A 61,686-nucleotide genomic window follows, 5' to 3' on the forward strand; every position below is an offset into this window, starting at 1 on the left:
TAATAAGACTTGTTCATGAAGCTGCATTAATCAATGTGTTTCTAAACTTTAAAGAGTGATCAACAATCCCTTGCTTTGAATAATAATTCGTGTTTTTTGTTTTTGTTTTGTTTTTTTAGCATACGACAATAAGTTAAATTACCTCTTTAAAGTTCTTTAAATTCCATCTAATCCTTTAACCTGATTGAACCTGCAGAACAACCACTGCTCCACCCAGCTTGATCTTGCTATTAGGTACAACTACAACTCCAAGGAGGTGATGTAAGTGTGCAGAAATCTTTTTCTACCAGTCTGACCTCATTAAATCTAAAATCTATGAATATGCAGATACTAGGCACTATATTACAGCAAGTTGCACCTAATAGGCTAAATGAAATATTTTACATTAACTCCCTCCTACCCAGAGGTAGGTAGTAACTAGTTACATTTACTCAGTTACATTTACGTGAGTAACTTTTTGGATAAATTGTACTTTTCAGAGTAGTTTTAATGCAAAATACTTTTTACTTTTACTTGAGTTATATTGTTTTAAAGCAACAATACTCTTACTTGAGTACAATATTTGGCTACTCTACCCACCTCTGAGTACATAATTACATATATATATATATAAATGTACAGTATAAGAATATATTTGTGTTTCTTGTGCCTTGATTTATGTTATGTTTGTAAAGATTTAATTATTTTTGTTTTAGTTAAAGGGGTATCGTTTAAAATACATGAATTTGCAGATCATTATTTTTGATTGATTGATTACGTTCATGTTCTTATTTTACAAATAAATCAGACGTTACTCAACAGTTACTCAGTACTTGAGTAGTTTTTTCACCAAATACTCTTTTACTCTTACTCAAGTAATTATTTGGATGACTACTTTTTACTTTTACTTGAGTAATATTGTTTTAAAGTATCAGTACTCTTACTTGAGTACAATATTTGGCTACTCTACCCACCTCTGCTCCTACCCTTCAATGCTGTATGGCCACTTTTTACCACCTACTTTAAGGCTGGCAACAAAAATGGCCTAACACAGGAAACTGCAACGCCAAATTCTCAAAGAATATTCTCAGAATAGTCTCAACAGTTAGTTATTTATATAGCGCTTTTCAGGACACTCAAAGATGCTTTACAGTGCTGAAAAATGTAAATGATAATAAAATAAAAACAAAAAATGACTGTTGGAAACTAGGGAAATGCCAGTTTGAACAGATGGGTTTTTAACAGTGATCTGAAAGTCTGTAGGGAGTCTGCGGGTGAGTAACCGAGTAGCAGAGTTCTGTATGTGCTGCAGTTTTTGAAGGCTGGTAGAGGGAAGACCATAGAGAATGCTATTACAGTAGTCAAGTCTGTAGGTTATAAAAGCGTGGATAAGTATTTCTGCAGTGGAGTGGGTGAGGGAGGTGCTGGAAGAATGGTGCTGGAGATGGAAGAATGATGTCCTGGGGATGTTGCTAATATGGGGTTTGAAGGAGAGAGTGGGGTCAATTATGATACCGAGGTGGAGGAAGTGGCATTGTGACCGTCGATGTGGAGGGAGAAGTCCTGAGGAGAAGGTAGGAGAGCTTTGGGTCCAGTAATGATGAGTTCTGTTTATTGCTGTTTAGTTTCAGGAAGTTGTTGTCCATCCAAGATTTGATGTCAGTCAGGCAGTTTGTGATGGTGGAAAGAATGACTGGAGTGATAGATTTGGTGGAGATGTATAGCTGGGTGTCGTCGGCGTAACAGTGGAAGTGTAGTCCGTGGTGTCGTATGATATTTCCAAGGGGTAACATGTAGAGGATGAAGAGGAGGGGGCCAAGCACCAAGCATTAGTTATGGAGTGATCCAAGAGGGTTATTTTTTTCGTGAGTATTTTTAAGAACCTTTGAGAAACGTTACCTGAAGACACTTTAATAGTTTTACCAGGGGTGGAGTACCAAATTCTGGGCCCTATTTATATGCAGTCTCCATGGGCCCACTGCCCTTCCTCTCTGGATTGATGTTTCTCTCATGCAACTTTTGAAATGTTTGCTCTTTTTTGCTCTCCTTTGTTTGTTTCTTTATTTCTTTTCATTTTGGAACCCTGATTTTCCCTTCGTGGGGAAAGACATTTGTATGTTGTGGCTCCCTCCAGCAGCATGAGCAATTGCCCCCTATATTTGTAGTCAGTTGTTAGTGCAGACCTCTGCACACCAGACAACCCTCAGCTGTAGATCAGACACAGGCAGTGTTTATCAGTGCGTGTCTTTCAACCCTCCTTCTTGTGGTATTATCAATCACCTGTGTTGTGACTAATAACCGGCTGTAAAGAAGGAGCAAATTCCGAACCCAGGCCCTCTTGTCCTAGCGGGCATTAACCCCCTGAACATCTGCTTGATTAGGTTACCATAAGTTTGTCTCCAGGTCTACTTTTAGTCAACAATGTATTTTATACATACACTGAAATACAGAAACTCCACACTGTTGGGTAGTTAAAAAGAAATGGGAGGAGACAAATGGATGATACAGTAGATCTAATAATGACACACAAAATTAATTGTGTGTTTCAAAACTTTCTGAAATTAATAATTAGCCCTAAAACAGGTGAAATGTAATGGTTATGAACATGAGCTGATCATGAAACAATGGACCATTGGGTATAGACATGCAGAAGGCCCCAGCACCTCAGACACACAGATTTTGTAGTTTTTTCCCCTCTTCTTTGTTTTGCATCACTTTGCAGTCGTTACACATCTCTCTGTGGTTTTGCGTCTCTTTTTGGTAGTTTTGTCTCTATTTTTTTTTGTATCTGGTTGTTTTGCCCCTTTTTGTAGTTGTTTAGTGTCTCTTTGTAGTCATTTTGAGTCTCTTTGTGATTGCGTTGTGTCTCTTTGTGGTCATCTCTTTCATTTTGTGTGTCTTTGTGATTGTTTTTGTAGTCGTGAGTCTCTTTGTTTCTCTTTGCAGCTGTTTTGCATCTCTTTTTAGTGATTTTGTATCTGTTTGTTGTTGTTTTATGCGTCTTTGTGGTCATTTTGAGTCTCTCCCTGGTTGGCACATGTTAATTGGAGTGACATTTTGCAGGTGAGGCCAGGAGGGCCCCTGACACCAATGGTAGGCCTGTCCATCCGTGGTTTCAGAGTATTACTCGATTTGCAAATTTGCTGGCTAACTAGTTACTTCGCCCTGTAAATATGAATAACTGTTAATTAAAATAATGTAATTAAAATAATGTAATTAGCCTAATTTAAGCTTCATGAAGGTATTCTAATGAATGCTAATGGCAGATAAGGACCAAAATGTCCTTATTCATGACATTTTAACTTGATTATGTGTGTATGGAGACAGTGCCTGACAATAACTAAGGGCCTTACAGTCATGAAACCCATTTTACAATCACTTAAAATAACAAGGAAACACATTTACACAAATCGATTAGTAAATTTCACATTTAAAAATCTCTCTGGGTTTGTTTTTGGAGATACAGCTCTATGACTATCATAGCAGTAAATGAACATTAACTTGGTTTAGAGATTGATTTTGCCTCACAAAGGCAGGCTAGTAAAGGTTTCATGCTCTCACAACTCTTATCAGCTAATGGAGGTGTAGATAATGGGAAAGGAGAGGCATAGGTGACCTGAAAATAAGACAGTTAAGATAGGAATTTACTCCGATGAGCCTCAGTGGTGCTGGTGGATTTCTGAAGATAACAGACGTTCAGTGAAAACTCCAGGTACGGTACATTTGGCTTTTCTTCCATGATAAAGTGTTACGTTGTGTTCATGACCAACCAGGATTACCCTCTAACGATTGCTCTTCTTATCATAATCTACGTACCGTAATTTAATAATGTTTTGTTGTTGACATTTGGATAGTATGCTGCTCAAAGCAGTGTGTTGCTGTTATATGTCACTCACATCTTGTGACTATGCTGTTGGATCAAAACTAAATTTTTGAGCAAAACGAATCATCCATTCGACTACACAGGTAATTGTGAATTAGTCATTAGATGAATATTAACTTAATTTAATATCTGAAGTCTTTTCCACAGTCGTAAATTTTGTCGGACACCGGGAATTTGTTGTTATACTTTGTAGATGTATGTATGGAATATGGAATATAATATAATATGGAATATGTCTGAAAACTTGGATCTCCTGATTCGCACTGGACCATGGATCCCACTGATTAACATCCAAATTATCATACAGATAATTTTCTATTCACAGTTGCCAAGTGAGGACACACCTGCCTGAGTCAGGGCAGCAGACATGAATAAATCAATTAAATTTACAACATCAGGAACAGACAAAAGAAGTGAGTGATCTGTTTTCAATCTTAAGAAGTGGACACAATAAAAGTAAAGTCTGATTAAAAAGCCAAGTGATTACGAGTGACTAAATATAGTTGTTCCTCTTTTTCTTTCTTTTTTTTTAGCAGACATTGAGAATGGGTAAGTTTAGACTTCAAGATTGCCTCTCCCAAATGTTTCAGAGCACAGTATGTTTGCAGTTATTAAATATTCCTGGGGCTTACTGTAGTTTACATGTGTTACAGCGATGAGAAGAAAAAAGAAAAGACACTGACTGTTGGATACTTTCAGCTGGTAAATACTGTCTCTTTGCTCATCATGTTTGTGGAAAGTAACTCAGTATATTTAACATTACTTAACATTCAAATGGCAGATGGTTTTGTCCAAAGTGACTCATGATAAGAACATTCAAACCATGTGGGAGCAAAAGCTAGATATCACCCATAATGAGGAGTGTATCCCTTTAAAACAGATAACGAAAAGCTTGTTTGTTGCTACAGTGGAAGTGCTTAGAGAATTCTTTTGAATTTTATTAGTTTATTTGTCAAAATAGAGACAAAATATTGATTACAATAGCTTTTATGATGTAAAAAATATGAAATAAATTATGTCATTTGGAGTGGAGGAGGCACCTGAACGGGAAATTTTAGGTACTTTACTTGAATATTTCCATTACTTTTCACTCAACTCCATTTATTTGACACCCTACTACTTATTTTTCAGATTAAGATTTTACTTAAGAACATGCCATAAGCTGATCAAATTCAGGCATCTCAGGCCAAAGGATGTGAGTCATGCTCTTACCTCTCTGCACTGCTGTACTATCTTTTGTTTGATCATTACAGATCAATAAGAAAGCAGAAAACAGGGAGCAAATTCTCACAAATATTGTTAAAATCATTTTTAAAAATCAGCAACTTCCTTTGTGCAGTTTCGATTTGCCACTTCCAAAGACGTCGCGATGATGGTGGTGGGGGGCTTGTGCGCCCTCATACACGGTGCAGCTGCACCTCTCATGCTCCTGGTGTATGGCAGGATGACAAACACGTTTGTGGCGTATGAGCTGGAGGTCCAAGAACTGAAAGACATAAACAAGACATGCAACAACAACACCATTTATTGGAAAAATGGCTCCATATACACAACAGCTGAAAACAGCACTGTGCAGTGTGGGTGAGTCTTTAGTTGACAGTTGATTTGTTGATGTGTAGTTACAGTTAAAAAGCTGCTGTTACTTATTTTATTATCTCTGCAGGGTGGATATTGAAGCACAGATGACCATGTTTGCATATTACTATGTTGGCATTGGAATAGGAGTTCTAGTTGTTAGTTATTTTCAAGTAAGTATTTATGCTTTCAACTTTAAAGGGACAGTTCACTCCAAAATTAAAAACACACAAATTTCCTCATACCTGTAATTTAATTTAATTTTTTTTTTTTTTAATTTTATATACTTTATTAGTCCCAGAGGGGAAATTCAATTTTTTCACTCTGTTGTCAATTACACACAGGTCCGAACACACACACATGCACAAACAGGACCTATACATGCACTAAGTGGAGAGATGTCAGAGTGGGGCTGCCCATGACAGGCGCTCCGAGCGGTTGGGGGGTTTGGTGCCTTGCTCAAGGGTGCCTCGGCAGTGCCCAGGAGGTGAACTGGCACCTCTTCAGCTACCAGTCCACGCTCCATATTTTGGTCCGGACGGGGACTTGAACAGGCGACCCTCCAGCTCCCAAACCAAGTCCCTATGGACCATCTAGTAGTAGTTATTAGTCTGGATTGCTTTAGCGTGAATAGCTGGATGTTAGAGATATTGGCCATAGAGATGTCTGCTCTTTGTTGAATATAATGGACCTAGATGGCACTCAGCTTGTGGGGCTCACCGCACAGAAGGAAGCACACATCTACTGCTAACTTATCTAGCACTACTGAGCTAGCTGTTACAGCTCAGCCAGAGAAGGACGCCATTAAAGTTTACATCTCATGCTGTCACGTGCATGAGCCTCTTATCTATAGATGCACGCTTGCTTCTGAGCTGTGAGAGGGGCCCATGGAGAAAGCACTTATCTCTATGGTTGATATCTCCAACACCCTGCAACTCACACCAAAACAATATAGATCAATAAGTAGCACTACAGGGAAGAGGAAAAATATGTATTTTTGATTCTGGGGTGAATTGTCCCTTTAATTTTAACCCCTCTTTGAGTAATTATGGTGTATGATGGTGTAGCACATTATATGTACTCAAAGAGATAATGTTGTACAAATTTGTTCACTGCAGATTGACTTCTGGGTGTCAGCAGCTGCAAGACAAGTTGATAGAATGAGAAAGACTTATTTCAGGAAAGTAATGCAAATGGAGATTGGATGGTTTGACTGCAACTCTGTTGGTGAACTGAACACAAGGATGTCAGAGTGAGTTCTCTTTATCTGCAGATCAGGCTGTTATCAGTACAAAGCTGGAGAAGGTTTTAATGTTCCTGTTCTTTTACAGTGATATCAACAAGATCAACAATGCCATCGCTGACCAGGTGGCTATCTTCATTGAGAGGATCTCTACGTTTGTGTTTGGCTTCATGGTTGGATTCATTGGTGGATGGAAGCTGACTCTGGTGGTCATAGCAGTGAGCCCGCTGATTGGTGTAGCTGCAGGACTTATGGCCATGGTAAAGTTGTGAATCAATCAGAGTGATTTCTTACTGTATGTGGAATCATGTATCACAAAATGATGTATGTGTGTAATTTTCTTTGTTGTTGCTAAAGGCTGTGGCCAGGCTGACAGGACGAGAGCTAAAGTCCTACGCAAAGGCAGGGGCGGTGGCTGATGAGGTCATGTCATCCATCAGGACAGTCGCAGCGTTTGGCGGGGAGGAAAAAGAAGCTGAAAGGTATTTTGTAAGATTTTGTAAAATCCTAAGAGGTTGATGGAATATTACTCTGTGATTTGATATGAAACTGGAATGTGACCTTTGTACAGATATGACAGAAATCTCATGGAAGCTCAGAACTGGGGCGTGAAAAAGGGCACAATTGTTGGCATTTTTCAAGGATACCTGTGGTGCACCATTTTCTTATGTTTCGCTTTGGCCTTTTGGTATGGATCTAAGTTGGTCATCGACACCAAAGAGCTGACTCCTGGTACTCTTATTCAGGTATGTACAAATAAATGCATTCAACTTCTGATACTCTACATCAACGTTGCTCAAAGCTTTGATCAGTTAGTGCCTTTTTAGGGAGCCAGTATCTCCCTGAGGACTGCACAGGTTCAAGACACAGGAAGTCAACCACTTTCACCAAGCATTCTCATATGAGCTCTCCATCACTGAACTGCTTACCATGGGTAGCAATTACATGAGCTACCACATAGCTTGCTTGTGTTACATCTTCACTACTTTTCAAGGGTTCAACTATACTCATTGGTTCCCAACCTTTTTTTTCTTGTGACCGCTTACTGCTTACTCATGCTCCCTCAGATTTATCTTGCGACCCTACGGGGAGTCTTGACCCCCAGCTAAGTATTTGAAAGACGGTGGCCATTGTTTCACCATTGCTGCGGTGTTGTTGTTATTTTTTCAGGTGTTCTTTGGAGTACTCATGGCAGCTATGAACCTTGGCCAGGCCTCACCCTGCCTAGAGGCCTTTGCTTCTGGTCGTGCTGCAGCAAAAGCAATCTTTGACACAATTGACCGGGTAAAATCAGGATACTATTTCAGACTTTTTTTGCAGATACAACCCAGATTTGAAACAGTACATTTTAAAAGACAAAATTTTCACCATAAGGTTCTGTGCTGTTATGTTCACAGGTACCAGAAATTGATTGTTTCTCAGAAGAAGGTCACAAATTAGACAGAGTAAAAGGTGACATTGAGTTCCATAATGTCTCTTTCTACTACCCATCCCGGCCTGAAGTCAAGGTAAATTTCTTCAACAAGCATTTCTTTATGTCCATTTCTCACTTATCAAAATTCAACTCATAAAAAGTCAACCACTTTTTCAGATTTTAAATGATCTGAGCATGCAGATTAAAGCAGGAGAAACCACTGCTTTTGTGGGACCAAGTGGATCTGGAAAGAGCACAACGATCCAGCTCATCCAAAGGTTTTATGACCCAAAGGAAGGAATGGTAACATTGCAGTACCTGCAAACACCCACGCCAACACACAGGACATCAGTGGAGAGTTTGAAGGCTTCACTGTAATACCACATATGTAATTCTCGTTCTCAGGTGACTTTGGACGGCCATGACATTCGCACTTTAAACATCCAGTGGCTCAGATCTCTCATTGGTATTGTAGAGCAGGAGCCGGTGCTGTTTGCAACAACTATTGCAGAAAACATCCGGTTTGGTCGACCTGGAGTAACCATGGAAGACATCATCCAGGCAACAAAAGAGGCTAATGCTTATAATTTTATCATGGATATGCCACAGGTACATCTACATATTTAAAGATATTTCAGAAGAATTACAGAACATACAATAGTTTAGCCCCAAATTAACCCATTTAAGCCCACCGGCAACAATAGTGCTTGTCATTTTCCACTTATAAATACATTTCTAAATACTATACATGTTTTGTATATCAATGATATGTGAGTAGACACCTTAGAAAATCATATTAAGAAAAAAAATTAAGTTTCCACATACTTCCTGTCACATGGCGTTGTTGAGTTCCTGACCCATCTTACTGAGGGCATGGCAACCACAAACCCCCACAAGTAAAGGTGATTTTCATATTATAATAATATTTTTTTTTGTGACATATATATATATCTACTTAATCATGGAAGTCTCTAGAATCATCCAAACAACAGAAATATTGCATTGGATGTATAGTTTTTTCTGTATGCAATAATTTGTCCAAGCAGCAACTATTGTTGCCGGTGGGCACATACCTTGTCAGTAGATAATAATGTTAGCTAACATTACCAACATTACAAAGGGCTAATATTTGGTAACAATACAGCTTTTGATAGTGTTAGCTTTAACATTTGGTAACCAACATTACTAGTGTTTGGTAGCTAGCGCTAGCTAACTACCTAGCTAACTAAGTAGCTAGCTATTAGCGCTGCCAATGTTAGCGCTGACTGTGTTGCACTCTGTGGTAGATTAGAAGGACTGAATGATGTCAAATACAGGGAGAACATCTTTAACACTATTGTACATGAACAGGGATATAGAATTGGAATTGTTTGGTAAAAAATATCCATTTCAAATTGCGTTAATTTCACAAAATGGTGGCCCCCAGTGGCCATGGGAGCAAACTCTTTCGTGTTTTCCACAGAGATAAACCAGGAGGATTAGAGAGGTATACTTTGGCAGAGGTTTTGGACATCCTTGATGCAGATGATCCCTCTGCAAAAATCACAAGCATTTCAGTTGTGCCAGAGTCTGAGAATAATGCCCGCGAAACAGACTGTGACAGCGATTTTTCTGATGATGATGATGTGACCTGTGATCCCAAACGCCTACCATCTAGGCTGCTCAAAGGAGACTGCTTTGTGTCTGATGGTGACATGCAACTACCCATCATTGATGATGGACAAGAACCTGAGTAGCTATGTTTCCATCCAAAAGTGATTCGAATCATTGGGAAATGCGCATTAAAAGAAATACGAATCCTGTGTGTTTCCATTAAATGTACGGACTTTGGTGAAAACTACGAACTCGCACGAGTTTTCCGCAGAACCGAAAACAAAACAAGTCTCGCATTCTTCTTCTTCTACGTTTTCTGGTGGTTGGCAACCAGCTTGTAAATGCATTACCGCCTTATTAATCTAGAAATGTTCTTATTTTGTCCTCCGTACACACAAGTCTTGTGTTGTTGTTTTCCACAATGTTTTTGCCTTGTGAGTGAACCGGAAACACCGGAAGCATTTGGGGTGAAAGTGCACTACGTCAGACTTAATTCGAACATAACTGTTTCCATCCCCCGTTTTGCAAATCAACATTTTTTTCTTATCAACCAAAACCCGGCGTTAGCGAGTGTATTTTAGTTTGTGCGAATCAGGGGATTAATTCGAATTTTGGCGTTTCCAAGTTTTTTGATGACAAAATTCATGAATTAAATTGTTCTCACACTTGTTTTAAATAATAAAAGTCTTTCTCAATAAAGACAGCTGAATTACATGTTGTTTTTTGTGCTCTAATTCACTTTTCACCATTAGAGGGGTAGATACAAGGTATGTGCCCACCGGCAACTATAGTTGCCGAACATTCAAATGAGATTTTCTAGAACAGAGAGCACAAAATGGAGGAAATAACTTTAGAACATGTTAATATGGGACTCAGTTAACATGATTATATGCATAAAAACATTGAGAAAAATTTGGGCACAAATGGGTTAACATAATGCTATTCATCCAACAGAAATTTGATACTCTAGTGGGAGAAGGGGGAGGACAGATGAGTGGAGGACAGAAGCAGAGGATTGCTATCGCTCGAGCTCTGATCCGAAACCCCAGGATCCTCCTGCTGGATATGGCCACATCTGCCCTAGACAATGAGAGTGAGGCTGTTGTCCAGGAGGCACTGGATAAGGTGAGTCACTCTTTGCCCACAAACTACATAACCAAATGCATTTTTTGTTGAAAGACACCCTAATAACTAGCATCTGTGCAGGTGCGCATGGGCAGGACAACAATTTCTATAGCCCACCGTCTGTCCACGATTAGAAATGCAGATGTCATCATTGGTTTTGAGCGTGGACAAGCAGTGGAGAGGGGAACACACAGTGAGCTGCTAGAAAGGAAAGGTGTCTACTTCACTTTGGTCACCCTGCAGAACCAAGGCACATCCAACACAAATAAAGGTAGGAATTACCAAGCCGAAGTCATCACATATTGCCACTTTGTCAACCACCTTTAAGTCTATCACGTGTTAGGTATCCTTCTGCATCTGTTGTTTAAGTTCCAAGACGCCCCAGCCGACACCAGGATGTCAACAAAAGCATATGATTAGGTTTTGGTTTGGCTCTACATTCATATGGGAAGCAAGCACCCACCTCCCGGGTGAAAGTCCAGGGTTTGTTGGACACATCCACCACTGCTGTTGCCCACCCTATAGAGACTTTCCAGCTCTTTATATTACATTATTACCGGCAGCTTTTATGCGGTCCACTGGCGTATCATACTTCCGTGACAGGTGTGGTCCAGCCAACTGGCGGCCTATCATTACACCACAAAAGGCTCGGTACGACCACATTACACACTGATGCCACTCAGCGGTGTATCATACCACTGTGAAAGGTGGCTTTAGGCATCTGAAGCCGAAATCACTGACAAAGCAGTCGTATCTGATGACTTTGGAATGAGAATTGGCTGCAGCCAGTCTCTATAGATTTACCTGCCGGTCATTGTTTTTGATCTTTCTATGTATGAAAAGCCAGAATTTTACATTTTACATGTTTTGTCCTATAGAAGGCCATAATGGCTTGACCACTTACCCCTGTGGAGAGGTGAAATTTGCATATACAGTACTGGTTCAGCCAATCAGGATGGACAATTACCTACCAGCTATATTACTGTAGCCACCTCTATCTGTCAGACACAGTCAGAGGTGGTGGTTGTTGTGTGGGTCTTACAGGCTTGTGGCCATACTCTGTCAGACTTACCTGGAAAGATAATAAAATGAATCGAGTATCATAATCCATGTTCTGTGTACACAGGCAGGACCCTTTAACCTTGTTGCCTTGTACCTTCAAATTCATCGCAGCATCACAAGAGATTGGTGGCTCAGCCCCTATTGGTTGAAACAGCACCTTTCAGATACACTCAGCAGGAGTCCTATAGAGTTTTTTAAAGGTCCTTCCTGTGTCTGTTAAAAAGCAAGAGAAGCTAAATATTGTAATAAAAGCTGTATTGATTTGGGTGTTTTTTTTCCTGCCAGGTGCAATCAATGAAGCTCTTGAAGAAGACTTTGATCTAAGAGTGAGGAGCCGCACATCCAGTAAAGGGTAAAGTAAATCCAGTTCGAAATTATATCAGAAAAAAACAATATCAAAATTTTTTTTGATAAAATAATCTGATGTTCTCAATATTACTCCTGTAGGGGCTCTGTTCGACTGCGATCGGCTAGCAAATTGTCAAGTTACACATTACCAGACAGCCTTGGGATGCTTTCGGACAAGGAGTTCACAACAGAAGAGGTACTGGGGTCCCCTTTTACACTATGTAATACATTTACTTAATTGCAAACATCACTGTGGAACCTAATAGCTCCAATGTGTATCCTTTAACAGAAATGTGAGGATGATGCAGACGAATATGTAGAGCCTGCCCCGGTAGCACGTATCCTAAAGTATAACCAACCAGAATGGCCGTACATGCTGCTGGGCTCGCTGGGAGCTGCTGTCAATGGCTCTGTCAACCCCATCTATGCTATTCTGTTCAGCCAAGTTCTTGGGGTGAGAGTTATGCATTTCACATATACTCCCATTGCTGTTTTAAATGTTGATGTATTTTCCTGAAGTGCAAATGACTTATAGTATCTTTGTGTTTGCAGACGTTTGCCATTCGTGATTTGGATGAACAGAGGGCGCAGATTAACGGGACATGTATTCTGTTTTGCATTGTGGCAGTGGCCAGTTTCTTTTCCCAGTTTTTACAGGTTTGGAACAGAATTGGTAACATTCAAAGGGGGCCAATTATGCTCATTTTCAGGTTCATACTTATATTTCAGGTTTATACCAGAACATGTTTACATGATTTATTGTTAAAAAAAACACTTTATTTTGCTCATACTGTCGGTGATGGAGCACCTGTATTCACCCTCTGTCTGAAATGCTTTGTTTTGGCGCCTGTCTTTAAACCCTCCTCCCGAAAAAGCCCAGTCTGCTCTTCTCTTCTGCTCGGTCTGCGTTTCTGGGTCTTTTGTATCTCAGCATCTCTGCACCGTCATTGCAGCTGGGCAATGACTTTAACGGAGTATAGGGGCCCTTTCTATTGTCAAAAATCACAGATAAAAGCTTCTAAACATGGGGTGACCTCTGGCTCACATGGCAGAGTGTGCATCTCAAATATGCTGAGTCAGTCAGTTCGATTCTGACCTGCAGCCCTTTGCAGCATGTCATCCCCCACCCCAGTCTACAGCTGTCCTATCAATAAAGGCAAAAATGCAAAAAAATAAAATAAAATAAATTAAAACACAACCTAACATATTCCAACAGAAATATAGTTCTCAATTGGGAAGAAATATACAGTAAGAGCAACCAGTATTAACACTGTATGTTTCCCAGACATTAGCATGTAGCTACATGCAGCTGTGTAATTGTATCTGGGGAATGACTGTTTATAGCCGTAATTTCTCTGATTAAAAATCACGAATTTATGCACTTAATCACAACCAACATATTTCAGCAACTCAAAGAACTCCAGTTGTCAGAGAGAAATTGACAACATCGGCAACAAGACATATGTTTTTGCCTGCTGTTAGCATGTAGCTTCACGTAGCAGTGTAGGGTATGTAATGTTATCACCTGCAGTAATGTGCCTGGAGCAGATAACTAAATAAAAAATCTGTCAAGATCTGATGTCATCTTGTAGCCAGAGCAAAAAAACTCAAACTAAAAAATAAAAACACCAGAGATGGAGTATTTAGAACAGTATGAAGTTTTGGGTTTTGCTCACAGGGATTACTTTTACATAGCTTACGTTTACCTTATTATTTGAAACTTCAGCCATGTTCATTAAGAACGTTGACATTCTAACATCATATATATATATATATAATAGGTCCCCTTTAAGAATCTAACATTTGCATCTCTGTTATTTTGATATAGACAAAAGCCAAGCAAAATAATCAAAGATTTTACATGTAGACTAAGCCTGATTTCATATTTCAGGGATTTGCTTTTGCTAAGTCTGGAGAGCTGCTGACCCGGCGTCTAAGGAAAGTGGGCTTCCAAGCCATGTTGAGACAGGAGATTGGCTGGTTTGATGACCCCAGAAACAGCCCTGGAGCTCTGACCACCAGACTAGCCACCGATGCATCCATGGTGCAGGGGGTAGGTAACAGATTTATAGGCGTGTCCATATTTCACACTATTTGGGCTATAACACACAAAAAGTATAGGTTTGGTGCTGTACTTACTTTTTTACATGTGGCTGGTGTGGTTTCCGCAGGCAACAGGATCTCAGATTGGCATGATTGTGAACTCGTTGACCAGCATTGGAGCGTCTTTCATCATTGCTTTCTACTTCAGTTGGAAGTTAACTTTGGTAATTATGTGCTTCCTGCCACTCCTTGGGCTGTCTGGTGTGTTCCAAGCCAAAATGCTGACAGGTTTTGCAAATGAAGATAAAAAAGCCATGGAGGCAGCAGGTCGGGTAAGTTCCACAGAACATTTGCCACTTACGCCCATTGATGTGTTTATATTTCTCTGAAATACCAAAAGCCTCAGTGTAAGAACTTAACTTTCTCCCGCAGGTATCCAGTGAGGCTCTTGCCAACATCAGGACGATTGCAGGCTTGGCTAAAGAGAAATCATTTGTGGAATCATATGAGCAGAAACTCGAGCTGCCATTTAAATCTGCCATTAAGAAAGCTATCGTCTACGGGCTTTGTTTCGGTTTCTCGCAGTGTGTCATCTTCATGGCGTATGCTGCCTCTTTCAGATATGGAGGCTATCTGGTTAGCTCTGAGGGGTTACAATACATGTTGGTTTTCAGGTTGGTGAAATTATGTATTTCAATAGAACGTCTTTTTCAGATTCTGTGTTGAAATGTATTTTGTCTTTTTGATGATTACCAAACATCAACCCAGTGTTCATATGATGTTTCCCCAGAGTGATTAGCGCTGTAGTCATCAGTGGGACCGCACTAGGCAGAGCTTCCTCCTTCACTCCAGATTACGCCAAAGCCAAAACTGCTGCTGCTCAGTTTTTCAAATTATTGGACCGAGTTCCTAAAATCAGCATGAGCCACACAGATGGAGAGAAATGGGTTTGTTAATTCAGTAAATAAGACAGAATTGGATATAATGGGATGCCATTTTGTCATGATGTTACCTTTGATGATAATTAAGCCTTGTTATCTATCTTCAGGACAACTTCAGAGGTGAAGTCGAGTTCCTCAATTGCAACTTCACCTATCCAACTCGGCCAGATATCCAGGTGTTGAACAACATGGTTGTGTCTGTGAAGCCTGGTCAGACTCTGGCGTTTGTTGGGAGCAGCGGCTGTGGGAAAAGCACCAGTGTTCAACTGCTGGAAAGGTTCTATGACCCTGATGAAGGCCAAGTGGTATGTAGACTGATTCAGACATTCATTTCACTAATCACAAAATGAGTTTAATCGATTCCAGCATCTTAATTATGTCATCTTTTATTTTCAGTTGATTGATGGCCGCCCCTCTCACACAGTCAGTGTGCCCTTCCTGAGATCTCAGATCGGCATTGTGTCCCAAGAGCCGGTGTTGTTTGACTGCAGCATAGCAGAGAATATCCAGTACGGAAATAACACATGCAGTATCAGCATGGAGGAGATTGTTGAGGCTGCTAAGAAGGCCTACCTTCATGACTTTGTGATGACACTACCAGATGTAAGTGGAAACACTTAAAGATACAACTTTACACACATTGCCATTGCAAATCCTGGTTATTTATCTGCCCCTACCCTACTTTGGGTGCCCTTGCACAGACCACACCTGTCTTAGAACTTGGACTTCGGTGTGATCTCAGCTACACACCTGTAAAATTTTGTGATTCTAGTTGGCACAGTTGCAAGGTTATGAGGTTGAAAAAAGCTGTCCATAGACAGACAGTCAGACATAAAAACACCTACAAAAATGCTCAAAACAGCTTCTGTAGTTCCCACCACAATTAGAGAAAAAGGCTCCAGAGCAGCCACTTAATAGTCGTGAGGATGTTTTGTCAACTAGTGTTTCCAAGTTCAAGAATGACTGGAAACTCAAGAAGTTAATACTATAATAACAGAGAGCATTTGATTGTTATGTACAGGTTTACAGTATGACATGATTGACCTTGTGACCTTTTGCTTTCTCCATCTCTCTACATTCGCACATTATAAGAAATATGAGACTCAGGTTGGCGCCCAGGGTTCCCAGCTGTCAAGAGGACAAAAACAGCGCATCGCCATTGCCCGGGCCATCGTCAGAAACCCTAAGATCCTGCTCCTAGATGAAGCTACGTCTGCCCTGGATACAGAGAGTGAACAGGTAACACAGTTCTAAACACAATTAAACAGTATGAACATAAAACAAGGTATTTCTTTGTGTAACTATATAATTTCTGGTATAAATCTCTGTTTTCCTGCAGACTGTCCAGACTGCTCTGGATGACGCGAGAAAAGGTCGAACCTGTATCGTCATTGCTCACCGGCTGTCTACCATCCAGACTGCTGACATCATAGCAGTTATGTCTAATGGAGCTGTCATAGAACAAGGCACACATGATAGACTTATGGCCAAGAAGGGCGCCTATTATAAACTTGTCACAACAGGGGCTCCTATCAGCTAGACGCCTGCAGCTACAGTGATGAGCATATGATGAAAATGATTATGTCTGGGTCTTATTGTACATTTAAATTCATGCAGTGTCCTCAGAGATTGTCCATAAGCCATGGAAAGATTGTTTTCTTCATTTAGCATAAAGGGATGTTTCTATATTTTGATTTGAAGAATTGGCATTAATAATCATGTAGTTTATTTTTAATTCTGGAGATTAAACTATTTATTGTGTATATTTGTTTTTCAGAAGTTCCTTTTATAAAGGGGTAAAGATTTTTCTGCAGCCATGCACCTTGCCATGTTCGTACCACTGGACTGAGATTACTATCTTGAATTGTACTTCATATAATTCCTAAAAAGTTTAATTAAAAAAAAATTCAATATCAATCATGTTTTCTTTTTATTAAAAGACCTTGTTTTTGTAATAGCATGTAGTAGTGCCCTTAAATCGGAATATCTTTCCTGCTCAGGGTTAATGTTTTGAGTATCTCTAACTGCGAAAAAATGTGTTCAGTATTGCAAAATGAATGAACGGATGTTAATTTAACGGGGTTTTCCTTTTTATACCTGAATATGACCATCTTGTTATGTATCCATAGCGTCACATTTTTAATGACAAGAATGTAAAACAATTGAATCCTAGACAAATGTCCCATTATTTCATCATTTCAAACAGTATGTAATTAAAATAAATGTGCTTTCAGAATTCTTAGAAGTTAATTTCAGTGTTTTTCCTCTCTGATATCTTCCTGAATTTAGTTTTCTAAATATTTAACTTAAACTAAAGTTGAGGTGGATAAAGTGGAGGCTGCTGAGTGGTCCTGTGTTGTTTTGCCCTCAGCACCAAGTCATAATAGAGTACCCAGACACACAGATGTTTTTCAGGCTTGGTTTAACAAGTAGTCTACGCACTTAGGACAGTTACATCATTTAGTGCCGGGCCCCAGGTGCCACTGGATGCCAAGCAACCACAGACGGTAAGAAAAGATGTGGAAATGGGTTCTGCCTGGGAGTTTCACTAATCTGCCTAATCTAGTTACATCAGAGATTCTGTTCTACCTCATTACATTTGGCCTGATTAATATCTGAAGCTGCCTGAAGAAACTAAGTGACCCATGAGAGATTATGTAATTCTGCAGGATACAGGCTGCATACATCTACGCTACATACACGGATGCTGCAGGAGAGAAACCATTAATGATTTAGCGGGTGCTGCAAAAAGGCAGAGAATCATAGAAAAGCATATGTTAGATGTGTTGTTAAGTTGCTGTCATGGTGCAAAAGATCAGCCCTGTTTAAATTGTGCGTTTATTGACTTTTAAAAGTTTGGAATTGTCTTACCACAAAGCTCGACTGGGAACTGTCAGATGGCTGAGGGGAGTAATCTACATTTTTAATGGTCTTTCATGTTTTTAGGTTGTAGAGAGTCCTCTTAACAAAAAGATGTTATTTTTTGAAAAAAAAAAGTCATGTTTTGTACATCAAGAACAAAATGCTATAAATAAAAGGGCAAAAACACCTCATAGCAACAGTTAAATAAGAATATAAAAATCCCCAGTCAGTAATTAAAGGTAGTGGAAGGCTAAGGTTGAAATATTGAAGATCAAGTGTCAAGTGCACAATAATGCCTATTAACAGGCAACATGTTGCTTTAGCAAATCTATTCTTCAAACCTCAAAATATGAATAAAAGGTAAGTTTATAATTATTATGTTGGCTCAGGGAATATCATTTGAGCATACTAGGGACTGACAAATCACAGTTTAAACCTGTTCAATCTAACCACTGAGTAGACTGCAGAGGGCCCGAAAGTATTTAGAGCCCAACAGCACTGTTACAGTTCAATAATGATCAAGGGTCACTTAAGGCTTTCTGGATTAAAAACAAAATCAAAATTCAAGTTTATTTGGAGGAAAATGATAATAGTATTCCTCTCTAATGCAACATGTGGTGACATTTACGAAGTTTGAATCATTTCATTTTTCTTCTTTAAGGGGCAAAAACTATCTGGGGACCTAAATTTGTCCAGTCCACCAGATTGACTGAAAATAGAGTAATAGGTTAATGTGTAATAAGTTGTCAATTCAATCTGCTATCAGGCAAGGGCAACACTGTTCTGAATGTTAATGATACATTTGGTGTCTAAATTGTGCTAGGGTTTTTTTTCCTTTAATTTTACCTCTGTTAAAATTGAAGAAAAGTAGAAAAACCTCAATATAACCAACCCTGCATGTCAGTGTATATATACATTTTGGGTTACTGCTTTTATGTTGCAGCATAATCTAAATATTGAGAAACCCTCACTAATCTCTGATGTAATTTAATCACTTTTTCTTAACTGAACCCTAATGCATAGTCTGATAAAATACTATCTATGCTATGCTGGACAGATGGGAAAAGTAAGCACTGATTTTCAAGAAAACCTGATAAAAAGAAAACTATTTTGTCTTTGAGAGCTATTTCAAGGTGAGGTGGCCTTGTTTCCTAGAGTAAAAAAATATTGCTTTGCTCATTGCTCCTGCTGTGTATTTGTTGTGAAAAAAAGTGAATGAAAGTAATGCAATATAACATTTCAAACTATTTAATAATAAAACTCTGACTTCAAAATTGCTGAAAATCTGTTTTATTCAAAAGAATCACTCAAATCGTGTCATCAGTGCTTCACGTATACACTCAGGCCACACAGGTCATAGTTTACTATTTCATCACATAATGTTAGACCACATAAAAACTTATTATACAACATATATTGCATTTTGAGTGCTTATGTGCAATAACTGTGAAAAACAGTCTGACAGGTGGCGTATCCGCCCATTTGACATGTTTTCATGCTAAATCAAAAGTGATGAGAACAATGTCACAAAACTTCCCAGTTCCTCAATAATCTAAGCCAACTTCCTGTCCTCATCTCCAATCAGCAAATGAACACAGTAGGGAATGACAGCAACCACACCGAGAGGAACTGAAGCGCTCTTACAAAATGACAAAATGTAAAACAGAACCTCAGTGTGAGTGGGTATTTTGATAAAGTCATACAGCTTCAGAGTTGTGAGAGTTGCTGTCACACACATGAGTTTGAATCTGATTTTGTAGCCGTTCTTCCCCTTACAGCTCTGAAAAAACATCTGAGAGTTCACCGCCAGGCCCAGACCAAACAGGGCTCCCAGGTTTCTCACCAGACCAGCAAACGGTGTGGTGTCAAGATGGATCCAATCTTGGTTAGCACACCACTTCTTGGCTTTATCAACTGACCACAAGGGATCAATGTCCGTCAATTTGAGGAGCAGATAAAAGCAAATAGCTGAAGTGAAAAGACAAAAATTGGTCCGGAGGTACACTTTCATGCTTGCATTGTAGACTGAGGGGATGTGATCAAACGCCTTGGCAACCAACATACCTACACATAGTAGAAAAAACAGAATGACTAATGTTAACACTATGGCATAAAACACATAATTAGCTCAGGGAATTTGTGACAGGAAGTAGAAACTCACCAGCAACAACGCCGAGGATAACCTGATGTGGGAAATGTGTTGCGACAAAAACCCTGGAGATGCAAACGCTTATCTGAATGACCCAAAAAGCCATCCACAGACATGACCTCAGAAGACGAAACCTGCAAGGATGGAATAATTACACACGACCAGTAATAATGAAATCACTGATGTAATGGTGTGATACAAAATAACTACCCACCTTTGGAAACTCTGTACTGAAGCGACAGTGGAGGAGGGCCTGATGAAGTTGAGAGCAGAGGTGATCATCACATACCAAACACATGCTGAACCCATGGCATGACCAGATGGACTTCCTGTGAAAGAAAACATCAAAGAACGAGCTTGCCAGTGCTGTAATGTTGTACTTTTAATGGATTCATTAAAATTTACTGCATACATGCTAACCTGGCCCTGTTTCACACGTGATGTGAAATTGCTCCAAATGTGGGAAAGAATCGTTGTGGTAGATGTGAGTTTCTCGCACCCACCAGTACGGTCGCTGCCCAAACATAATCCTGAAAAACAAGTATTTGATTAGAATTTAAAAATGCACACAATCTTCTGAATATAAATTACTGAGTTGAGTTGGCTTACCATTTGAAAACAAGATTTAACCAGTCCCCGACAACAGCCACCCATATCATCTTGGTGCCCACATCATGACTGAGATGGAACCAGAGGGGGAAATACACTGAGAAAATATTACGAGGGTCTCCCACAGTTGACATGAAGTTGAGGAAATCGTGGTATTCCCTATAGTTGTTCTGGAGATGCTGTATAACCAGCACCCCACTGCTGTAGACAAAGTCCATCTGAGGCTCCCTGTCTGTGTGTCTGTGTGTAACAGCTGCTTTTTCAGCACCAGTCAAAGCACCATGAAACCCTTCCACTTTGACGATAGCTTTATATCTCAACGTGGCATCATAAATCATTCAACAGAGCCATGGCAACAACATCAAGCTCTTCAGTTTGACCCCACAAGGAATAAAATAATGTGTTCCTACGTCATGAGAGCTCAGCATTTTGAGAGGTGTTACAAAAACTGTTTACACCACTGACTGTGTTTCACAGACCATTGCTTTTAAGGCTGTTACATATTAGCCATTGTACACACTAAAAGGGACAGTGCCCCTCGTAACCCCCTGGATCCTTTCAGCCTCATTAATATTCTCTTTCTCGGTGAACGTGGCAACAAAATGTGCTTCCCATAATACTGGATCTGAAAAACACAGTCCATCTGGCATCCAGTTAGGCATATATTTATCATCACTGTGTTTTCTTCCCATTTTAAATCCACAGTCACTGTTGTAAGAGCACTTGCACATAAAAAAATGGCAATGATAATGTTTTGACATACAGCAGCCTATTTTGAACTTGATGTTTGGGAGTCTGGGCCCACTTGAACTTCCTCAGTTTCACCACAAGGTGGTATAAAATCACAATTAAAAACATAAAAATGCATTGTGGGAAATTCTAAGCGCTCTTCAACTTATTATTAGAAGCTTAACACGAAATAACATAATCATACAGTAGCCACGTTTTCTGTTCGGGTACATTAACACAAAACACTTAATTGTAAAAACTGTTATTCAGCTGATTTGTAGGCGGAAGTAAAACAAGGGAAAACGTCATTTCCGGTGTTCAGTCCCCGCCCCCTGTATACAGACCGCGGATATTTGAAAATAACGACAGTTTCAGTAACAAGACGTAGCGTCATATTAAAAAGATTGGCCGCCACACATCATGTGAGTAATTTTATTGCGTCCACATTTAAATTAAGTAGCTAATTCAATGTAATTCCGTAAACAAATCACCCTAGTTTAATTTCATACCTAAGTGACGTGAGCTCTGGACAAGCTAAGGCTAACTAACGGCTAATGTTTCCCAGCTAACGTTAGCAGCTAATGTAGCCACTTGGGCTTACACCATAGTGTTCACCACTCACACTCGGGTTGGGTGTTAACTGTCAAGTTAGTCAGTAATGTTCAACAGGGAGATAATAACGTTAACCCCGTTTGTGAGCTCGGTAACGGAGTCCGTTAACGGTAACGTCACCCGTCAACTTGGACGGACGTCAGTTGCTCGCACTGTTCTATTATTAGCTTTAACGTAACTGACGATTAACAACAGTCATTGTCATAGAGATGTTTTCTGTGATTAACACTGGTAACACTTGCCAAGGAAACTATAAAATGTCATTTTTATATTGTCTGGAAATCAACTGTCGCTTTATTTAAGCAAAACAAGGCATAGATCACATTCTCCATTTACAAGTCACATCAGTTAAGAGAGATAACTTAAATTATATAAAAAAGTTGAGTAAAAAGGGTAAAATGAAACGAAATAAAATAGTATAAGTAGTAGTAATGGCTAATCTCACAGCATTGGATGAAGAAAGATATTTGGTTAGTAACCCATCTTATTAATGGTCAGGGTGACTGAATATTATATGAAAACTTCTGTCCAAAATATGACATGGCTTGCACACATGCTCAGTTTTAGTAATTAACGCAATCCCTGTTTCAGACAGAATATTATACCTTAACATATATGAACAGTCTTGCATGATTTTCTGGCTGAGAAAACTTTTAAAAATGTGTACACCATCACCCAGCTAAAATACTGTATCCAATACAATCAAACAGAATCTCCATCTTCAACTATATTCTTAGGCAGACATTAAAAAATAGAGATCTAACTACAGTACTTATCCGGTAAGATGAAAGACACATGACGTTTACTTCAACATTCTGAATTAAAATTGTCCATCCTATAAAAGGAATACTGAGATTTAATATTGATCACATTCACTGTGACTTTTGTGATACTGAAATTGAAACTACTGATCATCTGTATTTCCTTTGTATATACTGTGGCATCCTGGGAGCATTTGCAGGACTGTTTTTTAACCAAAATCCAACTACTGGCACCTCTAACAAGAGAAAATATTGTGTCAGCTATTAATATGAAGGACAGTGAGAATGACATTAAACATCTTGATACTCCTGGCAAAATGTTGCATTCACACATCCAAATGGAAGCAAACAAAACCTCTTTTCTTAGTTTTTAGAAGGGGCCCTTTGGACTATTACCTCAGTGCTTTCAGACTAATGAAAGTCTTTCATGAGTGCTGATGCTGAACCAAAAATATTTGAGGACCACTTGAGTAACTACTGCAAAGTGCGAACTACTGCTTAGCATACTGAAGTTGAAGCTGCTTATGTTCTTTGAAAGTCTGCCAAAACAATCTCAATTCAAGGTTAATTCATTTTAAATAATTTCTATCCCACTTTACTTCATTTATATCCCGAGCTGTCAACCGTGTAGGCCTACCTTGCAGGTGTGACGTTACTGTGCAGCAGTAGGAGGACATATTGATTTGTGCCATGGGCTACCTTTTATTTTTACTGTTGAAATTACCATAGGTGGCTGGTGCCCTCCTCTTAATATAATAGTATTATTTACAGTAGGTGGGCGGCATATCATCAGTTTCAGGGCATTGCACTTTGGCTGATCTCTGTTTTCTTCTTTAACCTCAACTTACCCTGAAGGAAATTTAGTTTGCAGCAAGAATACACCAATGGCATTAACAGCTACAATCTATAGTCAAAAACATGCAACTAATCTAAAATTTGTTTTTTAAAAAGTGTATCACAAGATGAGGATGTTTGTGCACATGATGAGCATTGTGCTGTCTGTTGCCTTTATTGCAGATTGTGAACATCATGTCTTCCATTACCGATCCAAACATGAGTATCAGGTTCACCAGTGCGATGGAGGAGATCCACAACAAACAGCTTAAAACATATGGGGAGATAATTGACGTGACTACAGAGCTGTGCCAGTCCCACAGACAGTTTGTGAAGTCGGCACTTGGTATGTTTGAGATATTGTATATTAGGTTTCCCATTTGTTGTTGTCTTGGCAATAACTACTGCTTCTTGGGTCCATATTGAAATAAAATCAGACTGTCTTTAACAAGTTTTTTTCCTTTTTGTGCAGATACATGTTTAAAGAAATGTAAGGATGATGAGATTCTGTTTGACACAATACAGACATTCACAAGAGGTGAGTTTATGCATTAGGCCACAAAGCAGCCTGTTCTATTCATGTTAGTCATATGCTCAGTTGTGTGTGTTAAGTATGTTTACAAGATTGTTGAAGTTACTGATACTGGCCCTATGCCCTCTGTATTATTGTTCTATTTTCATGGCTGAATTATTCCTCATTTTCTGATACAGACTATGGGCCCATACTTGTTTGGGACAATATGTAATGCAGCCTCAGAGGCATCATTGTTTATGTGAAAGTGTACTTGGAGTGATGCAATGTTTGTCCCCCAGACTTGGAACAGAAAAATGCATCTTTGAAAGGCAAACAGCATGCCATTTCTGAAATGATATCTGAGATTCAGCACAAGGAGATGCAGAAAGATGACATCATCCAGAAGATAGAGAAACTTAAAGAAGAACAAGTCAAGAGAAAAGAGTGTAAGTTTAAACTTGAAAATGAAGTGAAATGTATGATGTGGGTCACAGAATTTAATGACATAAGGTAATTTTAGTAACTGACCCCTGCACTTTTTATTCTTTTCAGTGATCGAGTCTCAAAATAAAGCAAACAAACTCAGACTGAGGAATCTTCAGAAAGCCAGAGTCGTCTTTCAGGATCATTTGGGGATGGAGATACGAACAATCTCTGGCAAAACACAAGTGGTTAAAGGTATTTCCATATTAAGTATCTTTCTTGAGTCCTGTTTCTATGATCATCATTGTTTTTATACATTAATAGTAAATAATACAGTAATTTTAGCTTGTCGCAGGCAATGCCCCGACTCTCTTCAATTAAAGTAACTATGGCTTTAGAATTTACACAATGTGTTTATTGTCTTCGTGAAGGTGGAAAGCTGCAGTTTGTTTTCCGGAATATCAGCCTTTCAGATCCGGACAGCGCCTACGTTGTCACAATGGGGATTACAGAAGACAGATCATACCAGAGTAAGTTACACACACACACGGTACATTGTACATCAGAAAACCTACTGTTGTATCAAAATGTTGTGCAGTTTAATGAAATTCTGACTTTGCCTTTATGTAAAAAACAAGACTGACAATATTCTATATTTTTATTTATGTCACAAATACCATAAGAAAACCAACAATGATCTGATTCTCCTCACAAGTATTGTCTTTGTAGCCAAATCCTCATATAGGTTATTCCTCTGTGCCATAGAGCTCCATTAGTGTCCAGAAGCTATTAAAAAACATATAAATGTGCCATATTGTTGCCCTGGCTGACATGTTCCGTGTTTTCCACGAACATGACTGCTGTTTATTTTGAATGAATCCTACATACACCACCCCGCTGCTGTAAATGCACACTGGAGCACCAACTGTGTATTAACCTGCCACCAGAAATAGTCCCCTGACAAATGCTGTGTTCACTCCTGTTTGTATAATATTTGTCTAAAACTACATTTCTCAGCTGTTACAGGAAATTACTTAAAAATAAAACTATATTTTTATAAGCATGTCCTAAACATCTGGTGTCAGTGCCACAGAGAGAGAGAGAGATTTTTAAAAAGTATCGAGAGACAAGCTAATGCACTGGTGGTTTTGGTCTTTTGTGGGATTTGTAGACAATAATAAAAAATATGAAATATCACCTGTCTTATCTTGCAATAGCCCATGTAAACGTCTTCTATAATCAAGTTTCCAATTTCTACAGTTGTGTCAAGTGACCCTGTGCTCGAGTGTTTGCCAGCCTTGGAGAGACGGCTTCAAGAGACCAATAACTTAGCCGCATTCCTGGCAAATATCAGGAAGGAGTTTATCTCTCAGGCACGCGGCTGAGATTGGAGGAATGGGAGAATAAAATGCCATGCAGTGAAGTTGTTGCTGCAATGTGGATACTGTAAATATGAAGCTAAATGATACTCTTATCCATGTATTAAATAAAGGATTTTTCACTTAGAATCAGAGTGCCTCAGATCCTTTTAACTCTGCCAACAAATACAAGTGAGCTTGACAGTCATTATAACCATATATATTATATTTCAATTCTTACTCGACTGTTTGTCCTATCCTTAAAAAGCACTGATTTTGACAACACCATGTCTTTTGACACAGTAAAGCACTCCTTATTTATTCATTACTGATAGATATGGATTTAATATGCATTTTTGTATAAAATAAGTTAAAGGTTCGATAAAAATCTGGACTTGTTACTACATAAATACTGGTGTTAATTTTATGCACAAGTGTCTGAGCATGGTCGTGTTGCAGTTTTGAGGAAACTGTTTATTTGGCATAATTTCAAACCCCGGAGTTTGGCCTTGAGAGAACAGGTGTTCATGAGTAAATGTCTCTAAATCCTTAAAAAATTCACCAGTTTACTGTAGATGCTCTTCAGAAGTAAAGATGAATAAAATAATTGGTCATGATTCATGTAAATGGTAAACAGTTTAATTTTCTCATGTCATTACCCAGATTAAAGTAGGTGGAGATAAGCATAGTTTCATTTCCCTGGGCTTCATTTTCACTTACGTTCATTATAATCTATTAAAATACAACTTCATTTGTTTTTCTGTACACAGTGTAGCATAAATAAAAACAATGGGTATAAAAAATCACAGTGTCAAAAAAACTTCAGGGAAAGCAATGAAAAAAATCAGATCTAGGAGAACATGTATTATTAAACTGCATACTTTTGTTTTTATTAACCATTTTAAAGCTATGCATATCAGTCAGTACACTACAGTAGTTGTAGGTGGTACAAGGCTCCTAGTTGTTGCCACTGATTTTTTGGCAGAAGTGAATCTCTTTGATTCAGGATGAGTTTTGTTCATTTGGTGGTGAGTTAAGTCGCTCAGGCATCAGATGATTTGACGCTGCCCAACACAGGCAGCTCCTCAACGTAGGCTGATGGGAAATGGCCTGTCTTCCCATTAAGTTTGCCAAACCACCAACCATTATCCTCCTTTCCATAAATGTCTAGCAGATCTCCTGTGAAACAAAAATCCAGTCATTTTTATTAGATTAGTTATAAACCTCATCTGTTTTGGATAATGTACACTTGAGTAGCCACTTACCTTCTGTCAATGCCAATTCATCATCCTGTTCAGGTGTGAAACTGTACAAGGCCTTGCATTTTCCTATACTGCCCAGCTCTGATGTTGTTTGACCTGTTCAATATTGATGTTTTTCATTGTTTAATTCCTGATGTGCTGAATGTAAATAAATATTTGTGTTGCTCTGCAAATGCATTACCTTGTTCTTTGTCATCATCAGTGTGAGACAGGGCTCCGTTAACGGCGCCGACACACTCTGCAGCTGCAGTTTCATGTGTTACAGCTGTGGAAGTGACTTGGTCGGTGGCACTCGGTAAAGCCTCCACAGACTGCTGTGTCCCAAACTGAGAGGGCCCTTTGTAAATGATTGAAGCTCTCAGTGATCGTCGGGATCTATATGGAGCCCTCCTGAGTTTGACTGGACGAGTCAGTTGAACGACGCTGTGCTCACAGTCCTTAAGCAGACAAATAGTTTGGGTTACATAATATACTTGTAAATCTTAAATGCAAATTAAGGGTGTTTTCACATAAAGCCTGTTCGAAACAGACCAAATTCGGTCCTCTTAAAGTGCACCAAGAAGTGGACTAACAGAAAAGGGACTCGGTTCTCCAGACCCAAGTTGTATCTTCCGTTCCCTCATCCTGCATCCTTGCAAGCATTACAGGCTGACATGGTTTCGTCTGTTTTTTCAAGCGTCCCGGTGCAACAGCTTGTGATCTAGAGGGCTAAATACAATGGCAAAGAGCAAAGCGAACCTGGAGTGCTTTGTGTTCACAATGCGCAGGTCAAGTGAATCGCACTCAGACCACCTCCTGAGGTTTTCAAAGTAGCCTACGGTTCGTTACAAAGGGGTCTGAGTTCTTTTGGAGTGTTCACATACGCGCAAAAAATGCTGAGTCATCGCTCTGAGTCTGTTTAGAGGGCTGAAAAGAACCAAGTGAGAAAATACAACCTGTTTAAAAGGGGAAAAAAGGGACCAAGCCTAAACGGTCACAACATAACTGTCTTGCACAATGAATGAGAAGAATATTCGTGCTGTGTAATCAATAGATGACATTCAGTTTAAAATTGAAAACACATTTGAAACATGAAAGGTGATGTCAGTGCAGGGGTACTTGAACTCAACCGACTAAAAAGGTTGGGAATCAACATCTGAGACCACTGAAATCACCTACAAGCAACTTCCTTAATTCAGCATAACACATTTACCTGAAAAATATATGCTGTCTACTTGTCTGTGCATGAGACTAGTGTTTAAAAAAACGAATGGTTGGGGGGTCGGTGGCCTAGTGGATAGAGCAGGCGCCCCATATACAAGGCAGCGGCCCAGGATCGACTCCAGCCTGTGGCCGTTTGCTGCACGTCACTCCCTCTTCTCTCTCCCCCTTTCGCACTTATCTGTCCTATCGATTAAAGGCAAAGTGGCCCTATAAAATATCTTAAGAAAACAATGGTTGTCTGCCTCTATGTGTCAGCCCTGGGATAGTCCAGCGACCTATCCAGAATGGGATTATATGAGACAGGCTCCTCTCGACCTTGTACCAGGATAAACAGTTGACAATGAATGTTTTGATGTGGGTTTTTTTGGATTCTTCGTTCATTGTTCAGGCATGTGAGAAAAACATACTTTTCTTCCCGAATTCAATATGACACCAGGTTATTAATTGTGTACCAATCGTCACTGAGATGCACCTGTGAAATATGTTAAGGAAGAGTTTAATTCTGTTTTCCCTGTTTCCCATTCAAACCAATGACATTACAGTTGGAACCTTTCCTTTAACGTACAGGCTTCCATTACCTCAGAACATACCTCATGTCCTCAAGATGATGCATTAAGTCTTACCTTATCTTTCCATTTTACAATGCTGTCACGAAATCGGTGAAAGGACTTGGGTCCCCCCTCTATTTCAGACAGTGATGCAGAGAGTTTGTAGTGAGTGGCCTCGAGAAGATCCAGTTTTAGAGTACACTACAAGTAAAAAGGCAGCTGCGTTAATGAAATGTGATTCATGATGAGTTTAACTAAACACCCATCTGTACACATCAATATTCATCCACTCTACACAGGCTGTAAATGTTTACCTCATCGATCTGCTGCTCAGTTTCCTCAAGGTTCTTTTGGTTTGAGAAAGATGGATTTTCAGAATATGTTCTCATCAGGTTTTCAATTCCTGAAACAAAATGTCGAAGGTGACTTAGAAACAAGAACGAATGACCTCACATGGGACTCTGCATTATGATTCAGAGTTGGACTGAAAGACCATTTTTCCGCCTCCATCAGATTATATTTTGTGATTTTAATGCATTATTTAATGGATAATGTGCTGAACTCGCCTTCTCGATCCTTCTTTGTTTTTGTAATGCTTTCCTCCAGGCGCTGGAGTTTGAGTTTAACGGCCTCTTTTCTTCGGTCTTTGGCCATTAATGATTTGCTGTCCTCCTCCTGGTGTGTCCAGATCACAGATCACACATCAGTTACTATGATGGTCTTGGTTAAAATCTAATATTGATGCTGTTTTGTGCCGAGGCTACGAGGTTTTTTTGTGCTGTATTTGCCAGACATTTTTACAAACCATGCTATCGTCACTACTGCACGGTACTCTGCACAAACAGTATATTACCTTTAATTGAATCAGGTAAATCCAATTGAGATTACTGTCCTGTTTTCAAGAGACCTGACTACAACCTAACAGCTGCATGATTTAAAATGAACAAAACAGTAAATAACCATTAGAGCACACTTAAAAACAGCCTTCATGTGAGGCCCTGTCACAAAATTATAAGTGCATCTTCATTTCTGTGTCTTCGACGCCCCCATCAAAAGAAACCCCCTGCAGAGATGACTGGGTGTGTCTTTGAATGGGTGAGTCACTGAATGAGCCTGTGGCCTGCAGACAAGCCTTCTCAGAGCAAAAAAAAAAAGGCAGACTTACAAAATAATCAGCCATCAGAAACTCAGTTTTGTGATCGTCAGCGGTGATGCTGTTTTCTTCCACCAGAGTTTGTATGTCTTTATCCATGTCCGCCCTTTGGACGGTCTGTTCTATCTGTCTTTGGCCCTGGAAGAGGCAGATATTTGTTATAATACCCATCAAGGGATTTAGTGCAAATGTATGAGCAGGATGGAGGTAAAGATGTCTTACATGTTTGAGAGTCTGTCCAAAGCTGGACATGTGGAGGTTGTATCGATTCAGAGTATTGCACAGAACTTCAATTCGCTGTTTCTCCAGCTCCTGTATGATCTGAAAAAGCAGAACATATTGCACTTTAATGTGTTGTATGCAGCACATTCAATCATCCTTTACTCTGTGCAGCATGTAATACCCTAACATATCACCTCCTGCTGGTGGATTGTCATCTAAACCTGGGGTAGATTTAAATACAAGCACGGATAACAAGGTCATAGTGACTGGAACGATTGCACAGTAACCAAAAGCTACCATTCATGGCTGCACGCTGTGTGTATCTCAGAGAAAACAGCATGAAATAAGCTGCAGAATAAACTGGCTGTGCTGTGGTAATTTGGTGCTCCAAACAGAGTTCTTGGGTGGTAGACTGACCCGGTGCTTATAGAGCATTTTCTGCAACCCAAAGCTCACCGGTTCAAACTCTTAACACAAATGAGGTGTCCTTGAGCAAGACACTGAACCTACCTGTTCACCCACAAAAAGCCTCTCTGGGTAAGGTGAACAGCTAAGTGCCTGCAGTATGAAAAGCAGGAGAGCATTTTTCCGCACCTGGTAGCAGTTTTTCAGTGTGTTTTCCCACTTGAGTCTCATCTGATGCCCCTCCATGTTAATATTAAAGTACTCCTCATCCACCCGCGCCTGCATCTCTGCTGACTTAGTCAGCCTGTTCAGCATCTGTAGTCAAGAATAGGGGAAAAAAAAAATTCAGTGTTGGCACCTTTTCCAGCAAGCATTCTCTCCCAGATGATGGGAATATATGTGGTGGTGAAAAACTGGTTTGGTAACCATATACTGAACCTTTTGTTTTTCTTTTTCTGTGCAAATTTGTCTGTTGTTTTCAACAAAGTTGAACAAAGCCTCATGCTCTCTTGTTAGTCCATTTAATTTCTTCTTTATCTGATTCAGAAGAGAAAACACATTAAAATATCACTGCTATAACATGATTATACAGGCCTAGGTAAACACTGAATAAGCTTACATTCAGCACTTTGCCATTTTAAATTTGAGCCAGTGTATACACAGGTGTGGCAAGGTTAGTGGTTCATTAAACTGCAGCTGCCTATGACTCATTTATATGATGAATACCTTGTTGTTGTTTTTTACATTAAAGGAACATTTCAAATCCTAAAAATGACCATTTGTAGATCAGTTAAGCCCGTTTCTGACCAAAACTTTGCAACGAGACGAAACCGTTTTAGAGTGCTGCAGAGAAAGGTTGCCAGTCTGAGCTTGACTAAAGCCGGCTGATGGTGTCATCTGCAACTCAGCTGGTCAAATCGCTGGCAGCTGGTTGTAGGACATGAAGTATGTCACCTGTTTCAACAGCCAATTAGCTTGTAGTGAAGTCTGCTGGTCAAGTCAAAATGGCTGCAGTTCTCTCAGCCGAGCCCTCTGTTTCCGTCCTCACTGTATGCTGGTGTCAGACAGTGGCTCGCTGCTGTTGCTCGCTGTACGTTCTTATGCCTCTCCACACATTCTCATTTACTGATTAATTGACACTCCATCTGATGCTTGTTTTTTCATTTTATCAAATTTTTCTTTTGTTTCTGTTTTTCGCGGTTTAATCACTACTATAAATGTAGCCAGTAGCTCGCTATCACTATCCTCATTTATATTTTAAGAAGCTACAAATTATTTTCAGCCACAAAATAAGCCTAAAAAAGCTGGAAATCAGAACGGAAGTACAGAGAGTTGTTGCATAGAGATGATACACCGTCTCATCTAGTTGCATCGGTGTGAACTGGCAGGTTCTTAGAATATTGCAGAACTACACATTGCAAGCAGTTGCCTGTTTCAACTCGTTGTGTCACGAATCTTTGGTCTGAACTGGGCTTTAGTCTTGTCAACCTTAAATTTGTGAAGAAAACATTGTTTTTCTCGCAGGCCTCTGCAGAAAACTGCAAACGTACTGATTTATTGATTGATTGCCGACCAGTTTAAAAGCAGGAAAACTATATCCAAACGTGTATTAAAAAACTATTACACAACTTGTTCAGTATAATCCATGTTACATTTATCCAGTTGTATGCTCAGTACTTCCAAAACACATGCATTTTCTCCAAAACCTTACTATTTAAACTGAACTGAAAGTGAAACTTATCTGCTCTCCTCAAAGCCAGACTCAAATACTAAGGGTTTTTTTTTGTTGCAAAAATTCATGTTTGGGAATTTCTGAGCGTAGGACTGGTTAATGAGGCTTGGATTACACTGCACAAGTTGCATTGGAGTTTGTAAATGGATGTTAGTTTTGCAGATGTCAATTGTTGTCCCCAAACAAACAATAAATCAATGTGTTTCCGTGAAGGCATGCAAGCAAAACAAAGCTTTCTTCACAAATTCAAGGTACCACGGCATGACTAACTGATTTATAATTGGTCAAATGTGGGTGTAGTATTCCTTTAATATTTGAGTCATTCCATTTATTCAGTTATTTTAGATACTACTGTAAATTGAAAGGAAGACTTATCATATATTCAGCGTAATACTAGAGTTTGGCCATGTCGTTGAGCCAGTTTGCTGTCTCTGTCAAGTATCTATCTGTTAGTCACTCACACTACAGCAGGAAACGGCACTTTAAAATAAAAGCTCTATGCCGGAAATTTGCTGTACTTCAAAATAAAGCGTATTTTTTAATAATCTTGACATGCTCGCAAGTCGCTTGTGGTCCATTCAGAATGAGACCATGACACACTTTGGGACTGCGACCCACCAGTTGGGAACCACTGGCATAATGCATTCTAACACATTCATACTAGGTTGTAAAAGTTGCCATAAACCTGATGATGTATGGTGTATTGTAGCAACTGCAAATGTTGTTTTTATAATACTTCATAAATTCAAACATAACACACCCATGATCAATTCACCCATTTTGCAGGACAGGCTGTAAAGCCATACGGACATTATGATGCTGAGCATAAAGTGTAGTTATGGTTGGTCGTAATACTTCCTTAACACTACCAAGATTTTATGGCATGTTGTGTATAGTCATGCATGAGCACAAACTATTATAATCCTTGAATTTGTAAAGTATTGTGATCCTGCTTTCAATGGCTCATAACTGTTTTAACACACCATTATACATTATTAAAGCTTGTATCAACTCAGTAATGCATTATGCATGTGCTGTAATACATTATGCAGGTATCTATTATACATTATATATACTATAAAGGTTTCACTATAAAGTTTACCATAACAGTCATGCAAACTTTTTGTATGAAGCATTTATGGATGGGCATGCTAATAATAAGTGTCTGTGCAGCAGCTGTGTCATAGCTGACTCATATCTCTGCTATATTTAAACACCTTTCTTCCCTTTACCTTGAGTTGCTCACTCCAATTAGCAGTAACAAGTTTTCCAGTTCTTTCAATGGCACTGTCAAGCTATTAAAGCACAGAAAAGGTCAGACACATATTATGGCTGGAACCTTGGAACAGACAGATACAGGAAGATAAAGAATCAATTCCATACAGGCCTCTTCCTCTTATTATGCTCGTCTAAGACTTGTCGTATTTCCAGAATTGCCTCCTGTTGAAATGCATTTCCTAATGATCTGAAAAGAGAACAACACGCCATATTCAACAACAGATCTCTGGTTTTACTCTGCGGACAGGCACAGTTATGAGGTGAACTCGGGTTGAAAACTACCTGTGGGCATCGGCTCTCGAGTACATCTCATCTGACACATGACACCAGGCGCTGTAGGTGGAACTGAGTGGGGAGTCAGCATGAAAAGGTTAGAGCTGTGGGCTCATTAACTCAACACCTGCCTGTGTTTTGATCACATCTAACTTGCTGGGCACATGTCATATCCCGTGATACCATTATTTCTGTTCGCCACCAAGCAGTTAGTCCCCAGGAGGAGATCATGTTTAACACAAAACAGACAAAAGACAGAGTTAATTAAAAACACTGCATCACTTACTTGTTTGGCATTTCTTTGGAGGCCCTGATGAGTTTGCCAGCAAGTTTTTGTAGTCCTTTGGCGTAGGTATGTTCCAGCTCAGCCCTAGAACAGGAAACGGTTACAGCAAGAGACAAAAACTGAGTCAAACAGTAACTCCGGCTGTCATTAGTCTAAAGGCCATGTCTGTGTTTAATCTACCTTTGCTGAAAAACTGTCATAAGCTCTTTGCAGAAGTACTCCCCATTTTTTGAAAATCTCTTCACATTCTGGTAGAGCTGGTTATACTGAAAGACAGAGAACAAGCCTCCATGAGGTGTTTGCCACAAAGCAATAATGGCCTGAATCCACTGAGTTCAAACCAATACAAAGTTAGCTGTGAAAACAATTGCATACTGAAATCTTATTTTCTTTACCCAGTGCTTTTCGGAAGTCGACACTGAGCTGGACTTTTCAAAGAAATACTTACAGAGCAGGTGCTGATAGGGTCCTTCATCTTAAGACCGTGGCTGTTTGTTGACTTTGGACCTGGAACTTTGACCACCCTCCTCCTCCCAAAGTCACTCATGCGGAAATCACCTGAGCTTTTGTCAGTGCTCTTTACAAAGGAAAATTCCAGCGATAGGGGAAGAAAAAAGAAAGTACAAATGTAAACTCAAGCTGGCTGGCAACTCAGTGTGCCGCAGATATAAAGATAGGAAAAATATAAACACAAAACAAAGGCCAACACGTACACCATTCAACCTGTCAGTGATAGCCAAAAAGGAGTACACTGACTAACTGAGTACCATGCAGCTATAAATGTTGGTAATATGAGGCTTTGGCAACTTGGGAACAGCAATCTGTAAACACAAGACTGACATGTAATCACCTTTGAAGCTGATATGGTCTACTTGTTAGCAATCATTTGCTTATTCATGCAACCAGCTGACACAGAGCAACATTAGCATTCATTTGTAGTCACAACATGTGTCACAGTTTTTTCGAAAATCTGCTGTGAAATCAGATATTTCTGGATACAACAATCACAATAACAGCCTGCAAAATCCAGCCACTTTATTAGGTACACCTTGCTAGTACCGATTTGGACCCTCTTTTGCCTTCACAACTGCCTTACTTCTTTGTGGCATAGATTCAACAAGGTGCTGGAAACATTCCTCATTGATTTTGGTCCATATTGACATGATAGCATCACGCAGTTGCTGCAGATTTGTCGGCTGCTGTGACTCTCCTGTTCCACCACATCCCAAAGGTGCTCTATTGGATTGAGATCTGCTGACTGTGGAGGCCACTGGAGTACAGTGAACTCATTGTCATGTTCAAGAAACCAGTTTGAGATGATTTGAGCTATGTGACATGGTGCGTTATCCTGCTGGAAGTAGCCATCAGAAGATGGGTACACTGTGGTCATAAAGGGATGGACACGGTCAGCAACAATAGTCAGGTAGGCTGTGGTGTTTAAACCATGCTCAGTTGGTACTAAGGGGCCCAAAGTGTGCCAAAAAAATATCCCCCGCACCATTACACCACCACCACCAGCCTGAACCGTTGATACAAGGCAGGATGGCTTCATGCTTTCATGTTGTTTACGTCAAATTCTGACCCTACCATCTGAATGCCACAGCAGAAATCAAGACTCATCATATTTTTTCAATCTTCTATTGTCCAGTTTTGTTGAGCCTGTGTGAACTGTAGCCTCAGTTTCCTGTTGTTAGCTGACAGGAGTGGCACCTGGTGTGGTCTTCTGCTGCTGTAGCCCATCTGCTTCAAGGTTTCACGTGTTGTTGGTTCAGAGTTGGTCTTCTGCAGACCTTGGTTGTAACCAGTGGTTATTTGAGTTGCTGTTGCCTTTCTATCATCTTGAACCAGTCTGGCCATTCTCCTCTGACCTCTGGCATCAACAAGGCATTTTCACCCAGAGAACTGCCACTCGCTGGATATTTTCTCTTTTTCGGACCATCCTCTGTAAACCCTAGAGATGGTTGTGTGTGAAAATCCCAGTAGATCAGCAGTGTCTGAATCACACCAGCCTGTCTGGCACCAACAACCATGCCACGTTCAAAGTCACTTAAATCAACTTTCTTCCACATTCTGATGCTCAGTTTGAACTTCAGCAGCTCGTCTTGACCATGTCTACATGCCTAAACGCATTGAGCTGCTGCCACAAGATTGGCTGATTAGCTTTTTGCATTAATGAGCAAATACAAATGTGTCTAATGAAGTTGCTAATGACTGTCTTGGTCTTGATAAACTCTGGTTTTGGTCATGACTTGGTCTCAGTTAGGTGTTCTTGACTACAACACTGCTCTGCTCTGTTTAAGAGGACCCTGAAACGTATTCAGCTATCATTCATCTAATCAAAATGTCTGAAAAAGGTCTATGGCTGCACTTACATAAATTATCATATCTTAATGTTTACAAGAATAATCATATACAGTTGATATTCAGTATAAGTATATTTGACTATAGTTGAATCTCAAGTCAACATTTATTGCAAACTTAGTTTCTTTACAAAGTTTGATTTCACAGCCAGGGGTTGACAAATATTTTCTTTTTCTTTGCTGATTACACTCAATAAACAGACCCACACACATTTGCAATCTTCATGTTTTTTTATTGAATAACTCAAACAACTCATGTCTGCCTCCCAGGAGGACAAATGGCCTTTAATGAAATGCTTACCAGAAATGTACCAGAATACTTAACAAAATGCTTTAATAGGGAATACAGCATCTAGCCATATCTGATGCACACACATAATACTGTTATTGACATCTCATATACAGTTTGAGTGGAGAATGTGTTTTAAAATGTGAGTAAACTTCACACATTTTGGCATATCTTTGGGGGTGTAGCATTGAAAGTAAACCCAGGTCTTCAGCATTTCGCTAATACTCGTCATCATGATGTGTGTGGTGTGAGGAAAAAACAGCTGTGTTGTTGTTCTTCAAGATTATGTCATCTTTAACACTGACATCAAATTAAATAGATGTCCCAACCTCTGCAAACATATTTATAAAAAATAAATAACATAGAAAGACACGAACATAAGAAAACACACACCCCCAGTATGCCAGACTACTGTATGTTAAAGTAGCATGCTTACACCATAAAGTGGAATGCTTTCATTCATTGGCTAAACAGAGAGTGGGTTGTACCGATAGGAGTGCTTTGATATTTCACTGAGTGCAGTTTGATGCAAATATATAGATGAAGAGAATAAATTGCGTGAGGAAATTAGTAAGGAATCAAATTGATAACAAAACTGCATTCACATAAATCTATCAAGAACTTCCAGTACCAGACAGGCGATGTTGATCATGTCTCAACCATACACACACCCGCTCACGTACACACACACACACACACACACAGAGTGATGGATGGTGTCTGTAGCATGGCTCCAGTGTAGTGATATCAGCTAGTCAGTGTTCGTCGGGATACGGGGCCCCTGTCAGGTAACCGTTGGTCCCGTGATTTTTGTTGGTCCCGTTGGTGCTGCTGCTGTGGTGCTTGTGGTTCGGTGGGGGGCTGTCATCCTCATCAGAGCTGGACTCGATGTCACTGCGGTCATCTTTAGACACCTGCAGAAATAAGAGGGATGGTTGGAGATTACATTTTTCTCCCCCGCAGGCTCACAGTTGTGAAATTGCAACATCTATTTGAAACTGTCTGGTAGTACCTCTTCCTGACTGCAGGTCGACAAACATGACATATCCCGACACCCCAGACTCTCAGACCTTTAGTATTTTTCTCCTTTATTCTAAAGATGTTCAGTAATGGAAAACTTCCGCAATAAAAAAGTATAATACACATGATCAGGAGGGATTTGTTTCAATATTGCAAAGAAAAAGCAACACAGTTCTTCAATGAGCACCACTTATAGATGTATAAAGAGAAGTGGATAAAGAGTTGGAGACAGGCACACTACAGACTTCCCTTGCTGAGTGGCTAGCTTCTACTGCCAGTTAGCTACTGGTTCAGCACTCTGCAATCTTAAATGGAGATAAAATGATTTCATCGTGCAGCTTTTCTAGACTTTCAAAATGTCATCGGACTGAATGGATCAAATCCCACTCTCTTTCCTAATGTATGGGGGAAAAAAGTATTTTTGGGCCCCATGGCATTATGTGAAACAAAAACCTCCTAAGCTCTTAAATTATTCTGTGACCCAAGGCTTACTAAAAACAGTTTTACATCAATGAAATCAGTGCTTGGGTTCCAGAGGGTTTAAATTTGTACCCGTGCCATCATCTTTGGCAGCCATGGCTAGCGGTGATACAAATGGACTTTTGTGTGTCAAACTGGGAGGTGTTCTGCCAATCAATATCGGTCATCAGGCCATAAAAGCTATATAATCGATTTTCAAAGAGATCTATGCACATGAAATTATTTTGGCTGCAGCTGATGATTATTTTCATTATTGATTAATCTCACAATTGTTTTTTTCCGATTGATTGCTTCATTATTTAGTCAGAAAATAATGGAAAGTGCCCAATGCAATTATCCAAAGCCTGACCTTTAACAGTCCTAACCCCATAGATATTCTATTTACAATTATATAAAACCCAAAACAGCATAAAAAAACCTCCCATTTGATATTTTTGCTGATAAATGGTTAATAGATTTCCAAAATAGTTTTGTCAATCAACTAATATAGTATATAGCTTTGACGATTGAAGATAGAAGAGTCTACAGTAGGGCCCGACCGATTTATCGGCTTGCCGATTTAATCGGCCGATTATAGCCATTAGAGAATAATCAAAAGTTGGCCAATTGACACAGATGTTAACACTTATATTTTCATCACTAATAAAATGCAGGGAATATGGTGTTACTTTTTGCACTATAACCTACCTCTGTTAAATTGGCAATAATAGGAACTCTGGTACTGTGAACATGCATGTGAATGTCTTAATTCATATAGACTTTGCATGATTATTTTATTTCCCAGAGGTTTACTGCCTTTTTGCACATCATATTTTTGATTTATTTTGTGTTCAAACTGTTCATATGCTGCTTGTTCCACACAATTTCTGATAATAAAAGTATTTGAAAATAGTAAAATGTTCTTCCTTCAATTTATATCGATGTATGTATGTATGTATTTATGTAACAAGTGTTTGAACTATATTTAAGCCATCAAAAGCAGGTATTTCAGGGTTTTTTAAATTGAAAAACGTAAAAATTTAATCATACGATATATCGGTTATCAGATTTTTTTATTACATAATATCGGAATCGGCATCGGCCCCAAAAAATCCATATCAGTCGGGCCCTAGTCTACAGTGCTGTGGAGCTTTGAGCTGAATACTAACACTAGCGTGGCAATATGCTCACAGTGATGTTAACATGCTGGTGTTTAGCAGGGATAATATTTACCATGTTCACCATTTTAATTTAGCATGTTAGCTAACATCTGCTAATTAGCACTAAACACAAAGTACAGCTGAGGCTGATTCGAATGTCAGTAGTTTTTGCTAGTATTTGGTCATAAACCACAAAACAAGTGCTGTCCAAGTGAATGTCTGTTCAAATTGTGCCCATCCACCAAGCAGATGTTGATATCTTCTGGACTTGCTAGTGGCACTAGATAAAAAGACAGGAGATAACTAATGTCTGGCGGACTAATCCTCTGGGGACTATGAATGTCTGTATCAAAATGTGAGGCCAATATGTATGATAGTTGTTGAGATATTTCAGTCTGGACCAAAGTAGTGGACCGACCGACAGCCTGACACTGCCACACTGTACCTGCAGCCATGCCACCTGCACTAGCAGAGCTAAAAATACTCTAATTAGACCAGCGCTGACAATCAGGGTCACAATGAATGCAAATGATTACACGGCTGCTAGAGATATGAAATTAAACTAAGCACACAGTACACAATTTTGATTGAGATATTCCCCTTGGAGGCTACTTACATGTAACGGATTCCATTTCCCCACCTTGAAGGATGCAGGTTAGCATAGAGAACAGAAAGAGAGAGTCAAAAGTGGCTATTGACAACACCACACAGTATTCGTTATGCAAGAACAAGTATTAATGGAAGGATTATGCAGAGGGGCTCGAGAGAGAGGAGCTAAGTGTCGTGACTCACCTTTCCTTTGGAGATGGCTCGGCACGCTGTCTTCACTATGAGGTAGGACCAGAAGGAGTGAAGAAGCTGCAGCAGGATCAGAAGCAGGTTGAAGACCCACCAGGACGGGTAGGGCCCTACGATCTCCCAACTCTCGAACAAGGTGGTGTTTAAAATCCTTCCGTAGCAAGAGAGGGACAGGAAGATAATTAACTTGACATGTTTCATTAGAGAACAATGAGTCAAAGCACTCTCCCTTTAGTGGGAGAATAAGTGTATGTCCTGAGGAGCACGTAGACGAAGCCAAACAGAGGCCAGTGAAAAGAAACGAGGCGGGCTCTGTTCCAGCTCTTTCATGGAACACCTGCCCTTTAATGATGTGTTTGTAGCACAAACAGAGAGTGGTGGAAGACGTATTCAAGTCCTTTACTTGAGTAAAACTACTAATACCACACTGTCCTTAAAGTATATATAGTAAAAGTACTCATCATACTGCTGTGGGTGTTTAAGGTTGTGCTAATTTTAACTCCTTTATATACTGTTGGGCAGGTACCATCCTGACTTTTCATGGTGTCAGAAAACCTGCTCTGTTTTCAGATGTGTGACGATGCATTTTTCAGCTGATCCAAGAGGGTTTTTAAGAGTTTATATAGCTTAAGAAGTAGGAGAATTTTCTTAACTCAGAAAAGGACACTTCATCCTCCAGACAACACGAAATTTAAATATGTATTTTTTTGTTTTCACAGGACAGGAAGGAGAATAAAGATATAATCTAAAAGAAACTAAAGCTGTTGGACAAATGCAGTGGCATAAAAAGTACAATATTAGAGTAGAACTACAAAGTTGCATTAAGTGCAGTACTTGTGTATATGCACTTAGGTTACATTCCACCACTGCAAATAGATGTGTCTTTCAAAGAACATTTTCTGTATAGATCTGACTCTTGATATGATTAAACTTGCCAATGGAGAAGAAAGGGCGGTTGCCTGGCTTCACATGACATGCGATCAAAACTTCAAGGATCTGTGTTAAATATATCCCTGGGCCAATTCCTGCAAATGGCTGTTTGTGAATCATCCTCCAGATACCGAAGCCATGGCAACAGCTTTACAGTAATGACAACTTTACTACTGGTGTGGTGGGGGCTGACTAAAATGTAGTGTAGGATCGTCATAATACAGTGTGGAAACAATGGCAGAGAGCTGTGGGCTAGAACAGTTTGAAAATTTGTCTCACAATGCTGCACTTATCTAAAAGCCTCTGTATTTCTCACAAATGCTTTCTCCAGAATGGTCTGAATTATTAAAGAAAACAAACTTGGATTTAGATGCCTGCAATAGATTTTTGTGCTGAAAACTGTCTGATTCAGAAACATGTGATAACACTGCTGCTGATGACTGCAAGGTGACCGCCAATTTGTGGTAACTTGGCCAAAAATCATTAGAAAGGCCTGTTACGGTTGGCAACTTAAAATGCTGAATTAATGCATCGTAAAACAGCAACACAATATGACAAAAGATCATTATGAGTAAAAAAAAAACCTTTGATGTTTTAATCAGATGAAACTCCAGACACTGTTTTCAATAACAAAGCAAAAACCATAACGTGCTGCTTTTCATTTGTTGATTTGTTTGGCTTTCTTTGAGAGGTTAAAGCTGCTGTATCCATAGTAACTATTACTTAGCAACAAAATTCACAGAGATGTGTCTGCACTGCAAACCGTTGTGGAGAAAGTAGTGGAAAAAAAAAACCCACACAGAGATCTTTGTAGCACTGACATGCATTTTCAGGGATGGTCTGCCAAAAATGTGCAGAGCGTCTCAGGCATGTGCTGCACAGGTTTTTAAGTCTCTGGCTGCCTGTAGGGACTGTGCTGTGTACAAATGACAGGCTAACACCACTACAGTGAGGTCAGCCTTTAAAATGGATGCTAACTATGGTGCACAGGAGAGAGAATAACACTTACCAGACAGGGTAAACTCCCAGCCTGGAACTTATGAAGAGAATTGCAAACATTGCAAACAAGAGGTTGCACAGTATCTGACATTTGGCATAGTTGGCCATCTTGGCAGCCTTAGCAGAAAAAAAGAAACAATCATTAATCAAACAACTGCTTGAAAATAGTTTCAAATAAAGTATGTTAAACATGCTCTGTGCCTGTGTGACACAGTCTGACATAATGTTCATAATATAAGGACTGTGGTTAAATTTAGATAAGATGGATAGCTGAGCACATCAACTCCCAACACTCCACCCACACGTCCAACTATCTTTGCCTCCGTTTGCCAGTCTGTCCATCTGCAGCCTTTAATTCCCTCACCCATCCTCACCTCTATCAGCACGTCGGCTGCATCGTGGAGACACATGACCAGAGTCCCCACTCGTGCCATGTTGTTCACATAGGAAAAGGTGATGAGGGAGATTGTTGCCACATGGTGCAGGAACATGATCAGGAAATCCTGTTGACACAGTTGCCAAGGAAATGTCACACAACTAGAGAGAGTACTGCCTCATGGCCGTTTGAGTCACTGCATGCGGCACCTACTCAGAGTATGTAATGCAGTACAGATGTGATAAAGTCAAAGGGACACAATAGCTTTGTGTGTTTCCAGTAATGCATAACATTTGTAATCATTTTAAAAATGTTAAGTCCCCTACTGTCTACAGCATATGTGGAGCTATTGTGCAACACAATGGTGGCTGTTTTCAAAACTGGCATGTTTTCATGAACTTGACGCATGCTTTGCCACAGCACGAAATAAAACATCTATTTTGGTGAGCCGTGTTTGTCACGTGCCACTGTGATTGGCACAGCTATTGAAAAGATATAAAAAGTTATGACAAGGCAATGATTAATCACCACTTACAAGCAAACAAGTACGCCCTCACTGTCCGAGCATTAATGAACACTGCGTGCTGATGCAGTTGTGTGGTTGAAATACACGTTCTTCTACTGGATGCGGTGGTTATGGTTTTTATTGTCAAACTGCAATATTAAAATATTGAAAGCAATAGTGGGGGAAGATTTAAGATCCTTTACTTTAGTAAAACATACGCGATTAAAAGTAAAAGTGCTGCACTGATAAAGATACTTAAAGGGACACTTCACCCCCCAAATGACTACTTGTGAATTAATTACTCAGCCTGTGTGTGACATTAAATTCATGAGGAAAACTATATCATGCCTTTGGTTAATGAAGAAAATGGAGAAAATTCTTGATGAACTAAAGTCACAGGGGTCCACTTTTAACAACAGCAAAACAGTTAGTTTCATTGCCACTGCTTTGAAATCAAAACATTCAATGTCATAACTATTAAGTTGGCATTATGTTTGTTAGAAAGGTTAGCATCATAGATTCATAATAACATCTAGATACCGGATGCTAAGATGCCACCTATTCATTCCAATGGAGTTGCTCACCTGGCACATATGCCATGTGCCACTTTTTAATGTCACAATGGAGGGACTACACAGGTTGATTTTAGCGCTGGTCATCGTGTACTATATTGCTGTCATTGTTCATTTTAGACAAACCATACAGTTTGAAAACGAGCCGCGGCTCCAACTAGAAAACAATGTTTTGATGCACTGGATGCGCTGAATGTGCATATTAAAGGGATAGTGCACCCAAAAATGAAAATTCAGCCATTATCTACTCACCCATATGCCGAGGCAGGCTCAGGTGAAGTTTTAGAGTCCTCACATCCCTTGCGGAGATCAAAGGGGAGAGGGGGTAGCAACACAACTCCACCTAATGGAGGCTTATGGCGCCCCAGATTCAAACGTCCAAAAACACATAATTGAAACCACAAAATATCTCCATACATACAAATGATGTTTTTCCAAACGACTTTTTATGTCGGGGCTTCAGGACACTTGGACCACTATGGACGAGCAGTATGGAGATACTTTGTGGTTTCAATTATGTGTATCAGAGTTTGTTTGTTACTGGACTGAGACCACCTCTTCAAGAAGGTCTCGGTCCAGATCAGTGTGATTGGTGTGTTCACAGCTGCCCAAACGAACCGCACTTAGGGGGCAAACAAATTTGAGTTTGACTGAACTGAACCAAACGGCAGATGTGAAAGCTCCCTAACTGTTTTGTTGTTGTTAAAAGTGGACCCCTGTGACTTCAGGTCACAGGGGTCCACTTTTTTGAGTAACTGATATACATATAGTCATTTGGGAGGTGAAGTATTCCCCTTGTGACTCTTACACTATCATATATCATATCTTTAGATCATTATTAATGATGCATAAATTAGAAAGCAGGATTTTGCTGTGGTGGTTCATCAAGGTGAAGCTGCTTCATAATGAGTCTTTACACTGTTGGGTAGTTTAATCTATAATTATGCATCATTCTTTATAAGCTTATCATGTTTATTATACAATATCATTATTTTAAAGTAACTGGTAATTGTAGATGTAAATGTAGTGGAGTAAAAGATAGCATGAAATGGAAATACTTAAGTAAAGTACAGGACTTGTAGTAAATGTACTTAGTTACACTCGACAGTTCTTTAAAAGTAAGGAAAACATCTCTGTGAAATCAAACTCAAGCAACAGTAGACTGCCTAAACACAACATGATCTAAAACAATTACATTGCTGTAATTGAAATTCAATTAACACTATATGAGAGTCTAGCTCTGGTCCTGCCTTGGTTTGACCCATTAGGTTTGGGATGGCCTTGGATGGAGCTCCAGGTGACTACAGATGCAGAAAGGTGGCATGGGGGAAGCATTCCTCTAGCAAATCTTAATAAATGTCTCAGCTCAAAGCAACCAGAACCAGTCCAAAATGGCGACAGCATGAGAAGGAGGATGAGAAGGAAGAGTAATGATGCAAGATACAGAATGAAAGCAAGGCAAGAGTGTGCGGGGAGAACATACTGGAATTGGCAGGGGATGCAGAGGACCTCCTCAGTGTAGTACTGTGCATGAAAAAACTGAAAGGAGAAACAAAAACAGACAACATGCCAACAGTCAACAAAGAGATGACAGAGTGAAGGCATACACAGCATGGCATCATGGGGGCTGCTGTGAGTGCAGTGAGTGAAGTGTTGTTGTGCAGAGGGCAGAGCTGGGGATGGACTGGAGACAGGAGTAAGATCATGGCTGGAAGGCATGCAAATTGATACTTAATGAACCAAAAGTGTAGCCGTCTTCATAACAAAAAGAAAAGGAGATGGAAATGGGTTGGAGAATGTTTGTACAACTGTACAAGTTGATCTCAGTTGGAACAAACACTGACCAAGTCGGACCTTTTAAACTTAATGTATGGTACAATGTGCATAATGTAGGTACTGTATAAACTTATATTCTGGTTTTCTATTGAATGCAAGGTCCCCTGCAGCAGCTTTCTGATAGGCCGTTTAAATAGTTAATACATAAAGGAAACAGTACTATCCAAAGGCCCTGTGTGGCCCCAGGCAAAGAGGCCCATCCAGACCCCGATGGTTGCTCTGACTGTTACACCTAACATTGTATGTATGACAGTTACAAGTAACTAGCTGACTGTCCTCACTAACATCAACCAGTTGTCTCAAGGTAGCTACAAGGAGCCCCACTTAGGGGGTTTGGGGGGCAGCTGCAGTGCACTTATTGTACTTTTATGTAAGGCTGAACTGGGTTTACAGTTGTCATTGCAAAATGTGCCAATGTAAGTGACCATCAGGGGTCCCTTTTCCCAAACTGTTTTAGGTTGGCCTCGAACATTTGCTTGGTTTGCCTCTCCTGACGGCGCACCCCTGCTGCTATCAGTGATGTATGAATACTTGTGATGGCATGTGTGTTGCCAGTTATTTTTTTTAGGATGAAGTATGAATGGGTCATAAAACTAGACATTTTTCCTATTCTTATTGCTACTAAAGGTGAATTCTTGTCTGATATAATTATTTCTATAAATAAAAGACTAAACTTGCAATGAGCCACTACGTGAAGACAAATCATTTCAGTTGAACCACTGCTTGATATTTAAGTTTAGCTGGACACCATCATGAAGGGTTGATCCAATACACACATAAAACCAGTATCCTGTATGAATAGTGTACTTTTTACAGGTACGAGTATCAGCCAAATAAAATGTGTCAATCCATTTTATGATGAAGGAAATTGTCATTTGGGTAGCGGTGTTCAATTCCTTACTCTTGTGATCAAAATGATCTGAAGGTCAATCCTGAGGCTGTTCTGTAAATAGTTTTCTAGTAAATAAGAAATATAGCAACTTCTGATCGACCCATGCAAAGTTCTGATTAGGCCACACCCACTTTCAGTTTAAACCCCCACCACAGACTGACCCCCACCCATATCTACTCTAAACTCCACCCACTCTGAGCACAGATATGGATACAGATAATTAGGTTGGTTGAAAAGATACAGATACAGATAATGGTGTACTTGCTCATCCCTACCATCCTGTAACGAACTGTAATATACCAATATAACGCAAAAGCTTGCACAAAATATAAAAAAACAAAGTCTACAGGCCAATAGTTGGGGGAAGTTTGACACTGTATCCAACATCTGAATGTCCGACAAAGTGTTTATCCTTTTTGCCCTTGCACTATTTTGTTATTTCACACATCAATGAGAAAACACTGAGGTGAAAACCAACGGTCACTAGCCAATAGACTAAACGTTACAGAGTCATGGCAGTAAGAGATGGACAGTAAGGCAAAGACAATGACGTCTTTTCTGTGACAGAGCTCCTTACAATGGCATACAAGTGACTAACAGTGTCACTTTTTTGCCATACAGTAGATCTTTAACCAAGATTTAGTGTTCCACGTTATTGGAGGTGTGTTATGTATGTCTTGGTGTGACTTGCATACGTCCTTACCTTCCTCCTGATGTCTGTGAATTGGGAAAAGAGTAAGGACAGGTAGAAAGACAGCTCCAGTATATAGTAATAATGGATGTCCACAGTCAGTGGCTGCATACACACAAAAAGCAACAAGGTTAAAATGAATATTTGAGAAGTAGGTCTTGTTATAAAAATATTACTGATGATGGGTGCATTAAAATACTCACCTGGTAAGGGTAGTTGTACCAGCATTCTTTAGTGTTCCACAGCCACGCAGTCTGCAAATATAAAAGGAGAAACTAAACAATACTTTTGAACTTATATGAAACAAATCAAACTAGGTTATATTCTAAAATGTAAAAAACTGCGACTGAATAACTTAGACTGCACCGTAATACAGTTCACTGTGAAAAACTCCGGGGACAATGCTGCAAAGACTTTGTTGTTCGATCCCTGACAAAGTCTCATATGCTGTATTTTAATAAAACCTAGAAAGAGCAGGCTCCATTAGCAACAATATAAATGCAGCGTTATGCTGTTCCCACACATACAGCTGAAGTTCAATTCAACGTGTCATTTCCGATCTAACACATGAATATCAAAGTGAACACTGGAAAATGAATAATTCCCTTGATGGATTCTGAATGAAATCAAAGTGGTTTGTAAAATACTGAATGACTGCTGTTACAAGAGATTTTGTTACAGTGCATACTTTGACTTAAAAGGAAGCTGGATTACAAAGGAACCAAGGGGGGGTTCGTCCTCATGAATTCCTGAGTAATGACATAACGGCATCGGGACGACAAGAGAATGGTAACTGTGATACATAAGAATGTGTTATAACCAAACAGTGACCCATCACTGTGACTGAGTTTACGTCTCCTGCACTCCTCTCTCCAGACCTGCTCTATTAATAAATCCCACAGAGACTGGAGCCTGCAGCTGGGATTGCCAGGGAATGAACTATTTTCACAAAGTGCTTCGTCATGCAACTTGTGTCTTTGAGAGATTTTTCCTGCTCTGCTATCTCAACTATTGCTTTGTTGATTATATATACATTTATGCATTTTCATGAATATATGAATGAAATATATGAATCTATCCCAGCCACATATTTCGCTAATGTTTGACTGGAACATTGGACAAAATGGCCACAATTTATAAACTCTCACAAGTGTGGCTCAAACTTAATAAACAGGGAGAGCTGTTTACGGGGAGTACTTGAATTCTCCAGTCTCCTATTTCCCCTGAACTATGCACGGTATGGCATAACATGATTGATTTTCATACATTGAGCAAACATTGGCGCAGCATTTGAAAGGTAAAAAGTGCTTTGAAATGAAAACATTCACTGTCATAACTATTAAGTTTGCATTATGTTTGTTAAAAAGGTTAGCATCATAGATTCATAATAACACCTAGATACCGGATGCTAAGATGCCACCTATTCATTCCAATGGAGTTGCTCTCCTGGCACATACACCGAAAAAAGATTCTAGCTTTCAGGCTTACTTCTGCCATATGCGGCCCACTGAATATGTTTAGCAGTGTTTCTCCCACTGGCCCCGACCACAAGTTCCCCCTTGGCTCATAGACTTTACATAGTGATGCCAACACGCATTTTCAAAATAGTTTTCTCAGCTTGTGGAAAGTTTACAAATTGAAACCTCCATGGAACAAAAATTCATGATTAAAAGAGTCACAGTTGACCTTGTTTGCAGACATCTCTTTTATAATATTGTTCTATGGGAAAAATGCTTTTTGGGCCACAGGGGGATTTTTTTGCTGCAATACCACGAGTGGCCACTGGGAAAAATTGGCTGCAAGACTGAGCAGCGTTTCTCTGGTTAGCATGTGCGTAGCTAATGTTAGCCGCTTAAGAAAATGTTCCTGCTAGCCCACACAGAGGATAAGCTAGTTCCAAAAAGTAGCGTTACTAGCGTTTGCATAAACACCAGCACTGCGGTTGTTGGTTTGCTGGTATCTTAGAAACAAAAAATACATATAAATGTGACCAAACTACAGTACTGTCATTGTGCCATGTCTTGATAGTTATTTGTCTATACAGTTAGATATGAAGCACAAAAAAACCAAACAAATGTTAGCATGCTAACTGTATCTCCAAGCGCTAGGCTAATTAATTTGGTAACACTATGCAGTGTTGCCAGAGATCACTGAAACCAATAGAGTGCCTCAGAAATGAGTCCTAAAATTAGTTAGCATTTTTGCACTTTTGAAGGAATGACCTGCCCTACTTTCCCTATGATTGGCTAGTGGGCCATTCATTTGCTATCCTAGGATTCACAAATTCACCCCCTGGTTCCTTGAATGGGTTTTTGGTTAGATGCCTGAAATAAGGTCTGTGGTTAACACGAGCTTAAAAGAATTTTACGTTTTGTTCTATGGCATAAAATAAATCAGTATATATCCCACTCGTGAAGTTTAAAGTGTTTATGTGTCTCAAAAAGGTGGTTACTAGAAGGTGGCTAAACTAGACTACATACCGTCTTCAGACTGAACACCGAACGCCAAAACCTGTTGTGCATGCTAGGTGTAGTCCATTAATAGCCTAACATTGGCTGTTTAATTTATGCTTCAAAAATCATAGAAGTTGTGTTCATTTGTGAAGATGATCTTGTTGAACAAAACGTGTAAATATCATTAACGTTAATTTGCCACAGAGCGTATTTTCCGCACTAACCCAAAAGCCAATTGAAAAATCCCATTAGCTTCTTGATGAGGGGATTAGGGTGATGCTAACTTGTCATGTTGGCCTACAGAAAAAGTCATCCCTGCATCCGAGCCCTCATCAGCACATGTAATATCATTAAAGACATCTTTTAAAGACAACAACCATATTTTACTGTTAACACTCAGCATTTGTAAATAACTCTGAGGTGGTATTATTATTGTTTGTAAAACCTACAATTAAGCTGTCCACAGTTAAATTTATTCATCTCAACTGTCATCATTTACAAGCAATAGCACTAATATTAACTTCAAGCAGCAGACATTCATGATAAAAACAAAGACAAATAATCACTGAGTCCTACATGCTTTGTGAAAAATGGACTGCATATGTAATGTAAAGCATTGTTTAGCATTGGCAGTGTTTATTTGTCAGCTGCTCCCCGTTTCCTTGATCCATTATTAATGAACACATTTTGTACTGGGCTTTATTACAAATCTCCTTTATAAAATCAGTCCCTTTCACCAGAACATCAATTTTACTTGCCAGCCTCATGACTAGGCACTAACCCTGCCAGAAACCAGAAACCAAAAGATTTTAATGCTCGCCGTGTACTTCTAAATGGGCTGTAGAAAATTGATTCAAACATCAGTGACTCATAGCAGCAGACTGGTGCTCATTTGTTTGTGTGGAGAACTCACCTTTTTAAGGAAACGCACTCCGTAGGTAAATATGTAGAGATAGAACGTAAATCTCCACCTGAAAGAAAGAAAAAACAGAATGCATATAAAGCCCAAAACGCTCAACATTCGACTTGTTTAGGCAACAAGCCTTTCATTACTTTTGCAGTCTTAATGTTTTTGCTTTTCAGCATACCAGTAGTGCTTTTTAGTAGGCTGTGGGCCAAATGTGGAGGACCCCTACCTCGAAATTGCAAGTGTGACAGACAGTAGCCCTTAGCTGTGCAGTGTGTTTACAGCTCTTTCTATTTATCCTCTTTTCTTTCTCCTTTCCACTTTGATTTCTGGAGTCTATGCTATGTGGATTACAGATAAGGATGAGCAAATTAGATGGAAAAGCAAAGTGTTTAAATATGCTAAAACGCATTTGCGGAGAATAAGACAGCTGCCTCACATCCTGGAGTCAAAACATTAAGATTCATCCCGACAAATTACCAGGGGACGTGTACATGAACACAACTTGTTTTGTGTACTACTTATGTAGTTCAGTCACTAGGTGCAGCGCACTGTGGCACTCTCAGTGGCTGTCATGCCTCTAATCAGAAATTTGAAGTGGTGTGAGGTCCTCTTACTTCCCCACATCTGCAGTCTGGGGTGAGTCACTGAAAATGGGACATCACTGACTTCACTTTGCTGAGGTCCGGGGGCAAAGACAAGACACTCGCACTGTCCCGGCCCATCTCGCTCTGTGCTTTATATAACCCTGCACATCATTTACAGTAACTACGACAACACAATGGTGGGGAAAGTGATCATGATGTCTGAGCTAACAGGCAGAGAAGAAACTGCTTCAGCTGACACTTCAGTGATCAAAGCCTTGCTGAGCAGGGAGATGTGCATATATATACCCAACTTATAACAGTCAGCAACTGGGAGGAAGGATTTAAGACTGGCCAACTAGCAAGCCTTCTTTCAACACAAGTCTGGAAGTTGCATCAGATTAAACCATATGTGTTTCTACAGGAAACAAAAGCTAATTTGTTTGCAGGGCTTGAATGAAAGAACCCCTGTTGTGCATTTCACAAATTTGTGCCAGATTTTTTTCCCCTAGTGGAGCCTATATTCTAGGATATATAACATAACATACACTTCTGAATACTGTGCAATACCTTAGTGAAGTGAATCATACAGAAGAGGCTCAAAACAAGGCTTGTTCTCTGCAACATGGAAGAAAACATCAACTGATGGCAGTGACAGGAGCTGTATAACCTGTCATGTGAGACGAGGTTTTACATACTTTAAAAGTTGTGCCGTGCGGTTGTTCCGGCTGACCTCAAATACGTTTTACATTTTGACATCCACAGCCTCCAAACACAACATGACATGAGCACTCACAAGAGAACAGGATAAATCAGCTTTTCAGCGCAGGCAACATCCAACAGCGCTCGTCCTTTTATGTGGATGTTTGCTCAAGATATTCAGCGTTAACTCTTTAATGAATGGCGGAGAAATTCTAAGCATGTTAATGCAAGGCCTGTGGAAGCTGTCATTAATTGCTTTTTGTGCCTGATCAACAATATTGTAACACCAAATTAACTGGACAAGTCTACCTGGCAGAGTAAAGACTGTTGCATGGCAACTGGTTCATCAAGCCGGCAAGAGTCTTTTTCAAGTGCTGCTGAATCGCTGCTATATACTGTATGTACAATCACAATGACTCACAACTGCTTCTCGTGAATAGTTATTTTTCTCTCTGAAGTCAAGCACAGATGTTTTTTTTTATTTTGAGTTATGGTTCTTTTTCAGTTTGGTTGTGGGGAAACTAAAATGTTAATGGATTTTAGTATCCTTGAGCTGTTGTTTATTTTCTGCACACGATGTGAGAGAAACTAGCCGATTACACTTTTAAATAATTTAAGCGCTGTGTAGTGACTGTGGTTAACGGAATTATGTTTTATCATGAATGTGTCCTGTATAAACTTACAGTCTGTGGTTTATATGACACAACAAGAGTTGGCGTATGTAAAGTGCTATGGTTCATAACGCAATCCTTTCATAATAGCTTCATTATACATAATGAATCATTCACGATATCCGATGAGACTGTGGGTTTCCAAATGGAAGCGATCCACTGATCACTATTAGATCAAAAGTACCTGTTTGGACAAAGCATCGCCTGAAGAGAGGAAGGATTGTGGGGAGGAGGGCAACTTTGATTTGATCAAAAACTCAGTAATGAGTCTGGCTTTATTCTGAGTGGAGCTGTGAGCTTTGGAAGAAAATAATAAAAAGCAGGTCATGCTGGCTCATTTAATTCCACATTGTCACTTCTCCAGGTGGGTAGTCTGAGCACCAGCTGGCTGCAACTGTTTGCATTTGGATGCTTCAACATAACAATTAGTCATGAAGCTCAAGCTTTGATCAAAATTCAGTTGTGCGACAAAAAAAAAAAAAAAAAAAAAAAGCCTTGATATACTCCCTGTTTGCTGTTAAATCAGCAGTAACACCTCCTTTGCTCCTCAGGCAGTAATAGCTGTCCCTTCCACCTTTGTGTATCTCTCTAATTTGGTTTGATTATCAGGCTCGGCTTTAAATTGGCCAAATGAAAAAGCTCGTTAATAGCCTGTTATTTTTAATGCGGTGCTAGAAGACTGCAACTAATTTAAGGACAAACACGGACGGGTGTGGCTGTCCTCTCTCAAGAACACATGTAAAAGGCTCATCTCTCAGCTGGGCCAGAAGCATCCGCTGAACACAGACGTGCTTATTAGTTGTCGACTTGGTGTCTGCTGTGCCGCTTCTGGGAAGGTGTGTTGGTTCAAAGGTATGAAAATCATAGACCAACATATCGATTAGAGGAAGAGCAGTAATGAGGACTTTGATATAAGTGCAGAGGAGGAATGAGAAATTAAGAGATCACAGTAATGGGGCGTTAATTGGCGAGAAAATGCAAGTGTTGGCTTTTTGGTTATAAATTTGATAAAACTCTGGGATGAGGCATAATTGCAGTGAGAACCCAATTTAAAACAGCAAAAAAAAAAAAAACTTGAGGTCATCATTTTACATTTTGGGAAATACACTTATTCACTTCCGTGCCAAGAGTTAGATGAGAAGATCAATACCACTCTCCTATCTGTATGGTAAATATGGAGCTATAGCCAGCAGCTGGATAGCACACAGACTGTTAAACTGGAAAACTGACTCTGCCCAAAGGTAATAAAGTACATCTAATATCATCTCTAAAGTTCTCTGATAACACCATATTTTGCTTGTTTAAATTGTACGAAACATCAAGTGAACAATAACTTGTGGTTGTGAGGGGTTATGTGTCGGCTAAGCTGGTCACGTGATGACCTCACAATGATGACAAGACTGCAGGAAGTGACTGCTCCTGTCCGAGAAACAGCCCAGGATATAATAACATATACCTTGTTAATTAGTTTTAAAGTTATTTAATATATTTCATTACCTTTGGATAGAACCAGGCTAGCAGTTTCCCCCTGTTTCCTGTGTCTGTGCTAAGCTAAGCTAACTGGCTAATGGCGATAGCTTCACATTTAGTGTGCAGGTATGAAGTTTTGTTATCAAACTTTGTTTAAGGAAATAAAAGCAAACCTATTATTAACATATAATAAAAAGTGCTGCAGGATATATAAATGAAATTGTGATTATTTTTGACAGATATTGCGATATGACTTGTGATTTTAATAGGAATGGTAATTTTTGTGTTTCATTTTCACTGAAAAAATATAAAAATAAAAATTAAAATTAAATGTAAAAAAAATTTAAAAAAAATTGAAGGCCTGGGAATCTCTGTAGCACCACAATGCTTCATTTATAATGGTGCGTTGTGACACATTTTACCTTCATCAAACAACTGCAGCTCCTGCAATTTGGATATTGGACTTGGCCATATTGCAATTTTGCTAATATTTCGATTAATTGTTCAGCCCGAATAAGAAACACTAGTCAAGACCCAGTAATAGCATTCCATTTGATCATAAATCAAATATTAACTGATGCCAATAATAGACAATACGGGATTAAAATAGCAACTATATTTAGTTATATTAATTCATGTTGCAGACAAACACTGTCTTTACATCTTAAAAGAAGGTGTGATTTGCATTATGTTGCTTCTGATAATTTCTTTGTTCCCAGTGAAAGCAGAACTGAGCAAGGATGGATGAAGATGAGATCAGACAACAGGGGCCACCGAGGACATCAAAGCACACTCATTCCTTAGTCTGCTCTAACCAAGGAGAACTGACGAGAGGAGGGACTCTTCGTAACACCACACTCAGAAAACTGCACATCTTAGTTTGTCATTTTGGCTCCTTTTGAGGCTTTAAATTGGATTCATTTTTCTTAACATAAATAACTTCTGCCACTGTGCTGAAATTCTCGTATCCTCTGATTTTTCCATTTCTGTCTTGAATTATTTCTCACTACAAGTGCAAAGCGCCTGTTTTAAGGATTCTGGAAAGATTTCAGTTTCTGTTGCAAAAAAGAGGTTACTGTACTGTAGGGTTCTTACACAAAAAAATCAATACTTGAACTTGTTGGAATGTTTTTTTGCTGTACATCTTGGAAAAAGAGAGACAGCAACAATGGCTGGTAAACAAACTCCATGTAGAGTCTTCATTATTTCCACACCAAATGTGTCTGCTAACATACTCTGTGTTTGCATAATGAAAAGAATAGACAGCAGATCAGCCGTCCTGACGACTGAGAGACAAAGAATGCTATCAGTCTGCAACAGCTGTGCATGAGGGCCTAATTAGAGCACAATCACTGCTGGAAGGACTGGAGCTGGCCCCGTTTGGAGAATTGCACCGTAAGCAACTGAGACGGACAACCTGGCCAAACTATTGCAGAGCCCATCATCATCTGCAGACAATTATGCTGCATGCAGATAACAGCTTTGGTACAGTTGCTGCTAAAACAGACTGAATGCCAGCTAAGCATGTTCAATAAGCTCACTAAGGAGGACAAACTCAGCCTATTCTGGTGTGTCATATAAGAAAGCAGGTTTGTGTTTACTGATTCCTCCGTGAGGTTGTGATGGGAGTCCAGTGGTTTTATCAGCCAGCAGTGTTCTCCTGAGTGAACAGCAGCCTGAGGCAGATCAGAGGATGTGAGGCTCCCTGTGTCTCAAACTGCCAGATTGGCTCCACTCGTGTCAGACATGACTCTGTTCTGACAGCCACACTCGCTTGTTGGCCTTTAACATCACACTGCTAAGTAAGTACAATCTCCCTGATGGCAAATGCTCTACTGCAGATTAGCCAGTTCTCCGTTACGGCCTGAGTGGGTTTGTTGGTGCGCACTGGGACACATTTGACTCTTATCCCACAGCAGCACCAGCATTCATGTTGCAATCTTTATAAGCCATGTAAGACACATTAACAGTTTACCGACACTGAAGTACCATCATAATGTCTGTTAAAGGACCATACCACCATTTATGCTTCTGTTTGTCCACAGAGCTAAAATAATTAGTAGATTAACTGATCATTCAATCAACAGAAAATTATTTTTTCAAGCAAAAAAGCCAAAAAAATTACCAATTCCAGTTTCTAAAATGTGATGACTTGCTGCTTTTCTCTTGTTTATAACACTGTAAACTGAATATCTTTTGGTTTTGGGCTGTTGGTGAGACAAAACCAGCAATCTGAACATAATAACATTTGTGGAAAATTAGTTATAGCGTTGTTTTTTTTGAGCAGCTGCACTGTGTCTCCTCATTTCCATACAATATGTAAATAAACTTGCATACACATGAAACTAGCCCTGATAAAGTTATCTATCACAGTGAGCACCACGCCTGCTTTCACTTCTGTCACAGGTGTGTCATGCTGATGACTGATAAAGGACCGCAGCCTATTTAAATCAGTCTGCACTTACTGTAACACAAGACACAAAACAATTTCCCCCCGGGGATTAATAAAGTATTCTGAATCTGAATCTGAATCTGAAGACACGACAACAAAAGAGCAGATATTTTCTTCACTACTTCAGGCAAATTTAAAGTCAGTGCAAGTTCATTTCCAGAAACTCAGATGTAATAACATGCAGAGAAATGCGTCTCGTAGCTACTGCATGTTACGGTGTTAGATTTGCCTTACATGCTTTCACAGAATCGAGCCAGAGTGCTGGGCTTCTCCTGGTTTCGGCGTTGTCTGAACCAGCGCTGGATGGTCCGCACATCCCAGTCGAGCTGCTTGGACAAGCCCTCCAACCTCTTCTCATCTGGGTGCTGGCACAAGACAAGACACTCCATATGTTAGATTTATGTTTCATATGTGGCACCAATGTCAAAGTAATAATGACGGGAACACATGCACCACCTTGGTTATCGCAGTGAAAACCTTCTCCAGGATGGCGTTGGGTTGTGCTTTCTGTGGCCCGTTGGCTTGGATCTTCAGGCCCATGGCACATGGTCTTGCGATAAACCTACAATTAAAATATCACGACACCATTATAAAACAACAGAGACAGTATAATTGAGATGAACTGAATATGAATTGTGTGTATTTAGGGGTTTAAACATGAGGCATGCAATCACCAGGAAGCACAGTGCTTGATGGCAGTTATCTGCACCTAGACGTGTGCATGTGCTTGCTCCCAAATCTTTTACTCTACCAGGACATGAAAACGTGGTCTTCCACAGGTCATCTTGAGGACAACCAGTTTTGGGAGAAAGGTTGACACTTCCATGTAGAATAAAAGAAGAACTGGCAACAATACGACACTGTGAAGATCATTTTCTTTGTCCTTTTGACACAAAGAAACTGGCACTTCAACCCTCTTTACAAACCATATGCAGTCTGCACATTCCTAACTACATTTGCTAATTTTTTTTGGCAAGCAGTGACGCTGGGATAGGTTGACACAAGGTGACAAGTGACTATGTAAATAAACATTATACAGTGAATAAATTCAAGTAGTATCTCGTGGATTTAACATCTTAAAGCCATACATTAGGGCTGCTGCCTTCTGTGTTTCACATGATCTACAGTAGCATACTGTATTTTAAGGATAAATACTGAGCATGAGTGAAGGGTTTAGTGGGGAAATTTAAGGCCTCACTCACTTCTCCCTACAGAGACTTCTGACCCACATATCTGTATTTTGATGATTGTACAATAACAGCCATAGATAAGATGATGCAACACGCACTGTATCATAACTGGAGCAGTAGAGTTACAACAAAACAGCCGGATTAGTAAAAGAAGCCTGTCTCCTGCATGATGCTTTGTTGAAATTCAGGTTTGAGCTCAGAGGACAGCAGCTGGATTTGGGCAGGTATGGCAACTTGGCTGCACTGTGTGTATATGTGTGTGTGTGTGTGTGTGTGTGTGTGTGTGTGTGTGTGCTCTGACAGATGCATCAAATGCAGACAGCGCGTAATGCTGCAGGCCTGCAGAAAGAAGGATGATCAACCGTGGTGATTTGAGGGCTAACCAGATAAGATGCCATTGTTTAGATAACGGACACGGGCAGCGAGGTGTGCTGCATCACACACCGGAGCATTTCACCGACACACACACAACAAACCGTATCACAGCCACCTGGATTCATCGCGTGCGCTTTAAAGACCCACCTTTCGAAAACCAGCCGTATCATAAAGATGCAGAATGCTAAAGGACACGCCAGATACAGATCCTCGGCTTGCGGGAACGTTGCTTCATCTGTGTTTTTTAAGTCAGCCCAGGTTACATTATGGGGGAGCCAGAACCTCTCGTTCCAAAACCACGCCAAAATACCGGCCATCTCCCTGCAGCAGACACGGGGACCGGGTGGGAAGAGAAGTCGATGGCCCGCTGTATTCCGGAGCTCTCTCGCAGGCTGATCTGACCGTGCACACTCGGCTGATGATGAGATATCCGTGCGAGATCGCCGTCCGCCCGCTTCCCCTCAGCTATTCCAGTGTAGGGAAGTAGACTCAATCAGCTCCTCAGCGAGTGATTGGTGCGTTGAAATGTCATGTAATACAGTCTGCGTACGTTATACCGGCGGTACAACGACGTAAGCAAGGTAAACCACGTTTGTGTCGCACCTTTACGGAAACAGTGTAGGTATATTTCCTTATGACTCGACCACAGAGAGCTTTTTGTTGTGTTTATTTCTAGTTTTACACATCTTGTGTCGTTTTATGACACAAGGAAACACACAATACATCACATACCACGTGAGGTGTCACCTTGGATGTATTATTATTGCCAAATTAAAACTGATTGTTAATCAATATTTAGTAAAACTGTGAAATTTAAGCACAATTAACATGGAAACACTAACGCAATGAGCTTCAAGGCTATATCATGTTGGTAAACCACGCCACCTACTGACAGGTTTGATTTAGTTGACCGCAGGGATCTGAAATTCATAAATGATGATGATACATTTTTATAGGGATCTGAAATTCATAAATGATGATGATACATTTTTATTTGATTTTTTAAAACAATGCATCTCTCTCTCTCTCTCTTTTTTTTTTTTTTTTTTTTACATTTGGTGTAGCTTGGGGCACCTATAAATTGGATTTGTTTATACAAAAAAATAAAATGAATTGAAATAAAATAAAATAAAATAAAAATTTAAATAAAATAAAAATAAAAATTTAAATAAAAATAAAATAAAATAAAATAAAATAATAATGATAAATAGATAAATAAATTATTATTGTAATATCTTGTCCAACCATTTATTAGTTTAGTTAAGTGTACTTGCACACACATGTATAGAAAATACAGGGAAAAGAAATTAAAAGTTAAAACATTGTGCAGGAGAGGTTAGAAGCCAAAAAATGACGAGATACCTCAAGATACCTCTCCTATTAAATAACAACAGTCATACATTTAAAAAAAAGCATAAAAACAAAGATTGAGTTCCAGATGATGAAAAAATGTTAAAGATGTACAATTTACAAAAAAAACAAACATAAACAAATTGCAAACAAATTAATGAGGTGTTAGGAGTCTTAGCAAATTAGAGTCCTTTTTGAATGTTATCAATGAAATATTAGAAACATTAGAAATTTTTTTCTTTACATCACCATCCAAAATTACCTTAAAGTTAAATCGAAATCGAAAAACAGTTTTAACAAAACTGAATGTCATAACCTTCATGAAGTTAGTATTTATTGCATGGTTGTTGCATTAAACTGCATTACTTTTAGCCCGGTGTAAACAAGCAACTCAGTGTAGGCCATATGAAATATATTCTACATGAGCAAAGTACAAACATGAACCAAAGAATACACAAGACATTGTTACGCTTTATAAATGCTGTATGCCTCTATGATACAAAATAATTACATAATTAATACACAACAGCTAAATGTTAATTAGTCAGCTCTTATAATAGATAGGGCCTACTGTCTTCACTGTCTTTCTGCTAGAGGGTAGCCCAGGCTATATCTGTGCATTCTGTAATATAATAGTAGACAGACAATATATCTATTTATATAAAAAATAATCACCCTCTCAGGGTGGTATCTGTATCATCCTCAAGCTTGGGTCCTCTACCAGAGGCCTGGGAGTTTGAGTGTTTTGCGCAGTATCTTAGCTGTTCCTAGGACTGCACACTTCTGGTCTGAGGCTTCAGGTGTTGTTCCTGGAATCTGCCGGAGCCACTCTCCCAGTTTGTGGGTCACTGCTCTGAGTGCTCCGACTACCACAGGGACTACGTCAGCTTTGACCTTCCACATCTGTTCCAGCTGTTCTTTCAACCCTCAATACTTCTCCACCTTTTCATGTTCCTTCTTCCTGATGTTGCCAGATCGCCACATCTACCACCACTGCCCTCTTCTGCTGTTTGTCAACCACCACAATGTCCGGTTGGTTAGCCAGCAGCTGTTTGTCAATCTGGAAGCTGAAGTCCCACAGGATCTTAGCCCTGTTGGTGGTGTGTCCCATCAGGCTTTGGGTACTTCAAGTCCACACTGGGTACAGATGTTCCTGTGCATTTGGTTGTGCCTCTCCATGTACGCTAATCCTGCCTGCATCTTACACCCTGCCACTATGTGCTGGACCGCCTCAGGGCCATCTTTGCACAGCCTGCACCTTGGGTCTGATCTGCTGTGGTAGACCCTGGCCTCTATGGCCCTTGTGCTTAGGGCCTGTACTTGTGCTGTGATGATTAGCATTCTCCAGCCACTGGCAGGTCTTCTTGATATCAGCCACTTCCTCTATCTGACAGGCTTGTCCTTCCATGTTGCTTGCTCCTCCACCTTTTTGCCCTCATCAGGTTTCTGTTGTCTGAGGCACTCACTCAGCAGCTCGTCCTTTGGGGCCATCTTCTTGATGTATTCCTTGATTTTGGATGTTTCATCCTGGATAGGGGCTCTGATGCTCACTAGTCCTCAGCCTCCCTCTTTCCACTTAGTGTATAACCTCAGGGTGCCGGACTTGGGATAGTAGATATATTTTTTAAAATATAATATAATATAATATAATATAATATAATATAATATAATATATAGATTAACTGGCTGATCATCCATTTTTTTGTTTGTTTTATTTTATTTGTTTTGTTTTTTTGTCCTTCAAACAGTCCAGATCACATGGATATTTAATATAGAGAATGTTTGGTCTTAATTAGTTCCAACTCCTTAACGCCTTATAAAGTAAATTCTATGAGTCTTTTATAATCTGACAAACTCAATTAGTTTAGTTTGACTTCAAAAAACCTAATTAATTTGAATCAACTTAATATTTATCCAAATATGTGTTAATATTAAGTGGTCAAACTATTTTATTTATTTAAGATAATCTTATTTATTTGTTTGAATTCCACTCAACTGAAAAAATGTCCAAAAATGTTTTTGAGTTTGACCAACTTGAAATAAGCTGTCAACTGACTAAAACACGTTAATGAAACAAACTTAATGTTTTTTGTACTGAAAAACTTGGCACTTGACTTATTGGCAGACAACTAGGGAATGTTTGGTGTTTTTACTTGAATAATTAGTCGATTAATCGATTGCTGCTGTAATCTTATGTCCATCGATTACTAGTTTAAGCTCTACTTA

General features: G+C 39.6%; 5 protein-coding genes across 11 annotated transcripts; 2 read left to right on the forward strand and 3 right to left on the reverse strand.

The window, feature by feature from the left end:
* Positions 1-6,400: 6,400 nt before the first annotated feature.
* abcb11a (ATP-binding cassette, sub-family B (MDR/TAP), member 11a) lies at positions 6,401-17,400 on the forward strand. Its single transcript, XM_050048200.1, has 22 exons — positions 6,401-6,689; positions 6,769-6,940; positions 7,038-7,162; positions 7,252-7,426; positions 7,851-7,964; positions 8,078-8,188; positions 8,272-8,397; positions 8,500-8,703; positions 10,642-10,812; positions 10,894-11,083; positions 12,160-12,226; positions 12,322-12,418; positions 12,512-12,676; positions 12,775-12,879; positions 14,114-14,275; positions 14,394-14,597; positions 14,698-14,939; positions 15,056-15,212; positions 15,314-15,511; positions 15,603-15,809; positions 16,299-16,445; positions 16,546-17,400. Exons 1-22 carry the CDS (start codon positions 6,598-6,600, stop codon positions 16,744-16,746), a joined length of 3,432 nt encoding a protein of 1,143 aa, XP_049904157.1. The 5' UTR covers positions 6,401-6,597; the 3' UTR covers positions 16,747-17,400.
* Positions 17,401-19,478: 2,078 nt separating this feature from the next.
* LOC126393064 (glucose-6-phosphatase 2-like) lies at positions 19,479-21,075 on the reverse strand. Of its 5 annotated transcripts, none has more exons than XM_050048915.1 (5): positions 20,827-21,075; positions 20,638-20,747; positions 20,475-20,546; positions 20,230-20,370; positions 19,479-20,132 (listed from the first exon to the last, which is right to left on the reverse strand). In XM_050048915.1, exons 1-5 carry the CDS (start codon positions 21,042-21,044, stop codon positions 19,621-19,623), a joined length of 1,053 nt encoding a protein of 350 aa, XP_049904872.1. In that variant the 5' UTR covers positions 21,045-21,075; the 3' UTR covers positions 19,479-19,620. The 5 variants fall into 5 exon arrangements, with proteins under 5 accessions (XP_049904872.1, XP_049904871.1, XP_049904870.1 ...); XM_050048914.1 differs by having other exon boundaries at positions 20,230-20,361; positions 20,457-20,546; XM_050048913.1 differs by having other exon boundaries at positions 20,230-20,336; positions 20,432-20,546.
* A 790-nt stretch (positions 21,076-21,865) lies between these two features.
* spc25 (SPC25 component of NDC80 kinetochore complex) lies at positions 21,866-26,205 on the forward strand. The gene is made up of 7 exons (XM_050049684.1): positions 21,866-21,977; positions 23,946-24,108; positions 24,235-24,300; positions 24,576-24,722; positions 24,829-24,954; positions 25,131-25,229; positions 25,960-26,205. Exons 2-7 carry the CDS (start codon positions 23,958-23,960, stop codon positions 26,082-26,084), a joined length of 714 nt encoding a protein of 237 aa, XP_049905641.1. The 5' UTR covers positions 21,866-21,977; positions 23,946-23,957; the 3' UTR covers positions 26,085-26,205.
* Positions 26,206-26,341: 136 nt separating this feature from the next.
* nostrin (nitric oxide synthase trafficking) lies at positions 26,342-34,941 on the reverse strand. Of its 3 annotated transcripts, none has more exons than XM_050049681.1 (16): positions 34,868-34,941; positions 34,600-34,685; positions 34,420-34,503; positions 34,143-34,205; positions 33,966-34,047; positions 33,815-33,877; positions 31,289-31,387; positions 31,040-31,165; positions 30,446-30,544; positions 30,236-30,361; positions 29,637-29,745; positions 29,385-29,473; positions 29,146-29,271; positions 27,501-27,756; positions 27,323-27,415; positions 26,342-27,236 (listed from the first exon to the last, which is right to left on the reverse strand). In XM_050049681.1, exons 1-16 carry the CDS (start codon positions 34,892-34,894, stop codon positions 27,100-27,102), a joined length of 1,665 nt encoding a protein of 554 aa, XP_049905638.1. In that variant the 5' UTR covers positions 34,895-34,941; the 3' UTR covers positions 26,342-27,099. The 3 variants fall into 3 exon arrangements, with proteins under 3 accessions (XP_049905638.1, XP_049905640.1, XP_049905639.1); XM_050049683.1 differs by lacking the exon at positions 34,868-34,941 and adding an exon at positions 34,815-34,866; XM_050049682.1 differs by lacking the exon at positions 33,815-33,877 and having other exon boundaries at positions 34,868-34,930.
* Positions 34,942-36,998: 2,057 nt separating this feature from the next.
* Positions 36,999-58,658, reverse strand: cers6 (ceramide synthase 6). The gene is made up of 11 exons (XM_050049674.1): positions 58,258-58,658; positions 57,002-57,107; positions 56,780-56,910; positions 50,673-50,730; positions 47,510-47,560; positions 47,319-47,411; positions 42,809-42,937; positions 42,445-42,551; positions 40,500-40,656; positions 40,324-40,347; positions 36,999-37,982 (listed from the first exon to the last, which is right to left on the reverse strand). The coding sequence occupies exons 1-11, from the start codon at positions 58,425-58,427 to the stop codon at positions 37,824-37,826; spliced, it is 1,185 nt and encodes a 394-aa protein (XP_049905631.1). The 5' UTR covers positions 58,428-58,658; the 3' UTR covers positions 36,999-37,823.
* Between the last annotated feature and the right edge of the window lie 3,028 nt (positions 58,659-61,686).

This window comes from Epinephelus moara, chromosome 7 (assembly GCF_006386435.1).
Source record: "Epinephelus moara isolate mb chromosome 7, YSFRI_EMoa_1.0, whole genome shotgun sequence".
Classification (NCBI taxonomy): domain Eukaryota; kingdom Metazoa; phylum Chordata; class Actinopteri; order Perciformes; family Serranidae; genus Epinephelus; species Epinephelus moara.

Coding starts and splice junctions, on each gene's coding strand:
- abcb11a (XM_050048200.1), top strand. CDS start 6,598: ATGAGAAAGACTTATTTCAGGAAAGTAATGCAAATGGAGATTGGATGG. Junction 7,965..8,077: donor TCTTTGACACAATTGACCGG/GTAAAATCAGGA, acceptor TTATGTTCACAG/GTACCAGAAATTGATTGTTT. Junction 8,704..10,641: donor TTATCATGGATATGCCACAG/GTACATCTACAT, acceptor TTCATCCAACAG/AAATTTGATACTCTAGTGGG.
- spc25 (XM_050049684.1), top strand. CDS start 23,958: ATGTCTTCCATTACCGATCCAAACATGAGTATCAGGTTCACCAGTGCG. Junction 24,723..24,828: donor ACAAGTCAAGAGAAAAGAGT/GTAAGTTTAAAC, acceptor TATTCTTTTCAG/TGATCGAGTCTCAAAATAAA. Junction 25,230..25,959: donor AGAAGACAGATCATACCAGA/GTAAGTTACACA, acceptor CAATTTCTACAG/TTGTGTCAAGTGACCCTGTG.
- nostrin (XM_050049681.1), bottom strand. CDS start 34,894: ATGAAGGACCCTATCAGCACCTGCTCT. Junction 34,504..34,599: donor ATGACAGTTTTTCAGCAAAG/GTAGATTAAACA, acceptor TTCCTGTTCTAG/GGCTGAGCTGGAACATACCT. Junction 30,545..31,039: donor CACTGAAAAACTGCTACCAG/GTGCGGAAAAAT, acceptor CTGCTTTTTCAG/ATCATACAGGAGCTGGAGAA.
- cers6 (XM_050049674.1), bottom strand. CDS start 58,427: ATGGCCGGTATTTTGGCGTGGTTTTGGAACGAGAGGTTCTGGCTCCCC. Junction 56,911..57,001: donor TTTTCACTGCGATAACCAAG/GTGGTGCATGTG, acceptor GTCTTGTGCCAG/CACCCAGATGAGAAGAGGTT. Junction 47,412..47,509: donor GGTACAACTACCCTTACCAG/GTGAGTATTTTA, acceptor GTGTGTATGCAG/CCACTGACTGTGGACATCCA.
- LOC126393064 (XM_050048912.1), bottom strand. CDS start 21,044: ATGGACTTTGTCTACAGCAGTGGGGTGCTGGTTATACAGCATCTCCAG. Junction 20,748..20,826: donor TTAAATCTTGTTTTCAAATG/GTAAGCCAACTC, acceptor CTTGTTTTTCAG/GATTATGTTTGGGCAGCGAC. Junction 20,352..20,416: donor CAAAGGTGGGTAGTTATTTT/GTATCACACCAT, acceptor CCATCCTTGCAG/GTTTCGTCTTCTGAGGTCAT.